Source organism: Nelumbo nucifera, chromosome 4, assembly GCF_055504915.1.
Source record: "Nelumbo nucifera cultivar China Antique chromosome 4, China Antique-T2T, whole genome shotgun sequence".
Lineage (NCBI taxonomy): Eukaryota > Viridiplantae > Streptophyta > Magnoliopsida > Proteales > Nelumbonaceae > Nelumbo > Nelumbo nucifera.
Genome location: NC_142652.1, coordinates 49,410,593 through 49,471,540, shown reverse-complemented (window position 1 = coordinate 49,471,540; position 60,948 = coordinate 49,410,593). Strand labels below are relative to the sequence as shown.

General features: G+C 41.2%; 1 non-coding gene across 1 annotated transcript; it reads left to right on the top strand.

The window, feature by feature from the left end:
• The first annotated feature begins 23,059 nt into the window (after positions 1-23,059).
• On the top strand, positions 23,060-23,166 carry LOC148792270 (small nucleolar RNA R71). Its single transcript, XR_016071079.1, has one exon. It is a non-coding gene; the product is annotated as a small nucleolar RNA R71 (small nucleolar RNA).
• Positions 23,167-60,948: the final 37,782 nt, after the last annotated feature.

Below are 60,948 nucleotides of genomic sequence, written 5' to 3'. Positions count from 1 at the left end.
CGACTTCAACGTTCTCAATGCTGATTCTGTAAGTGGAGCGTATGCCCTGTACGCATTGTTCAACGAAGCTCTTCTCCATTGTGTGTTTGTCGAAGATGAAGTGCATTAGATTTTGGAACCTCATAATGTAGGCCAAGAGGTCCTCTCTCGGTCCTTGCTCCATGTTTCTCAGATCGGCCATCGTCAGTTTTCTCTCCAAGGTGAACCATTTCGGTAGGAACTTTTTGGCTAATTCACCCCATGAATCAATGCTTCCAGGGGGTAAGACTTATGAACCAGGTGTACAATAGGCTGGTCAAAGACTTTGAAAATTCACGTACTTTGAGGTCTCCATCAAGAGCGAAGGAACCGAGGGTGTCTTCAAATTTGTTGATGTGCTACTGCGGGCTACCCCTCTATGCATCGTATTATAGCTATTGTTGGGGAGGAGTATACCCAATAGGATAGATCTTGTACAAGATGTGGTTGGAATATGACTTATGTATGACAGTCGAATCCTGAGCTCAGTTATGGCTCTCAACTACTAGCCCCTAGACATATTCCTTCAGCTCGTCTTGACTGAGGGGGGTCTCTAATATCAGGTCAGTGCAGGGAAAGGCGTGAGACTAGTGGACAGGTTGGTGGCCTGTTTAGGTTAGAGTTGGGTTGGTCGCCCTATTAGGCTGTTATGGGATGGCAATGATTTGGTTGGAGGCATGGCAGCTAGGGTTGGGGACACCGGTAAGAGTGGCGACGGGGGTTTGCTCGGCTTGGGCCGAACGATTGAGTAGGATCTGGAGGGCGCTCCTTGTTTCCTCCTAACTTTGCTTGAACTTTTTGAAATTGCTTTCAAAGAGCACCTCAAATTCGTATACTTAGTTCGAGAGTATCTCATTGTCGACCTAGATAGGCATTTCCATGTCGGGCTGGCTCTCTACTCCCGGATTGGTGTTCTTTGGGACATTGTTTTGCTCCTCAGGGATGGAGGTAAGGCTGATTCTCCGTGAGGCCATTCTTTGGGATTAAAGATGGAACTAGAGATTCTATTGTAGGTAGGGTAAGGCTTGGTGAAAGGTTTCTTTGAAAGACAAAGAGAGGTCGGGAAGTAGGGAGATTGGCTTTCGGGTTACGGGTGCTAGGGTAAGGAGTCAAAGCCAAAGGGTGCTCGAGTGCTAGATGCTGAATGAATTCCACTATGAGGAGGATCTCTATTTATAGAGGAGATCCTAAGATCCTAAAGGGTAGGAGATAAAGGTACTTGTGACCTATCAGGAAAGGGAATATTAGATTTGCTGTCAATCATTAAGTGCACCACTGGGTTTTCACCACGTATCTCGTGGGGATATCCTTGAGGATTGGCTTTCTTTCCCTTCAAGATCCCTCATTACTCACATGTGCTACTACCTTTCGTGTGCTTTATTTAATTGACGTGGCATTTAGTGACGTCACTGCCTAGCAGGCGGTATCTTGTTAACCCCTACCTTTCGTGTGCTTTATTTAATTGACGTGGCATTTAGTGACGTCACTGCCTAGCAGGCGGTATCTTGTTAACCCTACATGGCGTTCCACAACGTCTTTTGATGGGTTGTGGGTTTATCACGGATTTGGGCATGCGCAGGCCTCACCAAGGGCTCAACTTGGGTTTCTCTTGGCTCGAGTTGCGAATGGGCTCGTAGGCGTACGGTGAACCATGGACTTATCACAGTTTTGCGATGCGCTCTATGAGTTCATTGCAGAACCTGTGGTGTGTTGTGGGTTCATCGCAACAGGAAAGTTGATTATAGGCTATTTGCATGCAACCTTTTGGTGTTAATTTAGTGTTTGATGTTCTTTAAGGATCTGAGCAGACAGTATATATGTACACCCCTGTTTTGTGAACTCTAACACTCCCCCTCAAGCTGGAGAGTATATGTCATATAGTCCCAGTTTGTCACAAATATAATCTACTCTGCCCCGAGACATTCCCTTTGTAAAGAGATCTGCCCACTGATTTCCTGAGCTCACATGAGAGGTAGTTATCACTCCATTGATCACTTTCTCTCTTACAATGTGATAATCAACCTCAATATGTTTTGTTCTATCATGAAAGATCGGATTAGAAGAGATGTGTACAACTGCTTGATTATCACAATATAGTCTCATGGGTTTGTCAATTGAGAACCCCATCTCCTGTAGAAAGTTCTTAAACCATACTAGTTCACATGTGGTATGAGCCATAGCCTTATACTTAGCTTCTGCACTGCTCCTTGCCACCATTGTTTGTTTCATACTCTTTCAAGTTACAAGATTGCCAACAAGGAAGGTACAATACCCTGTAGTTGATCTCCTGTCTGATACAGAACTAGCCCAATGAGCATTTGTATACCCTACTATCTTAAGAGTCCCTCCACTTTTGTATAGCTAACCATGACCTGGAGCACCCTTCAAATACCGAACAATCCTTAGAACTGTTTCCCAATGAGGAATTCAAGGGTGTTGCATAAACTGACTCACCATACTCACAACAAATGATATATCTAGCTGGGTAATAGTCAGATAGTTTAACTTTCCCACCAACCACCTGTACCTTCCATGATCATCAAACTCTTCACTTGCATCAACACTCAACTTAACATTTAGTTGCATAGGATTCTTGACTAGTTTAGCACCTAACAGTCCTATTTCTTTAAGTAGGTCAAGAACATATTTTCTTTGACATAAGTTAATTCAATTACTTGACCTTACAACTTCTATTCCCAGGAAGTATTTCAGCTTACCCAAATCTTTCGTATAGAAGTGGTCCTATAGGAATTTCTTCAACCAATCAATCCCGTTACTATCACTCCCAGTTATGACAATATCGTCCACATACACCACTAGCAAGATTTTCCCATCTTTTGAGTCATGGCTGAACACAGAATGATATACCTGACACAGTTTCATCCCACAGTTCTCTACTACACTGAATCTGCCAAACCATGTGCGTGGAGATTGTTTCAGCCCATAAATTGCCATTTTGAGTCTACAAACCTTACCATCCCCCCCCCTGAGCAACAAACCCTGATGGTTGCTCCATATATACCTCCTCAATGAGATCACAATGCAGGAAGGCATTTTTTATGTTAAGCTGCAAGAGTGGCAAATCATACATAGTGGCTAATGAAATCAATACCCGAACTAAACCAATTTTAGCCACCGGAGAAATGGTCTCCATATACTCCACACCATACAATTGAGAATAGCCCTTGGCTACTAACATGGCCTTCAATTGTTCCACACTACCATCTGCAAGATACTTCATTGTGTAGACTCAGTTACACCCAACAACATGCTTACTAGGAGGAAGAGTAGTGAGTTCCCATGTGTGATCGTGTTATAGAGCAGAAAATTCCTCTTCTATTGCTTGCCACCACCTTGGGGAGGAAAGAGCTTCTTGGACAATTTTGGGAAAGGAAGCAAGAGGATAGCAAGGATATAAAGTTGCGATGGGAAGCAGAAAGGTGAGCAACTGAAATAAAATGTGGAATAAGATGAGATGTACAAGTACGTTTACCTTTCTATAGGGCAATAGCAAGATCAAGGTCCGAGGGAGAAGGTGCAACCACTGGATCTGTTGACGAAGACTGAATTGAAGGAGGGGCTGATGCTCTTCTATGAGTATACACTTGTCTGATTGGTGGCCTCTCAGTAGTAACTGGCACGGGAGAGGTATCCACAACTGGAATAGGAACCACGAGAAAGGGATCCTCAACAGGGACACGAAGTGGAACTATGGGGGAAGAAGAAGGAACCTCAGTGTTTGAGAGAAATGGAACCGATTCAAAGAAAGTGACATCGGAACAAACAAATGACTTATGAGAGTTAGGGTTATAATACTTATACCCTTTTTGAGTCCTGGAGTATCCAAGGAAGATGCATTTAGTAGCTCATGCGTCTAACTTTACTAAACCAGGCCCCAAATTTTGAACAAAACAAACACACCCAAAGACTTTCGGGGTGAGAGGAAATGGAGACAGTGGGAAACAAAACTGAGAAGGGGGATTGACTTCAAGGATGGACACAGGCATCTGATTGATGAGAAAACATGATGTGAGGACAGTATCACACCAAAAACACTTTCGGACATTCATATTAAGCATCATAGACCGAGTAGTTTCAAATAGGTTTCAATTTTTCCATTTAGCTACACCGTTCTGTTGTGGGGTGTACGAACAAGAAGTTTGATGAATTATCCCATGGTACTCTAAGTATTGCTGAAATGGTGTTGAGGTGTATTCTTTTGCATTATCAGAGCAAAGAATTTTAATATGAACACCGAATTGGGTACGTATTTCGGCATAAAATTTTTGAAAAATAAAGATCAATTCACTGTGATCTTTCATAAGTTAGAGCCATGTCATCCTTAAAAAATTATCAACAAAAAATACAAAATACTTATAACCATTGTATGACATTACTTTATTTGGACCCCAAACATCAGAATGAACTAAAGAAAAAGGACTCAAGACATGACTATCAACTCTTGGACAAAAAGTGACTCTGATGTTTCCCAATCTGACATGACTCACAATCCAATGATGAAAGATGGCTTAAGGAAGCAACCAACAACTTCAGAGCCTTGAGAGATGGATGACCAAGTCTACAATGCCATTGAAGAGGAGTAAGAAAAGACTGAAATTCTACTAGTGGGCCACCACCATCAAGGTAATACAATCCATCAGTCTCATGCCCTCCACCAATCTTCATCCCTATCTTGAGATCTTGGAACACATAACAAGAGGGATAAAAGGTTATGAAACAATTAAGTGGCTTGGTTAATCTACTAACAAAAATAAGGTTAAAAGGAAACTTGGGAACATATACAACATTGGATAAAGATAAGGAAGGAAGATCAACATCACCAACACCATAAATAGGAGATGTAGAACCATTAGTAATATTAAATATTTGTGATGTGGAGGATGGAGAAAGTGAAGAAAATACATTTGGAGTCCTAGACATATGATCTGAGGCTCCATAGTCAATGATCCAGTGTGAAGGCTTGGAAGCCAAGCAAGCCATACCTAAATGGGCAAGGGTAGTTGTGTTTTGCTGAGAGGATGTCTAAAGGAACTGCTCATTTACCGCACGTGGTACACTCACCATCTCTTTCCTAGAAGCACTAGTAGGTGATGTGTGCATCATGGTGACACTAGCAAGTGCACTAGCCACTCAAGTAATAGAGTAGTGAGTAGAGTATCGTTCCCATGAGGACTTATGTAGCAACTACTAGTAATAAATTAGTCTACTGTTATCTGATCAACCGAAATGTAAAACTAATGAAAAATTGAAATTAAAACTACAAAGTTATTTCTAACACATTGGACCAAACACCTTGTATGCAAGTGAGGAGACAAGCTAAAGATGCATAGAAAAATAAATTCAGCAACTAGTTTTCTAAGCAATTCGAGTAGAATAGGATTCAACCTTGGTTTGGTGAAATCCCAAAGCAATGAACAGCCTCTCTCGAGCACATGTTCAATCTATGCATGAGTAACGGTTCTTCTATCTCTAGCAAGAATCTAATCCCCATGCATGCATTCAGATCTAGCAATTCTTGGGCTTCATTTCAGCTGGATGATCATCAACTCAGCTGAATGAACACCGACCGAATTGTGCAAGTTATCTCTAACCCTGCACTCAATTCGACTCTTGATTGACAGATCTGAATTCCAAGAAAGAGGAACAATTCGGCCAGACTGAATTAAAGCTACCTAAATTCTTTCTCAAGTAATTCGGGTATTACAAGTTCATGATTTGAAATCACAGATCTGATTTTATAGAATAGCAGTTCGGATCTCACTATTTCATGATCTGAATTTACAAATCTGAGATTGGAAAATAGTAATTCAGACCTTGTAAATTCATGATCTGAAATTTCAGATCTGAGATTTCAGATTAGCAGTTCGGCCAACAATCCACAATTAAAATTCCAAACAAGAAACTTCAAGATTGAATATACTTTACTCGAATGAACTTAGAAAACAAATTACAGAATTGAATTTACATAAAACAAGCTTTGATTACAGCAAGAAAGGAAAATTTGATAGAGAAATTACATAAATCTTACCTGAATTCAATTACCAAATTGTGTAGAAATCAAGTGAGGATGAAACCTTGATCTCCAATTGCTTTCTCCCCCTTTGAATTCAGCTTCTTCTTCTCTTGATGTTGCTTGTTCCTCCTCTCTTCTCCTCTCTTGCGCCTATCTCTCTCTCTTCTTCTGTCTTAGAACAAGAGCTCAAGTAGAGTTTGAAATTAGATGTTTGGACCCCTTCTCCCCCTCTAGAGGCCTCCTTATATAGGCTTTCAAGGAAGGTCTTGCCTCTTCTTGAAGTCTCTAGAATTGGGTGTATTACACCCCTCATGAACCTTCTAGAGTGCTCCCTCATTCTCTTCAAGAAACTTCTAGGAGTTGCCGCCCCTAGCTCCCTTTGGGCTGCAACTTAGCTTATTTTTTAGCACATGTAGGCTGCACTCTAGGCTATTCTTTGGGTTGAAACTGGGCTGGGCCGAAATTTCCTTCTTGCTAGGCTTATTCCCTTGAGTTTTCCAAAGAGTTAGCTTGCACTACTTGGGCCGAATGAAAACTCCCTTGCTCTCAAGGTTGGGCTGGGCTGAACTTGATAATTTTTGGGCTTTCTTTTTTTGCTTTTGCCTTCTTTTTCTCGAGTTGGCTGCCCCTAAAATCTTTATTGCAATTAAGCTAGAAATAGGGCAAAAATTAATTAAACCGGCATAAAATTTCATGCAATAACCTCATAAAAATATAGATAAATTGTAGGTTCATCAGTAGGTGTGGAGGGAGTCTGATCAGTCTGCTAATTTTCACTAATGATCAGTTTGCTAATTTTCACTTACTATACCATTACCCCTAGTCACATCATGGTTAGCCCAAGTGTTGGATGGACCATGTAAATCATAGCAGAAATTAACAGTGTGTCTCATTAATCCACAGTATGTACACTTCCTAGGAATATTACTCCTTCCTTTACCAAGACGTCCCCCTGAGTCCAGACCTCCACTCTGGTCACCAGCATGGTTAAACATGGGACCACCTCAATTTCCTAGAAGTCCACGACTACCACCTCCACCACTTCTATTTTCATGACCTCCCCCTCTAGTCACCACCAAACCAGATCTGTCGAGAGATAAGAATACTCTATAGACTCAATAGATGTTCTCCTAAGACGGGTAAACACTTCTTCAAGTGAGGGAAGAGTAGACCCCTACAATATTTATGCTCGAATAGGTTCATATCCAGCATTCAAACCCACCAAAAACCTCATCACATCAAGTTGCTCTCGCTGTTGTTGCTAAACTTGAACATCCAGTTTCCGAAGATGATATACATTAAGCTCATTTCGGATATTTCTCATACTTGCATAGTATTCCTCAAAACTTTGGTTGCCTTTCTTCAGATTAAAGTACTCTTGGTTCAACTAATACACACTAGTTGTATTGTCTTGTCCAGAATGCAATTTCTTAGCATGGTCCCAAATTTCTTTAGTTGTATCTAGGAACATAAAATTCACAATGATTTTAGGTTCCATGCTATTCCAGAACTATGTCATAATTTGAGCATATTCCTGCTCCCGATCACTGAACCCTAGAGAGTTAGAGGAAGGTTTTTCCTCTCTCACATGCTTTACCTTTTTCTTGGCCTTTAAGAATACCTCTACAGACTTGGCCCATGGCACATAGTTCTCACCATTCAACTTAATAGATGTCATTTGAACATTTAAGTAATCTAGAGAGATCATAACACCAGTTTTATTTTCACTCCCATCTCCGGTTGACATCATTTTCAACCATATCTCCACACTTCACAAAGTAATCACTGTTATAGACAAGGTATTTACCTTCAACCGTTCAAAATCAAACCACACATTACTCAACAAAGTATAAACATCACCACAATACTGTTGTCACGAACTTCAACAACCGAAAACCCTACTTTCAACGCACATACCCAGGTATAAACAGAAGAAAAGGGGACTGATATGCATATTAATCACTTCACACCACCACAAAAATATATTCTAGACCAAAACACAGCATCCACAGTCCACTACTTAGGTGAAAAAAAAACTGTTCATACCTGTCCACAAACAACCCTTTTTGTATCACAGAATAAAGGGCATCTAGTACACCACTTCAACGACCACCACCACAGCAACCGGAGGCATACTTATCTCCAAAACCAGAAAATGACCACTCCTTTTTGGCCTCTTGTCGAGCTTCCAATCAAGTTAGGAGAAAAATAATGAAATCTGATATGGATGGCGATGAACCCAGGAAGAAGAAAGGGTGATGAGGAAAGAAAAAAAAAAGGAAAAGAAAACTGGGTTTTATTGTTCTGATACGATGTGAACAACCCTGTCCAGTTCGAGGTTTAAAGTAAAGAAGAAGTAGAGGAAGAAGAAGGAGAAGAAGGGTTTGGCCAGTAGAGGAAAAGTTACCTCACTAGTCGACCCACTTGTATTTATATCAAACAAGCTCAGTTACAAGAAAGACAATATTGTCCCTATATGTGATGGGACACATAACTTAAACTTGAATAAAATAGAACTTTCACTCTCAAATAGATAAACCTAAAAGACTAAAATACCCCTGTTATGTAAACTCTAACACCATTGTTACCAGTAAGGGTAATTTAGCCCTTTCACCCTTTATTTGATTATTAATATAAATTGCAGAGTGGGGTGACAGTCATTGTCAACACTCTCTTTCTGAATTCTTCTCTTTGTGTTCTCCTCTTCTTCTCTTCATTTCCTTCTCTCCTTTTCAATCTTTTTTCTTTTGTTTATTTCACATTGTACCTAGGACTGATTGCAGTCCTATTCAACTACTTGGTATCAGAGCCAACCTAGGAATTCTCATGCTAGTCTAATCAGGCCGACTACATGAGAACTTCCTAGGGTTGGAAGTTTCAATAGAGATATCTTCATTGGCTGGTTCTTGGAGGTTGCTGACAGTGTGCAATTGATGCCGAAGGGTTTGTAGGGCCTTGGAGAGTGTTCAATGATTAGGAAGAATCAGAAGAAGGGAAGAAATCTTAGTTTTATGGTTCAAACCATGGTTTGAAGGTGGCAACTAGACCATTCTGAGTAAGTTGATATTTATTCTTGAGATCAAACCTAAAAAGACATTCTTTTTATTAATCTAGGAGGTGCGACTAAAAGATGTTTAGTTCTCTCTTGAGATTTTAGGGTTTCTTTCTTGACATATGATCAATTCTAGGATTGAAACCCTAAAGTTTATGATTGTTACCAATTCTAGGGCAATAATTAGACTAGTTTCAACATTCAAGAGTGGGTTTTCTGCTTTCTAGAAAACTAACAAACTTGATTCAATATTTCTAGGTGGTGGTCAAACCTTCTTGGTCAACGGTTAAGCAAACTTTGGGTGTAATTTCACCTTTTCAGTTCTAAAAAGGGGTTTTCTGACCTATAGCTTGAGAAGGGTTGACAACAATAGTGTTTAAGAATCAAGGGGAAGATGTTTTGGGGGCTGGTGGTTCTAGTAGCATGGCTGAGAACAATTTTCAGATTACCACTATTAAGTTTGACATATCCAATTACTTGAAGTGGGCTCAATTAACCATGATGGCCATTGGGGTAGAGGGAAACTAAATTATTTATTGGGGGATGTGAAGGGACCAAATAAGGAGGACCCAACCTATGCCAAATGGGTTCAGGAGAATTATTTGGTTATGACATAGCTATGCAACTCCATGCAACCACACATCAGCCGAAACTACTTGTGGGCAAAAACAACTAAGGAAATTTTGGGCACCATGAAAGAAACCTACTCCCAACCCCTTAATGCTGCTAGGGATTATGAGTTGAAATGTGAAGCTAATAATCTTAAGAAAGGAGAAAAGACCAGTCTCGGTTTACTTCTCAACCTTGAAATCCTTATGGCATGAAATTGACCACCTAGAAACAATTGAGTGGGAAAGTCAGAAGGATGCACAGATTTACAAAAAGCAAGTTGAAACTAATAGTGTTTGAATTCCTAGTTGGTCTGAATTTTGAATATGATATTGTGAGACAACAACTTCTTACGAGAGAAAGTGTGACCTTATCACAAGCCTACTCCGTAGTGCATAGTGAAGAGAGTTGGAGAAAGGTTATGTTGCAGCATCAACCATGGCAGCAGTTAAACCAAAGTTTGGGGGTGATAAGGAAAGGGATATGAAAAAAGAAGATAAGAGGGACCTACTATGTGAACATTGCAAGAAACCTAAACATACTAAAGACACCTGTTCGAAGTTACATCCACATGTAGTTCCAAGAAAACTCAAAAACAAAAAGGAAAATTCCAATTTGGTTGTTACTGCTAATTGTGCAACCTCATCAAGCACAAGAGGCACGTCCCTAGACACCTTAGCTATTGTTTGGGCTGCTCTAACTCAGTTGGAGAGTGAGGTTGGTAATTCAGCACCATTATCTCAGCCGCCAATCACAACATTTGCTCCTCCCACTTCACTTTAGCTCATTCAGGTACATGAGCCTTAGCTTATTATGCTTCAGCCCCAAGTAACACTAAACCCTGTTGGGTGATAGATTCAGGTGCATCTGATCATATGACTAGCTTGTCCTTACTGTTTATTACCTATCACTTATCCTGGGGCAGAGACAAAGTGCCTATTGTTAATGGCCCATTTGTTTCCATTTCTGGCAAGGGAGACATCAAATTGTCTAATGCCATTTCTTTGTCGTCAGTTTTACATGTTCCTAAACTTAGTACTAATTTGCTTTTAGTTAGTATCATTACTAAAACCCAAAATTGTTCAGTAACTTTTTTCCCTAATCGATGTGTTTTTCAGGATTTGGAGATAAGGAAGGTGATTGGGATTGGTCGTGAGACGAATGGATTCTACTTGCTTGGAGGGAGCTTACATGGGGAAGATAGCGAAGTTAGGAGGTCTTTTGTTTCTTAGTCTGTTAGTCAGATTATGCTTTGGCATAGTTGGTTGGGTCATTTATCTTTTAGGTCTTTGAAAAATTTGTTTTTTAGTTTGTTTGAGTCTGTCCAGATGTCGAATTTGAAATGTGAAAGTTGTGAGCTTGCAAAACATCATAGAACAACCTATTCTTTGAGGAATAAAAGAAGTAATATTCCTTTTGAAATTATGCATACCGATGTTTGGGGACCTTACATATCACTGCTATGGAGGGTATAGATATTTTTTGTTGTTTGTTGATGACTATACCCATTTTTCTTGGGTTTACCTTATGCATTTTGAAGATGAGGTTCATACCATAACCCGAATCTTCCATCTGATGATTTTAACCTTGTTTGTGGTCAAAATCAAAATTTTTAGATTTGATAATGTGAAAGAGTATTTTGCAAAACCATTAACCTCATCTTTCTTTGACCATGGGGTTATCCATCAGAGTACCTGCCCTCATACACCTCAATAGAATTGGGTTCCTGAGAAGAAGAATTGATACATATTGGAGGTGGCTAGAAGCATTATATTTAACTCCAATGTGCCTATACATTTCTGGGGAGATGCCATTCATACAACTGTATATCTCATCAACTGAATTCCTTTACGAGTTCTTGACATGAATGCTCCATTCACCCTTTTAGATCCTAATAAAGAGTTGTTCACCCCTCCCCTTAAAATCTTTGATTGTACTTGTTTTGTTCTGAACCTTAGTCCTCATTGTTCCAAATTTGATCATAAAGCTTCAAAATGTATTTTCCTTGGTTATGCACAAACTCAAAAGGGATATTGTAGCTATGGACCTACTTCTGGGAGGAGGTTTGTCTCTATTGATGTCATTTTCTTTGAGGATGTACCCTATTATTCTAGGGTTTCTTCTCAGGGTGGAGTAGTGAGGTGGGGGTTCATTCATCAGAAGTTCCATTACCTCTCTCAATCACTGAAGAGGAGTGTAGTGAGGAGGGTTTTCAAAGGTGCTAGGTTTTGAGAGTTTATCATAGACGGTGGAGGTAGGTTCATTTTGGTCATCAGTAGTCCAAGCCAGCCCCAATTCCTTTAACGAATCCAGATCCAAGTACCACAGTCCCTTCATCTTTCCATTGTTGAGCCTTTACCTCCATTAGATGACCTTGACCTTCCCACTACAGTCAGTAAAGGCAAACACCAATGTACCTCATCTACAACTCATTGTATTTCCCAGTTCCTATGTTATGTTCATTTGTCTCCATCTTACAAGTCCTTTTTGGCATTCATTGCTGCTATTCCCATTCCTAGAACAGTGCAGGAAGCCTTGTCAATACTTGAGTGGAAAGATGAAATGAAGGTAGAAATGGATGCACTTCTGAAGAACAATACATGGGAGTTAGTTGATCAACCTAAAGGAAAGAATTTGGTTGGATGTAAATGGGTATTACTATGAAGCATAATGCTAATGGTTCCATTGAAAGGTATAAAGTCAAATTAGTTGCAAAGGGATTTACTCAAACATATGGCATAGACTACTTGGAGACTTTTGTACTAGTAGCAAAGATGAACACTATCAAAGTTTTATTATCTTTTACAGCCATCGTGGCTTTTGTTTCAGATGGATGTTAAAAATGCCTTCCTCAATGGAGACTTGCAAGAAGTTTACATGTAGTTGCCTCCTAGATTTTATAGTGCAGAAACAAGAAAAAAGGTTTATTCACCGAATAAGGCCTTATATGGACTAAAATAGTCCCCTAGAGCTTGGTTTGATATATTTAGACGAGCTCTTGAAAATTTTGGCTATGTGCAGGCCCATCAGATCACACTCTATTTATTAAGAAAGTGGATTCTTCCTTAACACTACTTGCTGTGTAGGTGGATGATATTGTAGTGATAGAGAGTGATACTCATGAGATTGAGTCTCTTTTTAAGCAATTCCTTCATCAAGAGTTTGAGGTAAAAGACCTGGGAGAGCTATGATATTTCTTGGGTATTAAGGTAACTCGGTTTATACATGGGATTTTTGTTTCCCAAAGAAAGTATGTTCTTGATTTGTTGGAAGAAACAGGAAATCTAGATGTTAAACATGTTGACACACCTACTAAACAAAATCACAAGATCAGTGGAGAAGGTGGAGAGTCTCTTGAAGATAAAGCTATGTTCCAACGGTTAGTTGGAAAATTTGTTTATCTTTGTCTCTCACACTTATCAGTTATGTAGTCAGTGTTGTTAGCCAGTATATGCACTCTCCTACAGTTACTCACCTATTTGCAATTGAGAGGATATTGACATATTTGAAGAGGTGTCCAAGCAGAGGTATACTATTCAAGGATAATGGTCACATGAAAATAAAAGTTTAAATAGATGTTGATTGGGCAGGATGTGTTGATGATAGGAGGTCTACCTCTAGATATTGTGCTTTTGTAGGAGGTAATCTTGTTTCTTGGAGAAGTAAGAAACAAAATGTTGTTGCTCGCTCCAGTGCTAAAGCTGAATATAGGTGGTGTGCTTGGGATGCGTCATTAAACACCCATTGTACCAGTTTAGAGATTTGTAAAATTTTTCCAATCCTCACATAACCTTAAACAACATAGTACATGGTGAGGAAGGGGTCGACCCATAGGGAAGAAAGAATAAAAAATATTATTTTCGTTCTGGACAAATAAAAGGAAAATAGATTTGGGATTTGCAGAAAGTAAGAACATAATATTTTTTAATGCTGAAATTAAATGTTTTGGATTGAACAAAGCAATAATTAAAATTCAAAAATTAAAGAACACTGAAATCAACAAAAAAAAAAGATCCAAAATTCGGATCTAGTGGTGGTAGATGTCCGAGAAGACGAAATACATGCTTTCTCCCTCCGTTCAACCCTCGAACCCCTCGAGACACCTTAGCCTTGAACCTGACGAATTCAGATTTGCAAAACACACAAACAAACAGAAATTAAATCTAAAAGATTGCCAAAATAAAAAAATAACATAATTGAAAATAAAGAAAATGAAAGGGATAGCTAATCAAATCCAGTGACAATAGTTGCAGATTGGCTGGACTACTTGCAGGAACCCCTCCTGACAAGATTTGGGCGTCATTCCCTTCTACAACCCTTGAACTCCTGAAGAAACCTTAGCCTTGTGAAATATGTGAATTGACCAACCCCTTCTCCAGGGCCCTTGGGGTCATTTTGATAGAGAAGGGTGGACAAAACTGGGATTAGAGAGAAAGAGAGGGGCAACTTGTGGGTTTATGCAGAAAATGGGCACCCCTAGGGTTTAGGAATGGAGGGTTAGGATTAAACTAGAGGGTTCCTATGGCTAGAGTGAAAAGGAGAGGATGCCTATAAGTATGGAGGGTTGGGATTTAAGCTCTTAGGATTGAATGGTGGAGATTAGGGGTTTGGTGGTGCCCTGGGGTTAGAATGCTAAAGAGATGGCACCCTGGAATGGAGGGTGGTGATTGCAAGGTGAAGATCTAAGGGTATGAGAGGTTGTTAAGGCTTGGATGGTTGAGATTAGATGTTAGGGAGGAGTGAAAGGTGAAGATTTAGCAGTTAGGGGCGGCTAGGGTTCGTTAGAGGTGAAAAGAATGAGTGGGGAGGTGCCCTAGGGTTTGCTAAGGAGAGGGGAGTTTGCTCATACAGTAGGACGGGTGCCTTTCTGGGTTTAGCAGATAGGAGGTGCCCTCCTGTGCTCAATTTTTCACAGAAGCACCCCCTCTCTCCATTGGAATTCTCACCAGCTTCCCAAAATATGCAGAAAACTATGTAAATTTCCTAGTTTTTAACTAGAATTTGCACAGGGACCCTTAGAAGTCACAACATTGAATTTAATTGGAAAAAGGGTACAGATTAGTTAGTTTAAGGTCTAAAATACCCCTAAAATGATGCCTTTAAGGCGTCAAAATATAGAGTTATCAATAGGTCCATGGCAAATGATGTAGCTGAAGTACTATGGTTAAAATCCCTATTTGAGGAGTTGGGTATTACTTATGAGAAACCCCTAATGTTGTACTATGATAATCAGGCTCTTATTAATATAGCCCATAATTTGGTACAACATGATAGAAAATAAGCATATTGAAGTGGATTGACACTTTATTAGAGAAAGAGTTACTTCTCAAGAAATGTGTCTTCCATATATCACCTCTAACATGCAGCTTGCAGATCTTCTCACCAAGGCAGTTTTAAAGACAATGTTAGAAGCAAATCTATGCAAGTTGGGAATGACAAACATCTATTCCAAACTTGAGGGGGAGTGTAGAGAACATTAATGTGGTCCCCGCTATGTTATTTATGTGGGCCCCATTGTGTTCATTAGTTTATAATGGTAGTTAGTTTTAGTTAGCAATTAATTTAGTTGGTAGTTATATTAGTTCCTTTTATTTCTTTTGCCATGTAAGCAATAAGGGTAATTCAGCCCTTTCACCCTTTATTTGGTTATTAGTATAAATTGTAGACTAGGGCGACAATCATTGTCAACACCCTCTTTCTGAATTCTTCATCCTCTTATTCTCTCATTCTCAATCTTTTTTCTTTTGTTTATTTCACATTGTACGTAGGACTAACTGCAGTCTTATTCCACTACTTTAAGGCTTTTAACCATTATGTCATTGACATAGGCTTCAACATTGTGGCCGGTTTGATCCTCGAACACCTTGTTGACAAGTTTCTAATAGGTGGCATGACATTCTTTAGTCCAAATGAAATCACCTCATAATGGAATATGTCATGCACTGTGATGAAGGACGTCTCCTGTTGTGGCTCATTGTGACACTAGCAAGTGCACTAGCCGTTCAAATAGTAAAGTAGTGAATAAAGTATCGTTCCCACAATGATTTAGGAAACAATTACCAATACTAAATTGGGCACTTCTTATCTGATCAACAATAAATCAAAACTTTATTCAAAAACTAAAAATCCTAAACTAAAATCTATCTAAATTATTGGCCCAATTGCCTTCAATTCAGGTTAGAAGAGTAAGCAGTTAATATTAATCTCAGAATTCAGGAATCAATCAAATTGAATCATTCGAATAGATTGTGATTAAGCCTTGGTCTGGTGAAACCCCAAGGTCATGAACAACCTCTTTCGAGTGCATGCTCATCCTATGCATTAGTGATGATCCCCATATCTCTATCAAAGATCTAATCCCATGCATGCATTTCTTCAAACACTTCTAAGGCATCAATTCAAATCTGAATTGCTAACCAACTGAATTGTGCAAGTTATTTCTAACCTTGCATCCAATTCAGTTCTTAAATAGTATATCTAAATTCCTAGAGTCTTTCTCAAGCACTAAGAATTCCAAGCTGAGATCAATTCGGCCAATCTGTAAAATTGCAGATCTGAATTCTCTTTCAAGCAATTCACATCTTACAATCTCAGATCTGAGTTTTGAAAGTTTGATTGGCTGAATTAATCTACAATTAACCCCTATTCAAGAAACTTCAAGAACAATTCACACCCATTTGAATGAATAAAAAAGAAATTGATTGCTGAACTGAAATTTTACAAACTTAATTACATCAAGAAAGAATGGAAAAGGGAGAAAGAAAAGAAAATTACACAAAGGAAGCTGAATTCGAATAAAAGGAAAATGAAACTAGAATGGAATTATTACAATAGATCTCTGAATCAAAAACCCGCAATTTTGAACTCACCTTCTCTTCTTGCTAACTTCACTTGAACTCCTTCAGCCCTTCTTCTCTTTTCTTCTCTTCAAGGTATTCGAACCTCTAGGAGTGGGAGAGCCTTTCTCTCAAGCAATTGAACACCTTCCCCCCTTCTAGAGGCATCCTTATATAGATTTTCAAGGGGGCTCTTGCCCCTTTTTGAAGCCTCTAGAATGGGGTGTATTACACCCCCTTCTTGAACTTTCTAGAGTTCTCTTGAAAGCCTTCTAAGAGTTGCCGCCCCTAGCTATTTGGGCTGCACTTAGGCTCCCTCTTAGCACATGATAGGTACACTCTAGGCTACTCTTTTGGGCTGAGAATGGACTTTCTCTACTGGGCTGAATTTTACTTTTTGCTAGGTTTTCTTTTCTTGGGTTTTTTCAAGGAATCAACTTGTTTTTCTTGGGCCGAAGTGCTCTCTCTTGCTTCCACAACCGGGCTGGGCTGAAATTGGTCTTTTTGATCATTCTTTTCTTGCCTTTTTTATTTTTTTTTCTTGGATTAATTACCCCTGAAATCTTTTCTTATCATTAAACTAAATTAAGGCAAAATTAAATAAAAATGGCATAAAAATCCGTGCAAAGTCCTCATAAATTATAGATAAATTGTATGTTCATCAATTACCCCCACACTTAAGCTTTTGCTTGTCCTCAAGCAAAGACATCAGCCATAAACTGAACATTCCCCCCTTCTATTCTCACCATTCACCAGGTGAATGTTTAAGATAGAAATGCTTTGAGTAGTCGGGGAACTTTTGTAAGTGTTCAATTCTTATTCTTGTAAATTACCATTTAACACATGTATAAGATCTAAGGAAAGGAGAATATGAATTTCTCAAAGTCCAGCCTTCACTCCTAGTCAATATATAAATCAGCTCCTTAATTGTCAAAGTTAATAATCTAGTTGCACTAAGTTTCATATCTGTAAATATATCTTTAATGAGAGTTCAACTTTAGTATGCCCCTTTGAACCTCAACTGTCACCATAATTACTTATTTCAAGGGGTGAGTGCATTTTATGCTCCATCTCACCCTTTTCTTCTTCTTTTAGTGTGAGTGCATTTTATGCTCCATCTCACACTCTTTTTTTTCTCTTTTTTTTTTGGTGTGAGTGCATTTTATGCTCCATCTCACACTGGTCACATGCTTGAAGTAGATAACAAGACTCATGTTCTGAGCTGCTAGTTTTACTATTTAGCTCAAAATAGCGGAGTCAATTTGGGCTTAATTATTGAACCTCATGTATCAACATTTCAGATGTGCACTAGCTTTCTTGACCATTAACAATGAAATCAAGTGCTTTCATACACATGAAGATAGTTAAGGCTAGTTATGCTGAAAGACATATTCAGCTCTTCCTTTTTCTCATGCATATACTAAGTTGGGTCATTAGCAAGAGTAAAAACTTATAATTACATTGGTCTCCCTCAACTCATTGTATTCCTTCTAAAAAAATCACCTAATAAATATCAATGAACTTGAGGGGTTCCAGTCTACTTGGATATGTCATTGCTTGCATATGTGTGTTGGGGTCAATGAGGTGCATGGTTTCAGCTTCCACACCCTAGCCTCAGGCTCACTCCCCCACACTTAAGATGAACATTGTCCACAATGTTCCTAGTGTTAGGGAATAACAATGAAATCAACAAAAGCAATAGAAAGTAAAGAGAAGGGTGAATAGAGGACTCCCAGGATAATAAAATGGGCACTTTGGTGGGAAGCCTCTTCTGCTAAAAATGAATTGGAATTTTGAAAAAGATATCTTTATTTTAGTAACTAATATCCTAAAAAAATGAAGAAAAGATGCCTTAACCTGTTCATGAACAAGAAGATCATTGGTTGTCAAGATAAATAGTGGATGGAGGGAGTACAGTACCACCCACTAAATATGGTTTCAGGCGCTGACCATTTACCTTAAATGTGCCCTGAACCGGGTGGGTGATTTCTATAGCCCCATGGGGAAAAACCTGATTGATGGTGAAGGGTCCAGACCACCTAGATCTCAGCTTGCCTGGGAATAGGCGGAGACAGGAATTATATAACAATACCTGCTGCCCAACATAAAAGTCCCGCCTCAACAAGTTCTTATCATGCCATCTTTTAATTCTTTCTTTATAGACTTTGGCATTTTCATAGGCGGCAAGTCTGAATTCATAAATCTCATTCAATTGCAGCCTCCTTTTAGCCCCTGTGGCCTCAACGTCAAAATTCAAAAATTTAAGAGCCCAATAGTCCTTGTGCTCTAATTCTACTAGTAAATGGCATGCTTTACCAAAGACCAACCTGTAGGGGGACATGCCAATGGGTGTCTTATATGCAGTTTTGTATGCCCACAATGCATCATCTAACTTAATGGACCAATCTTTTCTAGCAGATGCTACAGTCTTTTCCAGAATTCTTTTGAGTTCCTTGTTAGCCAACTCCACTTGGCCACTAGTTTGAGGGTGATAAGGGGTAGCCAATTTATGTTTAATTCCATATTTTTGCATTAACCACTCAAATTGACTATTGCAGAAGTGAGTTCCCCTATCACTAATTATAGCTCGCGGAGTGCCAAATCAGGAGAATAGTTTCTTCAGGAAGTGTACCACCCTCCTTGAGTCATTTGTGGGCAAAGCCATGGCTTCCACCCATTTAGATACGTAATCAACAGCAATGAGGATGTACTTATTCCCAAAAGAATTCGGGAAGGGTCTCATGAAGTCTATACCCCAAACATCAAAGATTTCGCAGATTAAAATATTAGAAATGGGCATTTCATTCTGTCGGGAAATGTTTCCCGACCTTTGACATTTGTCACATGTGGACACATACCTATGGGCATCCTTGAATAATGTAGGCCAATAAAAACTTGATTGCAAAACCTTGGCTGCGGTGCGGCTAGCTCCAAAATGACCTCCTGCTTCTTTATCATGGAAAAATTGGAGTACCGACTCCATCTCCTTCTCAAGGACACATCTCCTTATGATCTGATCTGCACACAATTTATACAAAAAGGGTTCCTCCCACAGATAGTATTTTACATCAGAAAGGAATTTCTTCTTTTGTTGATATGATAGGTTAGGAGGAATGACTTGTGTAGCTAGATAATTTGCAAAATCAGCATACCAAGGAGATGCATATTCTTGAATTGAGTACAACTGTTCATCCGGAAATTCTTCTTGGATGTTGCTGGTTATCTCCTCTTCTGAGCTTACCTTGTCTAACCGGGAGAGATGATCAGCAACCAGGTTTACAGCACCCTTCATGTCTCTAATCTCAATATCAAATTCTTGTAGTAGAAGGGTCCACTTGATCAGTCTTGGTTTTGAATTTTTCTTGGTAATCAAGTGCCGTAATGCCGAGTGATCTATGTATACAAAAACTTTGGACAATATCAGATATGAACAAAATTTGTCAAGTGCAAAGATTACTACTAGCAGCTCCTTTTCGGTGGTGGTGTAATTGAATTGGGGTCCATTCAAGGTTCTGCTAGCAGAGTAAATTGGCTGAAAATGTTTGTTCACTTTTTGTCCCAAAACAACTCTTGCAGCAGAATCACTTGCATCACACATTAATTCAAATGGGAGGGTCCAATCTGGTGCTACCATGATAGGTGCATGGATCAATCTGTCTTTCAAGGTGTTGAAAGCATGAAGGCATTCAATTGAAAATTCAAAAGGCACTTCTTTCTGAAGCAAGGTAGATAGTGGCTTGGCAATTTTTGAGAAATCCTTAATAAACATCCTATAGAAGCCGACATGCCCTAAGAAACTTCTCACAGAGCGGACAGATGATGGGGGTGGCAATTTTTCAATTGCCTCCACCTTGGCCTTGTCGACTTCTATACCTCTGTGAGAAATCTTGTGTCCAAGCACTATGCCTTCTTGCACCATAAAATAACATTTCTCCCAATTCAACACAAGATGTGTTTCTTCGCATCTAGTAAGCACTTGCTCCAAATTATTCAAGCATGCATCAAACGAAGAGCCAAAAACTGAAAAAATCATCCATAAAGATCTCAATAAAATTTTCAACCATATCAGAAAATATGGACATCATGCATCGCTGAAAGGTTGCTGGGGCATTGCATAATCCAAAGGGCATCCTTCGGTATGCAAAGGTACCATATGAGCAAGTAAAAGTGGTATTTTCTTGGTCTTCAAGTGCAATTGGGATCTAGTTATACCCCGAATATCCATCCAAGAAACAATAATACTCATGCCCGGCTAGCCTTTCTAACATTTGGTCCATAAATGGAAGAGGGAAATGGTCCTTCCGGGTGGCTTCATTTAACTTCCGGGTCTAACATTTGGTCCATAGTCGGGATGAGTTCATTTTTCTCATTTGGAACAACGATCATACCCCCTTTCTTGGGCACGACTTGCACGGGGCTTACCCAAGAACTATCAAAAATAGGATAAATGATCCCGACATCTAATAGCTTAATTATTTCAGCCTTTACCACTTCTTTTATGTTGGGGTTCAGGCGTCTTTGGGGCTGAACGGAAGGCTTGCTGTCCTCTTCCATCAAAATTCTGTGAGTGCAGATTGATGGATTAATGCCTTTGATATCCTCTACCTTCCAGGCTATAGCATTTTTGTGTTTCCGCAGCACTCTTAATAATTTTTCTTTTTGTAATGGATTCAGTGATGCAGAAATTATAACGGGGAGAGCTGATGGTTCCTCAAGGAAATCATACTCTAAATGGGAAGGTAATTGCTTCAGTTCAAGGGTGGGGGGTTCTTGGGATGATGGCTTACCTGATGGTCTAGGCAATTTGCCTAAGTTCTCTAATTTGTGAAACCCCTTTCCCTTGAATTGAGGCATATCATTCAGATATGCTATCATGAGGTTTATTTCTTCATTTTCTTCTTTTTCAAGTTCTCCCTGCTAGAGGCAGAGTTCAAGAGGATCAGCCATCCTACTTACCTAGAAGCATTCATCAATTGTCATATCAATAGCACCAATCATATAATAAGAATCATCACTAGAGGGTGCATGTTTCATAGCATCAGACATTTTAAAAATTATCTCCTCATCTTGTATCGTAAGGATGAGTTGTCCTTGTTGGACATCAATCATCGCTTTCCTGGTAACCAGGAAGGGTCTCCCTAGGATAAGTGGGACCTCCACATCTTCTTGCATGTCTAACACAATCAAATCAACTAGAAAAATGAATTTGTCAACTTTAACTAACATATCTTCTATGATCCCCCTAGGATGTCTAATGGATCTATCAACCAATTGTAATGCCACTCTAGTGTGTTGGGGTTCTCCTAATCCCAATTTCTTGAAGATAGAAAATGGCATTAAATTGATGCTAGCTCCCAGGTCACATAAAGCTTTCTCAATTTTTAAACTGCCTATGGTACAAGGAATAGTGAAACTCCTTGGATCTTTGAGTTTCTGAGATAGCTTATTTAGAAGGATAGCAAACATTCCTCATTCAATGCAACTGTAGCCACATCTCCCAGTTTCTTTTTGTTTGCCAATAATTCCTTCAAAAACCTTGCATAGTGTGGCATCTGGGCTAAAGCATCAGCAAAAGGAATATTAATGTGTAAACTTTTAAATATTTCAAGAAACTTACCAAATTCCTTTTCCATTTTCTATTGCTTCAGTCTGTTAGGGAATGGAACTTGTGGCTGTTGGTGCCTCCCTTGTTGTGCTTCAGGTTGTTCCTTCTTCTGCTGTCCGGTCCCAAGGCTTGTTTCTGCCTTGGGTTCAACCCTATTCTTCTTTTCTACCTGGGGCAACTCTTTTCCACTCCTTAAGGTAATAGTTTGTACTTGCTCTCGTGGATTCACTTCAGTGTTGCTTGGAAGAGTTCCCGGTAGTCTGGAAGAGATTAATTGTGCCAATTGCCCCACTTGGTTTTCTAGGTTCTTGATTGAGGCTTCCTGGTTCCGGAACCTGGTTTCCACACTTGCTATAAATTTTGTCATCAGCTCCTCCAAATTGGACTTTGGTTCAGGCTGATGATAAGTCTGGTGGAAAGGCTTGGAAGTATGCTGACTTGGCCAGGACTGGTTTTGATGTCCCCTCCATCCTGGGTGAAAGGTATGGTTACTCTGGTAACCCTGCTGTCTTGACAAATTGCTGACATAGTCGACTTGTTCAGTAGATGGCCTAAACTGATTGCCAACTTGGCAGTCAGTACTGATGTGGCCTCCCCCACACAATTCACAAGTAAGAGGCTACACATGCATGGCAGCTATCTGCATTTCATCAATTTTCTTATTGAGTGCTCCTATTTGTGCAGATAGTGCCGTGTAAGTATCAACATTATGCAGGCCATGCTGCTTCCTAGTTTGGGTTCTTTCAGAGTGCCATTGATAGTTGTTGGCTGCCATTTCTTTAATGAGTGCAAGGGCAACCTCAGGAGTCTTATTGTTTATGGACCCTCCGATTGCAACATCTAGTATGGTCTTATTTGAGTCAGTAAGACCATTATAGAAGGTCTGCACTTGCAGCCATATGGGAAGGCCATGGTGAGGAACTCTTCTCAGTAGCTCCTTGTATCATTCCCATGACTCGTATAAAGATTCCCCCTCTTGTTGGAAAAATGTAGTGATATCATTCCTCATTTTAGAAGTTTTAGAAGGGGGAAAATACTTAGAGAGGAAACGGCTGGCCATTTCATCCCACGTAGTTATTGATCTCGCTGGTAATAAATTCAGCTATGCTTTGGAGTTATCCTTTAAAGAGAATGGGAATAACTCAACCTAATGGCATCATCACTTACCCCATTGTGTTTGAAGGTGTCACATATTTCTAAAAAGTTAGCAATATGTGCGTTGGGATCTTCGTGGGCCATTCCACAGAATTGCACAGTGTTTTGAATCATTTGTATAATGGCAGGTTTAATCTCAAAGTTGTTAGCAGCAATAGTAGGCCTGATAATGCTGGAAGCAACTCCAGTGAGTGAGGGTTTGGCATAATCCATCATGGTTCTATGTTCATCCATTTCTTGAGCTTCTTGAGCTTCTTGTTGGACTTGTGTAGCTGCTCTTAGATGGACACAGAGAGTTCTTTCAATCTCCGAGTCATAGAGGATCTCCTCCAGCTCGACTCTGCTTGTCATAAATTGTGAAAGTCAAGGCAATAAAAGGGCAATACAACAGAATATAACTCTAAGCTTATCATAACTAAGATATGTACAATGATTTACTAATCATAAATAATTTTGATTATTAAGAGGGATCCGAACCAGCAATCTTTTTTACATCCATTAATTGCAGCATCTGCTTTCAGACCTACAATTCTTTGGGATTGTTGGTTCAGAGAAATTCAACAAGCAATAATAATTGAAATCTGAATTGAAATGCATTGTACACTATTGCACACATCCATTCGCATCTGCTAGACTGAGGGCTGCTTATCAAAGCTGAATTCTCAAGGTGCCTTCATGGGACCTAAATTGAGCTATAACCAGACCTAAGCCAAGTTTAGGTTCAGGTTTGTAAGTTATGCAAGTGTATGGTTCATAATCTTTAAAGAACTTCTAAGATCAGAAATCAGGTTTGCAATGCATACCACCTGTATGTGTTGCTGCAATTCGGATTAATGGCAGCAGTTCAGCCCACAGTTGATTCAGTCCATGTTTTGCTTCAAATTTCTTACAAGTCCATACAAGTGTAAATCAACCCATAGCTTACTAGTTTTTGTATATCAAGCTATTCGGTCCACACAACTTTTCCAGAAACCTGAAATCTGGTCTACATTAAATTGCTGCAAATTAATAGGTTGCAGAGCAGATCTGAGTTCAAGTTTTGATCAGACCTCATATCCATTCTCAATAGACATCAAAGCTGGCCATCATAGAAAGAAAAAAAAATTGAAATTAAGGAATATCCAAGAGTGTGTGCGAGTGGTTGAAAGCACAATCCTGACCTGAAATCAGGTTTGCTAACTGTTGTACTGTAGCAGCCCTACTATAGATCTGAATGCTAATAGAATGCACTACTGGTTTTTATTGAATATTTTGAGGCATCACAATTATTCAATCCAAACACACATCCTTAGCTAATTTAGATTGGGTACAAGTGGATAAAGCAAAGAATTCAGTCCACCCAAAATTCAAAATGTGCTCTGTATCAGTTCAGTCCTCAACTGCAGTTCAGATCTTTACCAGTTTAGATATAAATTTCCTCATTCCTTGCTATCCAATCACCCTTGAAGTAGGTTAGATGTGTCATAGGGTGAATTGGGGTAGTGATGTTATCCAATTCACCTCAATCTTGCATAGGTTCACGTCTGAGTTCAGATGAACTCAGATCTGAACTGTTGCAGGTCTGCAATAGCAGAATTCAGATCTGAGTTCTGATCCGAATTCTCAATTGCCCCCCTTGTTGTTCAAAAATCTCCCCTTTTTCTTCTTTTCATTTTCTATATATATTTTTTTCTTTTTTAATGGAAAAAAATAAGAAACAAGCAATTCTTTTCAGTTGAGTGCTGCAGATCTGAGTTCTGCTGATCTGAGTGCCGAATGCAACTCAGATTTGCAACACTCAAGTTTTATAATTTTTTTTCTCCTTTTTTTTTATTTTTGAAGATAAATAAAAATCTTCAATTAAAATATACATTCCCTTAGCTACAATAGCTCAATTACAAGTGAATAGAAAAGAGAAAGAAGAAACATAACTATAGTAGTACAACAGTTGCATTCAAAGTTAAAATGTAAAATTAAGCAAATTAAACCTACTATGAATGCAATGCTGAATGATACCAGATTAAGAATGCTCAATGTTTCCTAATATTGCTTCCCTAAATCCCCGGAAACTACGCCAAAAGCTTGTTGTGGCTCATTGTGACACTAGCAAGTGCACTAGCCGTTCAAGTAATAAAGTAGTGAATAAAGTATCGTTCCCATGAGGATTTAGGAAACAATTACCAATACTAAATTGGACACTTATTATCTAATCAACAATAAATCAAAACTTTATTCAAAAACTAAAAATCCTAAGCTAAAATCTTTCTAAATGATTGGCCCAATTGCCTTCAATTCAGGTTAGAAGAGTAAGCAGTTATTATTAATCTCAAAATTCATCAACCAATCAAATTGAATCATTCAAATAGATTGTGATTAAGCCTTGGTTTAGTGAAACCCCAAGGTCATGAATAGCCTCTTTCGAGTGCATGCTCATCCTATGCATTAGTGATGATCCCCATATCTCTATCAAGGATCTAATCCCATGCATGCATTTCTTCAAACACTTCTAAGGCATCAATTCAAATATAAATTGATCACCAACTGAATTGTGCAAGTTATCTCTAACCTTGCATCCAATTCAGTTCTTGAATAGTATATCTGAATTCCTAGAGTCTTTCTCAAGCACTCTAAGAATTCCAAGCTAAGATCAATTCAACCAATCTGAAAAATTGCAGATTTGAATTCTCTTTCAAGCAATTCAGATCTTGCAATCTCAGATCTGAGAATTCAGATCTGAGTTTTGAAAGTTTAATTGGATGAATTGATCTACAATTAACCCCTTGTTCAAGAAACTTCAAGAACAATTCACACCCATTCGAATGAATCAAAAAGAAATTGATTGCTGAACTGAAATTTTACAAACTTAATTACATTAAGAAAGAAGGGAAGAGGGAGAAAGAAAAGAAAATTACACAAAGGAAGCTGAATTCGAATCAAAGGAAAATGAAACTAGAATGGAATTATTACATTAGATCTCTGAATCAAAAACCCCCAATTTCGAACTCACCTTCTCTTCTTGCTAACTTTACTTGAACTCCTTCAACCCTTCTTATTCTCTTCTCTTCTCTTCAAGGTATTCGAACCTCTAGGAGTGGGAGAGCCTTTCTCTCAAGCAATTGAACACCTTCCCCCCTTCTAGAGGCATCCTTATATAGATTTTTAAGGGGGCTCTTGCCCCTTTTTCAAGCCTCTAGAATGGGGTGTATTACACCCCCTTCTTGAACTTTCTAGAGTTCTCTTGAAAGCCTTCTAAGAGTTGCCGCCCCTAGCTCTTTGGGCTGCTATTTGGGCTGCACTTAGGCTCCCTCTTAGCATATGATAGCTACACTCTAGGCTGCTCTTTTGGGCTGAGAATGGGCCTTCTCTACTGGGCTGAATTTTACTCTTTGCTGGGCTTTCTTTTCTTGGGGTTTTTCAAGGAATCAACTTGTTCTTTTTGGGCCGAAATGCTCTCTCTTGCTTCCACAACCGGGCTGGGCTGAAATTGGTCTTTTTGAACCTTCTTTTCTTGCATTTTTCTTTCTTTTTCTTGGATTAATTACCCCTGAAATCTTTTCTTATCATTAAATTAAATTAGGGCAAAATTAAATAAAAATCCGTGCAAAGTCCTCATAAATTATAGATAAATTGTATGTTCATCATCTTCTCTTCGTCATTGGGGTGCATCTTGATTTAATTGTATTTAGAGAATGCATCTATAAAATTGAGGAGTCCATACCCAAAGGTGGTTTTGATGAGGTATTCTATCATTGGAAAGGGAAAGTTATCCTTGGGGCAGGCCTTATTGAAATTTGTGAAATCAATGCATATAAGCCATTTTCCGTTAGCCTTCCTTGCCATAACCACATTAGCTAGCCATTTAAGGCAATGTACCTCTCTTATGAAGTCAACTTTGAGTAATTTATTCACCTCCCCTCCGATCTCGTTATAGTGCTTTGGTGTAAAGTTCCTCTACTTTTGTTGAACTAGCTTATAGGGTGAGTCCATGCTTAGCCCATGAATAATGACAGCTCAATTTCTAGCATATCAACAAAAAACAAAAAGCTTAGTGTTGACTTTGAGAAATCTTAGCAATTCGAAAAGGGTGTCATGAGGGAAGAGACCCGACTTGTACCATTTTTTTAGACTTGGCCACATCTAGGGATATGGTGATGAGGTCTTCTAGTGGTTGACCTCGACTGGTTAGTTCATCCACAAGGTTAAGCCTTTTATTGACAAAGCTTCTTTTTTCTTTCCTTTCAGTGTTTCTATGTAGCATTACCTGGCTATTTGTTGATCACCTTACACCACTCCAATGTCGTACTCCATGGGGAACTTCAATACTCACTACAAAAAAAAAAATTCATTTTTAGCAATAGTTTTCAAACCAGCTATTTGGCAACTGTCTCTAGAAGTATTGATCCTTAGCGGCTGTCAATTAAAATTGCCGCTAAAAATCAAACGATTACCACAAAAAGTGCGGGCTAGGTATCATCTTCTTCCCGCCCTCTTTCTCTCTCTCGTTCGCTCGTACTCTATCTATATCCCTCTCACACATAGTTGCACATGGCATTTGGTGCGTATATGCTACACTAGCAAGTGCACTAGCCGCACAAGTAATAGAGTGATGAATAGAGTGTCGTTTCCCACAAGGACATGCAACAACTACTAGTAGTATATCAGCCTACTCTTATCTGATTAGCCGAATTGTAAATCTAATGCAAATATGAAATCCTAACTAGCAAACTACCTCTAACATATTGGATCAAACACCTTGCAAGCAAATTAAGAATACAAGCTAACTATGCACAGAATTGATTCAGCAAATAGATCTCTAGGTCATTCGATTAGATTGGGATTCAGCCTTGGTTTGGTGAAACCCCAAGGCAACGAACAACCTCTCTCAAGTGCATATTCACTCTATGCATGAGTGATGATTCTTCTATCTCTAGCAAGAATCTAATCCCCATGCATGCATTAAGATTTAGGCATTCTAGGGCCTCAATTCAGATTGAATGAGCACCAACTTAATTGTGCAAGTTATCTCTAACCTTGCACTCAATTCGGTTCTTGATTAGCAGATCTGAATTTCTAGAGTCTTTCTCAAGCACTCTAGAACTTCCAAGAATCAAGAACAGTTCGGCCAAACAGAATTGAGGTTGCCTAAATTCTTTCTCAAGCAATTTAGACATTACAAAGATCAAGATCAATTTGGCTAGCAGTTCTAACAATTAAATTTCTAATCAAGAAACATCAAGATTGAATCTAATCCATTCGAATAACCCTAAAGAACTAACTACATATATGAAATTACATGAAACATCATTCAATTACAGCAAGAAAGATTGAATTAATGGAGAAAATAAACATGAAAACCCTAGCTGGATTCGATTACTACTTATGCAAAAATCAAGGAAGAAGACAACCTAGATTGCTCTCCTCCAATGGCTTATCCTCCAAATTCGAAATCAGCAACTCTTCTTCTCTTGAATATTCTTGAATCTTCTCCTTCTTTCTCTCTTGCGCCTTTCTTCCCAAATCTCCCAAAAGGAATTCGCCCAAAAGGTTTTTGACCCATTTTCCCCTCTTTCTCTTCTCCTTTTATAGCCTTCTCCTATAGAAAGTTTGGTGCCTTTAGGCTCTCTTGAACCTTCTAGAAAGTGCTGCCCCTAGCTTCTCTTGAACTTTCTAGAAGTTGCCGCCCCTAGCTTCTCTTGAACTTTCTAGAAGTTGTTGGGCCGAATAGGCTCCCTTGGAATATTTGGCTGGGCTCTCTCTTTGGGCTCTCCAAAGAGTGCTGCATGGGTTTTAAGGGCCAAATGGCCCTCCTTTGACCTTTCAGCTGAGCCTTGCTCCCAGCTGGGCTGTATTACCTCCAATTTGGCCTCTTGTAGCATGATTTTATGTTCTTTTTCCCCTAGACTTGTCCCCTTTGATGATTTCCTGAAATCAAGCAAAATTGGGGTAAGAATTCACACAAATCAGCATCAAAACCATGCATAAACACCAGAATTTATACGTAAATTGTGCACACATCAGCATTTGATAGGTAAATCTCTCTCTCTCTTGTGTTCTCTCTCTCTCTCTGTTCTCCATTGGACAACACCAACTGGCGACGCCTAGGTAAATCAAAACCCGAATTGATCAATTCATCACCGGAGAATATCTTGTCCTTTTTCCTTTTAATTTATACCCTGCATATACAATGTACTTGTCCTTCAATAAGAGAACCCCTTCCTTCCATATTCCTATTCTACATTTAATATTTGCAATTCTTAAAGAATGTCCCTAGGTTGTTTTTGCTTTCATGTCTTAAGAATTAACATAGGTTTTATAAACAACTGTTGTGCAATAAACTTGTTTTGATTGCTTGCAAAAGTATCTGTAAAAATTCGAGCTTGAGTCAATTGTATGGTGACGGGTTTGTCGAAGCCCTCAAAATTAGTACTAGTCCCACAATAAGATATTTGCAGTAAAAGTGGTACTAGGTTGAATCCCACAGGGAGCTAACAGTAATTTCTTAGTCGAATGAATATTATAACTGAGTGGGAAAATAAAATAACTAAAATTAAAAGAACAAGAAAGCAATAGCAAACTCAACAATCAAAAAGAAATCAGTCTTACCGAATTCTGGTTCAGGGGTTCGGTTTAGCTGATTGGCCATCGATCATAGGTATCCCTGGAAATCTTGCAATTCAAGCATTTAACCTTAGATTTATTAGGATAGCCATAATAAACCTTGTGTTTTCCTAATTCAGTTGACCAAACCCAACATTCGATCAACACTTATCATCACTCAATTGGGTACAATAGCGTTCCATATTAACCGGTGATAGCATTAAGATTTGTGAAAACAGTTAAACCAAAACAACAATAATTGAGATAGCTGCAATTATTGAATCTTGTTCCATCGATTCCTTTTAGGTTAAACCATGTCAATACATTGGTCAAAGGCTGTCATGAACAATTGACCCAAAAAGATATTAACCTAATTGCTACTTGTACCACTATTCATGACAATTACGGATCACCGAAATCATGGATAGCAGTAGGAAAATCAACATTAATTCAGTTTGTCAAAGTAATTAACATTAACATCCAATAAAAATGTGCACAAGAACCAATGAATACTTGAATTAAAAAGCAAGAAAATAAATTAACTAAAGAACCTCACAATGGCACAGTCGAACTTCCCCCCTTGAACCAGAAAAAGAAGCTTAGCTGTTCATGATCTGCGAAACCTCCATGCTCTGCTTCTCCATGGCCGGACTGCTCTCTTGAGTTTCTTGAGTTGCTTGGTGATCTCTTGGATCTTGGAGTGAGTGATGCTAGAGCTGGTATGCCCCCCTCTTTATATAGTCAAAGGAGAGGGCTGTTTTCCAACTCCTTCTAGGAGATCATCTTATCTTAAGGGAGTCCTGATCTTCTTTGAACTAATCCTATCCTATCTCTTATCTAATCCCCATTCTTCTTATCTTTATAGGATTACATTCAGTATTTAGATCTAATAAGAATCTCTCCCTCCTTGGAGTTTACATTCGAATTAGGACTCTAGGCTCTCGCATTCGAGTTGGGCTTCTCTGATAACTTGGGCTGCTTCCATGTTCTTCTGCGAGTTGGGCTTCAGCTGTGAAATGGGCCCGGCTGCGAACTTGCTCCGACTTCGGGCCCAGTTTTGGACTCGATTAGTACCGAATCTGCAATAACCCAAAATATAAAAGTTGTGGGCCTTCTGTTCATCTTTCTAATGCTTCTTGAATTGTCCAATTCGGAGTTCGGAATTGAGAGTTATGCCCAGATTATTGACTGTCGCCGAAACTGTAAAAAATCACTCGATTTGCCCTATTTTCTTCCAATTTCCTTCTTTATTGTCCTGAATTGAAATACAAGAGTAATGAGTCCATTTAAGTGCTAAATAAATGTAAAAGAGTGAATATTAGGGGATAAAAATAGGGTTCTTTTTGGTCTCATCATATGGAAACATGAAAGAAGCATACAATCAAATGCAGACTCCATTAGTCTATCAAACTCTTCCTGGTCTGGTAAGTTAAGCCAACCTAATGCTAAATAAAACTGATAGTTCAAATAAGATTTGACTTTGTCTTTTACCTCTCCTTCTTGAATGCTGATATTTATTCTCTTAATAGGGGATAAAGGAATTAAAAGAATCCACAACCCAACTAGCTTCAAGTACTGGAAACTTTGATGCACCCATTAATGAATCTATCTTTGACGAAAAAAAAATAGATGATCTTTTACCCATCGTCAAAGAGCAATGGCTTAGCAACTTGCTTTAGGCCATGATGGTTGGTGGCTGTGTTGCTGCTATGCCTCTACTGAAGATGATTCCGACTTCGGTGCTTTGGGGATACTTTGCTTTCATGGCTATAGAAAGCTTGCCAAGGAATCAATTTTGGGAGAGGATATTGTTGCTTTTCATTGCACCAAGTTGAATATATGTGAGTTTTTGCTTATTTTACTTGCTATAGGATGATGTTTGTGGTTTAGTCTTGTTGTCCGTTGTAGTTTCATTTTTACGACATGACTTTGGTCCAACTTTGGTTTTTAGTTTGTGTTGATGCTTGGATTGGTCGAGGACAACAAGGTAATTTTGCTCCCAAGCTTTGGTGGAGATAGCCGAGGGATTTGAAGGTCCATAGGAGGTGAAGCTGAGTCTGAGGACTATGTTCGAGGTGGAAGGTCTTCCTCGGATGCTGTAGGAGCCGAAGGTTGGCACCGAGTATGATGTGCAATGGGTCCGAAGGAGATCCTACAAGGGCAGAGGTGTCAAAGGCCTCGGGTGAGTTCCTAAGGCGAGGACTCCAATGATCAAGTTAGTATGAGCGTAAGGTTAGTCAGAGGTCTGGAGCCGAGGGGTCTAGACAAGGACTAAATAGCACTTAAGTTCTTGAGAGGGAGGTAGTGCTTAGAGATTGCTCAATCTCCAAGTCGAATTCAAAGTGTCTAGTCTCTTACCTTGTCGAGGGTGCTTTGTATTTATAGCCGGAGTCGCTTGGGAGTAGTTGGGCCTGGATGTTCTGGATACAAGCCGTACGAGGGCCTTACGAGATCCTCTACCAGAGCCATGCGACGCTCTTGTATTGGGTTTATCCGGTCTATGCCTAAGCCCTAAGTGTCCCCATAGTACACTCGGGCTGGTGCCCTCTGGTTGGACACGTGTCAGATCCGTACAGGCCAGCCAAATCACCTACATCACTTGCCCCCCACTCCCGAGGCCGAGGTGGGGGTTAGAGAGAGGCCTCAGTTTTAGTTGAAGGGAGTGTCAATGCTAGTAGGTGCCGTTGGGCCTCATTAAGTGGAGTATACCCTGCAGTGGCATTGCCTTCGTCTTGCTTCTGCATCCGCCTGATTTTCAATTCGTGGAGGAGGAGAGAAGTTGTGGATGCCTTGACTTTGGCCTCAGTTGGGTAGCTTGGGGCAAAAGGGGCTCGGTGGAGCTGACTCCATGCTTCCTACTTATGTGGTGATGGTCTAGGGCCGTGTGTGTTATGGTATCATATTTGATACGAGTCTGACGCAGGGAGAGCTTTCTGTGAGGGGGTCGGTCACCTTTGAGTGAATTGGTTCGTGCATTCGCCTAGTCCATTTGCACGGGCCGGTGGGTTGTGACGAGCGGACCTACTGGTTCGCTCGGCATTGTTTCGTCTCCTCGAGGATAGGCATCAATTGTCAAGCGCCATTTTGTCTCCCCGAGACTAAGTGCCAGTTAAGCATCGTTTCATCTCCTCGAGACTAAGCGCCAGTCAAGTGTCGTTTCATCTCCCGAGGTAAAGTGATGGGTGTCACATTTTGAATGGGTAGCAGAGGCGGGAGACTTGCAGCTATTGTGTTGGGCAAGATCTGAGCCATCCATTCTCCTATAAATAGGAGGCATAGTCATAGTTCTCCCATCATTTGTCTCTAGGCACCCTGATTATTGAGTGAACAGCTCCCAGACTTCCCATTCTTCAACAGACTTCATCTTCTCTCCTTTCCTTCTATCTTCTTGGTAATTCCTTAAAAAATGTCTTTCTCAGACTTTGGTCCTGAGTGCTATTAGCTTCCAAATGGTTCAGAGGGGAGCTCTCCTTGGACCCTTTCCCCTCTCTCTTCCTCGGGTCCCCTGGCCGTTGTTCCCTTTTGAGAGGAGGTGATGGTGCTGAGGGAAACAGTAGCCTCCGGGGGTGCCGAGGGCAGCCACCGAGGCGATGACTCTCCCCATGAGAGCGCTACATTAGTATTGCCGAGGGAGCCTGAGGAGTCTCCTCAGGCCAAGGGGAGCTAGTCCCAGAGACTGTTTTGGGGCCCAAGGTTGGGAGCGCTGCCCGAAGGGTGGCTGCCGCTGACCTCCCACGCTCGGAGTTTGACAGCTCCTTAGAGGTGGATCATGTCAAGTCTTTGGCTAGGAGGTTCCACATACCTCGGACATACACACTTAGGGTTCCTAGCATCGGTGAATGGCCGTGGACCCCCGATTAGGGGCAAATCTGCATATACCAACATTTTTTGGAGTTTGGCCTTAGGATCCCCTTCCTGCTTTAATCTTTGAGTTGTAGGAGTGGTATGGCGTCACTATCAGCCAGCTCATCCCTAATGCCCTTAGGACCATTATAGCCATGCTGGTGTGCGTTCGACTTCGGGATGTGGAGTTGACTTCGAAGAACTTTCGTGCCATGTTTGTGCTAAGTAAGCATGCTTCTGAGGCCAACATGTATTACTTCCTTCCTTGGAAGGGAAAACTAGTTCACAACCCTTCATTCATCCACGGATGGAAGGACAAGTTCTTTTATGTCTCTTGCCCCGAAGGTTGGAGGTTCAGGTCGAGGTGGGTAAAGGCCAGCGTGCTAGTCGACAGGTGTCCCCCTCCTCTTCGGGACAAGGAGGCCACTGACATAGCCCACCTACTCGTGATGGGGACAATCAAGGCCAAGCCATTAGTGGAGGAGGAGGCTCTGTTAGTGTTCGTGAGGCTTAGCCCTACCCTCGTCGGTAGGAGAGGTCCTATATTTCCTTAACATGTTGGCCTTCGTCCTTGTTCCGCGATACTTATATGTTTTCCTTTTGCTTGTAGAGGTGCTGATGGATGGTAAGAAGATGTTTATTGAGCATGATCGTGCCAAGCAGAAGGAGTGAGCAAACCAAAAGGCGGGCTCACAGACATCGTAGAGGCCCGCCAAGGGCACGCCCGCAAGGGACGAGCGGACACCTTCCCCCACCAAAGGGGCAGCTTCACAACAGGTCCCCACCAAGGGGGCAGCTCAAAAGGTCCTTACCAAGGGGGCAACTCTACAGGTCCCAGTCAAGGGGAAGGGGCCGACCGAGGTTACGAGGAAGCCGGCCGAGGTTGCAAAGGATCTCGCCAAGGGGGCCGAAGCGGGTTGGAAGAGGCTTGCCGAGGAGGCCTTAAGAGAACAGCCGCCGAAGAAGGTGGCCCACAGCGAGCGTCCTGCCGGGGATGCCACGATGAAGGGTCCTCCTACCAAAGGGCATCACTTGGGGCCCTTATTTGCCCCTGCATCTACATAAGAGCTCACCGAAGGGGCCGAGCACCCTTCCAAGGTCTTCTGCCATTGATAGTCAATCGCGAGGGGGACTCTATCACCGAGGAAGGGGTCAGCCATGCCCTGGTGAGTGGGGTGATTCTCTCAAGATATCGCTTCCGGATGATGCAAAGCTTTCCGCGAGCCGTCTATGACTAGGGGTTGCTCCACTTGGTCGAGGTAATTTTTTTGTATTCGTTGCAACGTTCTTTTGTTCTTTCTCTCTTCTTTTTTTGTAGCTTTTGCTGATGGTTCTCATTGCAGGCTTGTCTCCATTTCGTCGATCTGGGGGACCGGATGAGCCTTAACCTGGCCACCTGGACAGGCTTGAAAAGGAGAAGGAGAAACTCCTGAAGACTGTCACCATTGTTGAGGAGAAGCTCACTAAGTTTAGGGCGGGTCACAAGGATGAGCAGGTGCTTTGGCTAAAAGCTGAGGAGAAGCTGAAGAAGGCACAAAAGGACCTCTCCAAAGAATAAGAGGAGAGGGTTTGCCTTAAGATCGTCATCTTTGAGGCCCAGCGGCGGGTGGCCGAGGTGGAGAGAAAGGTAGTCGAGACGGCAGAGCGGGCCACTAAAGCTGAAGGGAAGACTGTTGAGGCGCTGAAGCGGGCAGCCGAAGCCGAGAAGAAGGTGGCAGAGGCCGAAGGGAAAACTGTTGAGAGGCTAAAGCAGGCTATCGAGGCGGTGGAGAAGCGGGCAGAGGACCTTGTAGATTGCGTGTTGGGGATGTACCTGGACGGGATGGAGGACACCAAGAAAGTCCTCAAGGAGATGTTGTTGGGCTTTGATGTCGAGAGCTTGAAGGTGATTTCGGACTCTCCTGAGGAGGCTGCTAAGGTCGTCAAGGTTGCAAATGGTGGCATGAATTTTGCCCTTCCTCCGACTGGTGGTGAGGCCTAGGGGGGTCTTCTTCATTTTTCTCTTTTTTTTTGTTGGTTGATGTAAATGTGCTCGACCTAAGAGGCCACAAAACTTTTTGTAAAGGCTCAAAATTTGATGAAGTGTAATGATAAAATCAAGCATTATTTTTGTACACTGTGCTTCTTTTGTTCTGTGCATTGTGTTCTCCCTTTCTTTCTTCTTTTTTCTTTTTCTTTTACCGAGGGGTCCCTGCCCCTCCCAACAACGAGACCACAATGCACACATGAAAAGTAGCTCGTATTGGCTCGCTACACGCACACCTTAGGTTGGTAGGAAGGGGAGGCCGAGGAAGAGCTGTGTGACTAAAGTGCAGCTTACCTGGCCTAGTTCCTTCTAAGTGTCCACTTAGGCAAGGCTGAGGTGGCCTACTAAAACGTAGGGAAGAGGCCGATGTAGAGCTGAGGCTCGCCTGACTCTCACCTCTCCAAGTGGTTGCTTCGACGAGGCCAAGGTGACTCTCTGAAGAGGTCTAGGTCTTGGGCCGAGGTGAACCACCAAGTTGGTCGAGGTTGCTGTCTTTAGCTAATGGTGCTAAGTGTAGAAGACCAAGAGGCCAACTGTCGTCGAGGTGGGTGGTGAGGCATGCAAGGCCTCGAATGTTCTGGTATAGTCTGGCGAGGCATTTAGTTAGGGTGTTCGCTATTAGCAGTATGCCCTGGCGACAGCCTGGCAAGAGGGTGCTGCCTCGGGAGAGGCCATGTGCCTCAGCCAGTCGCGAAGCTGAGGGGTCTTTGAGACCTGGTGGGTACACACGCAAAGCATTGAGCCGAATAGGAACTTTGCTTCATTCATTCATTACTTCATCAAAAAATTACATTCATTTGTAGTACATTTGGAGGTTCTCTGTGTTCCACATCCGAGGGATGGGCCTTCCATCTAAATTTTCCAAATGAAAGGTGCTGGGGCCAACGGCTTGCTTGATCCTATAGTGGTTTTCCCAATTGGAGCCCAGCTTTCCTACTCTGGGTTCGGGGACCATGACTTTTCTGAGGACGAGGTCTCCCTCTTGGTAATGCCTTTTTTTCACCCTAGAGTTGTAGTAGTGGGCCACTCGTTGCTAGTAGGCAGTGACGGGTTGTCGAAGCCCTCAAAATTAGTACTAGTCCCACAATAAGATATTTGCAGTAAAAGTGGTACTAGGTCGAATCCCACAGGGAGCTAATAGTAATCTCTTAGCCGAATGGATAATATTACTGAGTGGGAATATGCACTCAGTAATTTGACCCAGAAAGATATTAACCTAATTGCTACTTGTACCACTATTCGTGACAATTACGGATCACCGAACCTTGGATAGCAGTAGGAAAATCAACATTAATTAATTTGTAAGACTAATTAACATTAACATCCAATGAAAATATGCACAAGAACCAATGAATACTTGAATTAAAAAGCAAGATCTTAAATTAAATACAGAACCTCACAATGGCACAATCGAACCTCCCCCCTTGAACCAGAAAAGAAAAGCTTAGCTGCTCATGATCTTCGAACTCTCCATTCTCTGCTTCTCAGTGGCCGAACTGCTCTCTTGGTAGCTTGAGTTGCTTGATGATCTCTTGGATCCTTGGATTTAGTGATGCCTATAGCTGTTCCACCCTCCTCTTTATATAGCCGAGGGAGAGGGCTCTCTCCAACTCCTTCTAGGAGATTAACTTCAAGTCCTGATCTGTTTTGAAGTAATCCTATCCTATCTCTTATCTAGTGATCTAATCCAATCTTCTTATCTTTATAGGATTACATTCAAAGTTTAAATATAGTAAGACTCTCTTTCTGGAGGTTACATTCGAAATTGGGACTCTAGGCTCTTGAATTCGAGTTGGGCTGCCTTAATATCTTGGGCTGCTACAAGGCTCTTCTGCGAATTGGGCTTCAGCTATGAAATGGGCTTTTCTACGAACTTGCTCCGACTTCGGGCCCGGTATTGTCTTCGATTCGGACCGAATCTGTCAAAACCCAAAATATAAAAGTTGTGGGCCTTCCTTTCATCTTTCTTATACCTCTTGAATTGTCCAATTTGGGGTCCGGAATTGAGAGTTATGTCCAGATTACTAACTGTTGCCGAAACTATGCAAAATCACCCGATTTTCCCTGTTTTCTTCCAATTGCCTTTTTGCTTGCCCTGAATCGAAATACAAGAGTAATGAGTCTAATTAAGTGCTAAAGTAATGTAAAAAGATGAATGTTAGGGGATAAAAATAGGGTACTTTTTAGTCTCATCAAATCCCCCCACACTTAAACTTTGCCCGTCCTCGGGCAAGACAAAACTTAAGCAAAAACAAACTAACTACCTACTGATTTTTAAACTCAACTCTCCTTCATCTTTCTCCACAAATATTATAGGTTAACTATTGCAAACCATTAAATCAGCACAAATAAGTGATACACGACTCATCCATTAGTCAATCCAATTTTTGCTACTGCAAACCAGGTAGTAAATCAAGGAAAACCTCTTTCTCTTCTCCCTCTCTTTTTTTTTTATTCTCTGTTTTTTTTTTCTTTTAAAGAAATGAGTGCATTTTATGCTCCATCTCACTTTTGGATTACTTGGTCAGTAGGTGCATTTTATGCTCCATCCTACTATCAGATGACTTGGCTGGAAAATGCATTTTATGCTCCATCCTACCATCAGATTACTTGACTGGTAGGTGCATTTTATGCTCCGTCCTACCAAATGTGGCAATGGTGAAGTATTTACCCTATTTACTTAAACCTGAGTTTTTTACTAGCTTAACTGGAAATGGCTTCAGATAAGTCATGTACTCCTTGATCATATTTCTTTACTAGGTTCACAAGAATTTCCCTAGAACATTGCTTCAATTGATTTCAAAAGAGTTTAGGTTTTTATTTTTTTTTTCTTTCTTTTTTTTTCAATTTTTTCTCTTTTTTTTTTGAAAAGCAAATGCAGAAAAACACAACCTAAATTCTAACTTAAATCTCCTCCCCCACACTTAAAACTTACATTGTCCCCAATGTGAGGTTAAATGCAAAGAAAGGGCAGAAAAACTAAACTAGAAATGTAAAAACAAACAGAAAAAGGAAAAACAAACTTCCCTATTGTTAATAATCATGAACCAAATCCTCTAATTCTCGTGGATGTAGCTTTCGGTGTTCTCCCCTTTCATCCATCATGGGTGGGTTCAAATCTGGAATAGGGGCCTTCGTATCCAATTTTGCGCTCAATCTGAGCTCCTCATTCATATATTCTTCAAATATTTCCTGCACAATTGAATCAATAGTATCAATTGAACAAATTGAATGACATTCATTGGGGTACTTCATTGCTTCAAAAATATTAAATTTAACAATCTCTCCGTCGAACTCGACGGAGAGGGTACCCTCGTCCACATCTATTTTGGTCTTGGCCATTTTCATGAATGGCCTACCTAATAGAAGTGGGGCTAAACTTATGACCATGTCCTCCTCCATCTTCAGGATGTAGAAATCAGCTAAAAAAATTAAATCGTTAACCCGCACCAACACATCCTCAACAATCCCTTCTGGGTAGGCATTAGAACGATCAGCTAATTGAATAACAACTCTAGTTTCTTTTAAAGGACCTAATCTCAAGGCACAGTAAATCGAGTATGGCATGACATTGATAGATGCACCTAAGTCTAGCATGGCACACTCAATTCGTTTATTGCCAATCACACAAGGTAGGGTGAACATACCTGGATTAGCACGTTTTTCTAGTAAGGTCTTCTTGATCACGGCTGAAACGTTCTCTCCAACTCTTACCTTCTCATCGATTCGCAGCCTCCTTTTGTTAGTGCATAAATCTTTCAAAAATTTTGCATATTTTGGGATCTATTTTATAGCATCTAACAAATGGATATTGATCTCCACCTTCCTGAAGGTTTCTAGCACCTCTTGCTCATATTCCTCTTTCTTGGACTTCTCCAACCTACTAGGAAAAGGTGGTAAAGCAGCATTAGTAACCTTAGGGAGAGGGGGGTTGGATATTACCTCAATGGGGTCTTCATTTGACCCGTGTCTCTCCTCTTCCTTGTCTCCCTTAGCTGCCTTCGATGGTGAGCTCAGTTGAGGCTGCAACTCCTTTCCGCTTCTCAACACTACTGCACTTGCATTCTCCTTTGGGTTGACTACCGTTTGTGATGGTAGTTTTCTGGAGTTCTGCGCCTCCAACTTGCTAATGGAAGTGGCAAGTTGGCTGATTTGGTTCCCCAAATTATGAATGCTGGCTCTTGTTTCCTGCTGAAATTGCTGAGTGTTAGTAGCTAGAGCCTTAACTATTTCATCTAATGACATACCTGAATTTGAGGGTTGGCATCGCACTGTGATAAGTGTTGAAAATTGGGGCTGTCGACTAAAAAATTGGGGCTGATATTTCTACTGTCCTCCTTGGTTCCCGTAGCTTAGATTTGGATGATCCCTCCACCCCGGATTGTAGTAATTGGAGTAGGGGTCATATTTGCGTTGAGGCTGACCCGGGAATCCTCCTATGACACTTACTTGCTGCATCGATCCATCCTGTAGTGATGGACACATGTCTGTAGGATGACCAGGGATCAAGCAGATACCACACACCCTGGCTATTTGCAATTGTCCTGCAGCCAGTTGCCTAACCAAAGCAGTTAAATCTGAAATCTGATTTTCTAAATTAGCATGAGTTACCTCATTAACACGTCTAATGGTGTCATTTTTCATTGTGCCAAACTGTTGTGAATTTTTGGCCATGTTGGAAATTAATTCCCTGGCCACTTTGGGTGTTTTGTTCACCAAGGCTCCTCCACTAGCTGAATCTACCATAATTCTATCCATGGGCTGGAGCCCTTCATAGAAGTATTGGATTAAAAGCTGTTCAGGTCTTTGGTGGTGTGGACAGTTAGCAACAAGTTGTTTAAATCTTTCCCAATATTCATATAGCGTCTCACCACCAAATTTCCAAACTCCACAAATTCCTTTCCTAATGTTTGCAGCTCGGGATGCAGGAAAATATTTATCTAAAAATATTTTGTTCATCTCATCCCATGTACATACCGAACCGGGAGGAAGAATATATAACCAATCCTTTGCTTTATCTCGTAAAGTAAATGGAAAAGCTATAAGTTTTACCTGGTCCTCGGTCATACCCTGTGGCTTCATGCTAGAATAGACGACATGGAATTCTTTTAGATGTTTATGAGGGTCCTCACTTGGAAAGCCATGAAAAATAGGCAGTAATTGTATTAAACCAGATTTTAGTTCAAAGGCTATCTCAAGATTGGGATATGTTATGCACAGGGGCTGTTGGTTCATAATCAGTGCAGCCAACTCCCTTAATGTCCCCTCTCTGTCAGCCATTCTTTCTTCTTCTTTGAAGGTGGGTAGATCACAAGCTGGTAAATCGCAATCTGAGTTCACCCTTTTAGGCGAATGATCCTTCCTTTACTTTGCCTCCTTCCTTAAACGACGGGTAGCCCTCTCAATTTATGGGTTGTACTCGAGTTCACCTCATTACGAAGCACGAGTCATAAAACAAGAAGGTTAACAAAAGGAAGGTAATAGCTAAGAAATTAGAGTTGCTCCCCGGCAACGGTGCCAAAATTTTGATGGGTTGTCGAAGCCCTCAAAATTAGTACTAGTCCCACAAAAAGATATTTGCAGTAAAAGTGGTACTAGGTCGAATCCCACATGGAGCTAACAGTAATCTCTTAGCCGAATGGATAATATTACTGAGTGGGAAAATTAAATACTGAAATTAAAAGAAGAAATAGCAAACTTAAACAAACAAGAGAAATCGGTCTTACCGAATTCTGGTTCAGGGGTTCGGTTTAGCCAATTGGCCATCGATCATAGGTATCCCTGGAAATCTTGCAATTCAAGCATTTAACCTTAGATTTATTAGGATAGCCATAATAAACCTTGTGTTTTCCTAATTCAGCTGATCAAACCTAGCATTCGATCAACACTTATCACTACTCAATTGGGTACGATAGCGTTCTATATTAACCAGTGATAGCATTAAGATTTGTGAAAACCAAAACAACAATAATTGAGATAGCTGCAATTATTGAATCTTGTTCCATCGATTCCTTTTAGGTTAAACCATGTTAATACATTGGTCAAAGGCTGTCACGAACAATTGACCCAGAAAGATATTAACCTAATTGCTACTTGTACCACTATTCGTGACAATTACGGATCACCGAACCATGGATACCAGTAGGAAAATCAACATTAAATAATTTGTCAAACTAATTAACATTAACATCCAATGAAAATATGCACAAGAACCAATGAATACTTGAATTAAAAAGCAAGATCTTAAATTAAATACAGAACCTCACAATGGCACAATCGAACCTCCCCCCTTGAGCCAGAAAAGAAAAGCTTAGCTGCTCATGATCTTCGAACTCTCCATGCTCTGCTTCTCAGTGGCCAAACTGCTCTCTTGGTAGCTTGAGTTGCTTGATGATCTCTTGGATCCTTGGATTGAGTGATGCCTAGAGCTGGTCCGCCCTCCTCTTTATATAGCTGAGGGAGAGGGCTCTCTCCAACTCCTTCTAGGAGATTAACTTCAAGTCCTGATTTGTTTTGAAGTAATCCTATCCTATCTCTTATCTAGTGATCTAATCCAATCTTCTTATCTTTATAGGATTACATTCAAAGTTTAAATCTAATAAGACTCTCTTTCTGGAGGTTACATTCGAAATTGGAACTCTAGGCTCTTGAATTCGAGTTGGGTTGCCTTAATATCTTGGGCTGCTACAAGGCTCTTCTGCGAATTGGGCTTCTGCTGTGAAATGGGCTTTTCTACGAACTTGCTACGACTTCGGGCCTGATTTCGTCTTCGATTCGTACCGAATCTATCAAAACCCAAAACATAAAAGTTGTGGGTCTTGCTTTCATCTTTCTAATTCCTCTTGAATTGTCCAATTCGGAGTCCGTAATTGAGAGTTAGTCCCAGATTACTGACTGTTGCCGAAACTATGCAAAATCACCTGATTTGCCCTGTTTTCTTCCAATTGCCTTTTTGCTTGCCCTGAATCGAAATACAAGAGTAATGAGTCCAATTAAGTGCTAAAGTGATGTAAAAAGATGAATATTAGGGGATAAAAATATGGTACTTTTTAGTCTCATCAGGCGGCCACCCTGATTTGCGCTTTCTCTCGAGCTTCTTTCAACAGGTCTAAGTTTGCTTTAAGTGCTTCACCATTCTGGACTAGGCGGTTTGCCTGAGGGTAGCCCACCGAGGTGTACTTTTGCTTGATACCGAGGGAGGCGCACCATTCTTGGAACTTAGCATCATCGAATTGCTTCCCATTGTCGGTGACAAGCATGTGGGGGAGGCCGAAGTGGCAAATGATGTTTTTCCAAAAGAAGCTCTGATTGCTCGAGTTATAATGGTGGGTAATGGCTCGGCCTCTACCCACTTGGTGAAGTAGTCCACAGCAACGATGAGGTATTTCCTGCCCCCTATTGCTTGAGGGAAAGGGCTGAGGAGGTCCATTCTCCATATGGAGAATGACCAGGGTCTACGGAGAGCCGAGAGGGTTGTGGCTGGTTGATGGCAGAGGTTAGCATGTCTCTAACATTGGTCACACCATCGTACTAGCTTGGCTGCATCCTTGTGAAGAGTTGGCCAAAAGTATCCCTACCTTAGTATTTTTTGGGCTAGGGCTCAGCCGCCAAGATGGTTACCGTAGATGCCTTAGTGAATTTCTCGGAGGACGTATTTACCTTCCTCCTGACGGAGGCATCGGAGGTAAGGCAAGGTGAAGGATCTCCTATACAACTTTCTCTCCAGCAAAGTGTAGTGTGCTGCCTAATGTTGGAGTCGTCTAACTTCGTTCTTGTCGTCAGGCAGTCATCCTGTCAATAGGAAGTCGATAATGGGGTCCATCTAAGATGGTTTGACCTCTAGCGGGAGTACTTGGGCTTCTTCCATAGATGGCCAAGGTAGCTTCTCTATGCGGATAGTGCGGCAAAGGGCTGCGTCTGAAGCACTTGCTAGCTTAGAGAGGGCGTTGGCTCTTACGTTCTTGGCTTGTGGTACTTGTTGCAGAAAGAAGTGCTAGAAGTAGTGGCTAGCCCTTGAACTTTGGTGAGGTACTTGGCCATGCTTTGTTCTCTAGCCTCGTACTCACCGTTGATTTGATTCACCAGCAACTACGAATTGCTGAAGACTTCAATATGCTTGGAGCTGAGGTCCTTGGCGAGCTGTAATCCCGCGAGGTGGCCTCGTACTCGGCTTCGTTATTGGATTATGGGATGTCAAATCTCAGCACATATTCTATGACGATGTCATTGCGGGGTGAGGAGGATGAGGCCCATTCCGCTTCCTTTAGCATTGGACGACCCATCAACAAAGAGTCTCCATGCTAGACGGGCTTCCTCGGCCTGGTGCACTTCTTCTGGTTCATCTTTGAGGTGCCGACCGAGGGGTCTACTGAAGGTGCACTCTGTTACAAAATCAGCTAAGGCTTGCGCTTTCATTGCGGGCCTCGACTGGTACTAGATGTTGAACTCAAACAGTTCGACGACGACGACCTTAAGGGGCTTGTTTGTTAGAACCAAAATGGTGTGAGCTTGAAAATTTGGCCTGAGCTTTCTGGCCGAGATAACGAGGGTGAATGCTAACTTCTCCACCTCGGAGTACTTGGTCTTGGCATTGCAGAGGACCTTGCTGACATTGTATATAGGTCTCTGGACTCTGTCATCTTTTACCAGGACTGAGCTGATGGTTTCGTCCCCCGCTGACAAGTATAAGTACAACGTTTCTCCTGATGCCGGCTGAGCGAGAAGGGGAGGTGAGGCGAGGTCTAGCTTTAGCTTGTCGAAGAAATGTTGGCATTCCTCCATCCATTGAAAATCTTTCATCTTCTTGATGGCGCGGAATAAGGGAAGACACTGATCGTCCGACTTCGACATGAAGCGGTTGAGAGTAGCTATTTTTCCAGTGAGCCTTTGAGTCTCCCTCATTGACCGATGGTGTGCCATGTCTAGTATGGCTTGTATCTTGTCTAGGTTGGCTTCAATGCCTCTTTGGGTAACGACGATGCCCAAGAATTTGCTGGAGGTGATGCCGAAGGCACAATTGCTTGGGTTAAGCTTCATGTTGAACCTGCGCAAAGTGTCAAAGGTCTCGGCCAGGTCTGTGGTGTGTGCTTCGGCTTTCAGGCTCTTCACTACTATGTCATCTACATATACTTCAACGTTCCTCCCCATCTGGTTCTTGACCACTTTGTTGACAAGACGTTGGTAGGTGGCCCCTACATTCATGAGTCCGAACGACATCACGTTATAACAATATGTGCCGCTCGATGATCAACGAGGTCTTCTCCTTGTCCTTGGGGTGCATCTTTATTTGGTTGTATCCAGAGAAGGCATCCATGAAGCTAAGTAGCTCGTACCTTGTAGTGGCATCGACGAGGTGGTCTATCCTTAGTAAATGAAAACTATCCTTCGGGCAGGCTCGATTAAGGTCTGTGAAGTTAATACAGATCCATCATTTCCTGTTAGCTTTCTTCACCAAAACCACATTTGACAACTAGTTAGGGTAGTGTGCCTCTCGGATGAAGTCGGCGTCGAGTAGCTTGTCAACTTTCTCTCCTATAGCCTTCCATCGCTCCGGTGCAATGTTCATCTTCTTTTGTCGAACTGGCCAAGAGCTCGGGTCCATGCTCAGCCTATGAATAATGACCGAGGGGTCAATTCTAGGCATATCAATGGCAGACCAAGCAAAAATGTTGGCGTTAGTTTGGAGGAAACTTACCAGTTTTGAGGACCAAGCACATAGCATTGGTGGGTGATCTGTTGGTTCCCACGAACAACTCCGATGCCGTGCTTAGTGGGGAATTTGAGGGCCAGGTGGTAGGAAGACATGGTGATGAACATACAATTTATCTATAATTTATGAGGTCTTTACATGGATTATTATGACGGTTTTATTTAATTTTGCTCTGATTTAGCTTAATGCTAAGAAAATATTTCAGGGGTAATTAATCCAAGAAAAAGAAGGCGAAAGGTAAGAAAAGAAGGTCCAAAAAGACCAAATTCAGCCCAGCCCGATTATGGAAGCAAGAGAGCACACTTCGGCCCAAGAAGAACAAGTTGATTCCTTGAGAAAACCCAAGAAAAGAAAGCCTAGAAAAGAGTAAAATTCGGCCTAGCAGAGAAGGCCCATTCTCAGCCCAAAAGAGCAGCCTAGAGTGTATCTATCATGTGCTAAGAGGGAGCCTAAGTGCAGCCCAAATAGCAGCCCAAAGTGCTAGGGGCGGCAACCCTTAGAAGGCTTTCAAGAGGGAACTCTAGAAAGTTCAAGAAGGGGGTGTAATACACCCCATTCTAGAGGCTTCAAGAAGGGGCAAGAGCCCCCTTGAAAATCTATATAAGGAGGCCTCTAGAGAGGGGAGAGGTGTTCAATTGCTAGAGATCAAGGCTCTCCCATTCTTAGAGGTTCAAACACCTTGAAGAGAAGAAGGGCTAGACGCAAGGAGGAGAAGAAGAAGGACTGAAGGAGTTCAAGCAAGCAAGAAGAGAAGGTGAGTTCAAAATTGAGGGTTTTTTATTCAGAGATCTATTGTAATAATTCCATTCTAGTTTCATTTTCCTTTCATCCGAATTCAGCTTCCTTGTTGTAAATTTTTCTTTCTCCCTCTTCCATTCTTGTTTTATGTAATTAAGTTTGTAAAATTTCATATCAGCAATTAATTTCTTTTTGATTCATTCGAATGGGTGTGAATTGTTCTTGAAGTTTCTTGAATAGGGGTTAATTGTAGAACAATTTAGCCAATTAAACTTTCAAAACTCAGATCTGAATTCTCAAATCGGAGATTGCAAGATCTGAATTGCTTGAAAGGAAAATCAGATCTGCAAATTTTCAGATTGGTCGAATTGATCTAAGCTTGGAATTCTTAGAGTGCTTGAGAAAGACTCTAGGAATTTAGATTTACTATTCAAGAACTGAATTGCATGCAAGGTTAGAGATAACTTGCACAATTCAGTTGGTGATCAATTCAGATTTGAATTGATGCCTTAGAAGTGTTTGAAGAAATGCATGCCTGGGGATTAGATTTTTGCTAGAGATAGAAGAACCGTCACTCATGCATAGTATGAACATGCACTTGAGACAATTCAGTCAATTAAACTTTCAAAACTCAGATCTGAATTCTCAAATCGGAGATTGCAAGATCTGAATTGCTTGAAAGGGAAATCAGATCTGCAAATTTTCAGATTGGTCGAATTGATCTAAGCTTGGAATTCTTAGAGTGCTTGAGAAAGACTCTAGGAATTTAGATTTACTATTCAAGAACTGAATTGGATGCAAGGTTAGAGATAACTTGCACAATTCAGTTGGTGATCAATTCAGATTTGAATTGATGCCTTAGAAGTGTTTGAAGAAATGCATGCCTGGGGATTAGATTTTTGCTAGAGATAGAAGAACCGTCACTCATGCATAGTATGAACATGCACTTGAGACAATTCAGCCAATTAAACTTTCAAAACTCAGATCTGAATTCTCAAATCGGAGATTGCAAGATCTGAATTGCTTGAAAGGGAAATCAGATCTGCAAATTTTCAGATTGGTCGAATTGATCTAAGCTTGGAATTCTTAGAGTGCTTGAGAAAGACTCTAGGAATTTAGATTTACTATTCAAGAACTGAATTGGATGCAAGGTTAGAGATAACTTGCACAATTCAGTTGGTGATCAATTCAGATTTGAATTGATGCCTTAGAAGTGTTTGAAGAAATGCATGCCTGGGGATTAGATTTTTGCTAGAGATAGAAGAACCGTCACTCATGCATAGTATGAACATGCACTTGAGAGAGGCTGTTCATGACCTTGGGGTTTCACCAAACCAAGGCTCAGTCATGATCTATTCGAATGGTTCAATTTGATTGATTGCTGAATTCTGAGATTGACATTTACTGCTTACTCTTCTAACCTGAATTGAAGGCAATTGGGCCAATAATTTAGATAGATTTTAGTTTAGGATTTTTAGCTTTTGAATAAAGTTTAGATTTATTGTTGATTAGATAAGAAGTGCCCAATTTAGTATTGGTAATTGCTTTCTAAATCCTCGTGGGAATGATACTCGATTCACTACTTTACTACTTGAATGGCTAGTGCACTTGCTAGTGTCACAATGAGCCACATCACATGGCAGCGTTCAGCATATGAAGGGTAGGCCCCCCCATTATTGCATTGTAGGGGGAGCCAACTTTCACTATTAGGAATTCATGCTTCCAAGTCACCTAGTCCGGTTCAGTCCCTACCCTGATGGGTAGGGTGATCTTTCCCTCTAGTCTGATGACTTTACCAGAGAAGCCGACGAGGGGAATGTCAGCTGGATGGAGCCACTTGGGCACGAGCTTCATCCTATTGAAGCTGTCATAGAAGAGGATGTCGATCGAGGAGCTGCTATCCACTAGGATCTCCTTCACCATGTAGTTGGCGGTGATTGCTACGACCACGACGGCATCATCGTGGGGAACTATAACCCCCTTCAGGTCCTCGTCCGTGAAGATGAGGGCCTTCGGACAGCTAGGTTCCTTTGGAGCATCTGGGTACTTCTGCCTCTTTGGGGCTGGCCCTTGGATGTTCAACTGTCTAGCATAGGCCTTGTGGGCTAAGGCCGAGGCTCCATCCGAGGCCATGCCCTCGATGATGACGTCAATGATGCCTACACTTGCTGGTGCTGGTGTTGCTGTTGTTACTGGGAGGACGAGGTGCCAGCCTCTCCTCCTACGAACTGCTTATGGTGCCCACACCGGATAAGGGACTCTATCTCATTCTTGAGATCATAGCAGTCCTCCGTATCATGCCCGGTGCAGCGGTGGTACTTGCAGTATTTTTTGGGATTTTCCATCCTAGGGTTCTTTTTCAACTTCTCAGTCTAGTTTATGTACTTCTCCTCCTCAATTTGCATCAGTATCTGGGCACGGTTGGAGTTAAGTGGCGTGTTCTCCTTGTAAGCCAAGGCCGAGGCCGGTCGCTTCTTGTTGTTCTTGTCGTTGTTGTTGTTGTGGTGAGGGTTGTCTCCGCCTTTCGTCTTCTTTTCAAGGGGCCCGTTGTGGCACTCGGCTTCCCTTTCCTGATGTTCCCCTGCTGAAGCCTCTTTGGCCGCAATATACTTCTAGGCCTTCTTGGGGAACTCTGACTTCATCTTCGGTGGGGTCTTGGCAACCGAGCACTTGAGGGTCGAGCCAACGCAGAGCCTATTAATGGCAGCGTGCATAGAGACCATGGGGTCGATGTCACAGACCTCATGTTCTTCCTTTTTGAAGCGGTCGATGTAGGACCACAGACTTTCTCCTTGCTTCTGCTCAATTGACATCAGCGTGACCACACTTTTCTGACATCGTCTATTGTTGATGAAGCGAGCAAGGAACAAATTGGTAAACTACTCCCATGAGCCGATTGATCGAGGTGGGAGGTTGGAGAACCAATGGTGATCTGCCCCCTAAAGGTTACCGAGAAGGTCCGGCACGTGAAGGCGTCGGAATACCCATAGAGTATTATGAGCACTCTGAAATCTTCTGGGTGGTCATCAGGGTCAGAGCTCCCATCGTTTGTCTCCAGTGTGGAAGCCTTGAAGTGCTAGGGGAGAGACTTTGAAATGATGTCAGGGGTGAAGGCATCCATGCTCCCCATTTGATTGCTTTGATCGGATGAGGCGTCAGCTCGGCTTTCACGAACTTGTCGGATCTCATCCCTGACTGCCCGAAGCTCGGATTACAACTCCGCGATACGAAGGTCGGCAGGAGACTGTTCCCTCCCTTTGTCTTCGTGAGCACGATGAGGGTTGGCTTGGACTCCAGAGTGCTCCGAGGTGGGACAACGTGTCTCCTGCCTGGCATGGTGGTCGTTTAGGATGTCGCGGAGGTCATAGACTAGAAAGGGAGATGCGTGGCGTCGGCCCTTGGCCTTGGAATGGGCAATGTGATGGCCGAAGTGCCCTCAATCATCCCAGATGTTATCCCTTCTGCGACGGTGATGTTGCTCGAAGGGCTGGCGGCTATCTTCTGACGTCGCTGGTTCTTCCTCCCTTCGTTCCTCCGAGGTGGGCTGAGGGGTCGGTTGTTGCCCTACTCAGAGGATTCTACTTGTCGAGTATTGGCTCGGCCGAGGGCTGGTAGTTCTGTCTACTCATGCCGACCCTGATGTTTAGACATCCCGGCAGAGTGGTCGCCTTGGGAGGGACCTCTTTCCTAGGGGCATGCTTGCTCTACGCGTTGTGTTAAGTATTCCAGACGATCGAGGACCGCCTAGAACTGCTCATTTGTAACCAGGTTCTAAGTGTTCCTGGCTCTCTGTACCATGGTGTTTGAAGCTGGGGAGGTTTTTAGTTCTTAATGCTTTTTGGGAATCGTCTCAGCAACGTTCCCACAGACGGCGCCAATTGTTGATGCTCGGATTGGCGGAGGACAACAATGTAATTTCACTCCTGAGCTTCGGTGGAGATGGCCGAGGGCTTCGAAGGTGGAAGGTCTTCCTTGGATGCTATAGGAGCTAAAGACTAACACTGAGTACAATGTGCGAGGGGTCCGAAGGAGATCCTACAAGGATAGAGGTGTCAAAGGCCTCGGGTGAGTACCCGAGGCGAGGACTTTGACGACCAAGTTAGTACGAGCATAAAGTGAGTTATAGGTATAGAGCCGAGGGGTCCAGACGAGGACTAAATAACACTTAAGTTCTCAAGAGGGAAGTAGTGCTTAGAGATTTCTCAAGCTCCAAATTGAATTCAAAGTTTCTAGCCCCTTACCTTGTGCAGGGTGCTTTGTATTTATAGCCGGAGTCGCCTAGGAGTAGTTGGGCCTGGATGGTCTGGATACGAGTCGTACGAGGGCTTGACGAGATCCTCTGCCAGAGCCACACCGCTTTTGGATTGGGTCTGTCCGATTTGTGCCTGAGCCCTGAGTGTCCCCATAGTACGCTCAGGCTGGTGCCCTTTGGTTGGACACGTGTCAGCTCCATACAAGCCGGCCAAATGCGCCTACATCAGTTTGAATTATTCCAACTTTCATTTGATTCCGATGATACTAAGTCTTTTGACATACTAGAAACAAATTTTTGTTAGACTCCTTTGAATGAGTTCAGATCTGCGCCCCACAATGTCCCACGGCACATCCCCGCCTTGTATTGGGAACATCTCCCGATGATGACATCATTGAGTCTGGTATATCATCGGGAGATGTTCCCAATACACGGTGGGTATGCACTGTGGGACATTGTGGGGCACCCCCTTGTGAGGCGTATATGTTAACCTTTCCTTTTCCTCTTCAACAATGAAAAGCATCAAAACTTGTAGAAAAAGTAGACATTTTTAAATAGATTGTTTCCAACTCTGGATGGATTAGGGAATGAAACTTAAATTTTTTCCCCTGATTTGTGGATAATGATGATCATAGGCTGTATTTAGTTTGATAGAAACTAAGAGAGAAAGAGAAGATTGAGGAAATTTCCTATGCTTCTAGTCCCTGTGCGTCAGTATGTGCTTCCTAAATTCTTTAAAGTAGCCCATCTTCAAGATGATTATGCAAGAAGTGATCACACAGATGGTGGGGAAATTTTGGATGATATTAGGGGTGCAAATGGTAATTGAAAATCCAATTTTGAATTTGATATTTGATATAATCGAATTCAAATAATTCAAAAATCTAATCGGTTGAATTCGGATATCCTATTCATACCGAATAGTTAATCAGATTCGAATTCGGATATGACCTGATTCGATTTGATAAATATCCGAATTCGGCTAATTATTTAATTCTTATATAATATATAAAATATTTTATATAATTTATATGTAATAATTAAGTTATATAAATAATTTATATATTTATATACTTTATATCAATAAAGTATTTATTTTATATATTTATTAATTATCTAAAACAATAAATTAATCGAATGCAAACTGAATCGAATATTCAAATATTTAACCGGATTCGAATTTGGATATTAATTTTCAATATCCAACGGATATTGAATCGAATTCGGATATCGGATTTGAATTCAGATATTGCCTGATCCGATTCGAATTCAATCTATTTACACCCCTAGATAATATGATCACACAAAGTCATGGTGAGATCTGCCATATCTATAGTCCAAAGGTAACAAGTCAATCCCATCTTCACAAGATGGCATAAAGACTATACACAGCCCACGGGTGCCACAAAAGACACATAACCCACGTGAAAGTGAGCTAAGGGTGGAGAGAAGTCCACGATTTTTTGAGACTGGGCCAGAAGCAAAATACACTCCTAGTCCAGGGCCATCAATGCTTGGCCAATATTATCATTGTTCAACATCGAGTTAAAACGTAAACACTTGGTCCAGGTAAGTTGTTAGTTGTGCTCGAGAGGTCTTACTTTTAGCTTACGCAACTAAGGTTTATCTTGGAAGTGTGGTATGATTTTGTGTCTATTTCTAACCTGTAACAAGTGAAGAGATGGGAGATTCATCATATGGATGGCCAAACCCTGTAGGAAGGTTGGGTGAAATTTCAAAAATTTCTTAACTCCCATCCGGGAATCCTATTCCCAATTTAGAAAACTGCATTTTCAATGTACATTCTTGTAACCAAACTAGACCAAATCTGAAACCAAAATAAGGGAGGGGATGTACCTGATATGGAATCCATGCAAGAATGCCCCTTCCAACGTAGGTGTTCACGCCCAAAGACAGTACCAAATCCTCCCTCCATAAAGATGACACAATTTAGGGTAGGGCAAGATCAGCAGGTAGTTCTTCACCAAGAACTAGTGATTCTTCAGCAAGAATTGAATAGGACAGTGAGCACAACTTCTGGATTGTTTCTTCTGGCAAAAAACAATATCAAGATCCAATCTTGATCCAATCCAAGAACTGGAGATCGAACAGGGTGGGGTGGCAAGAGCAGGAAGAAAAAAGAGAAGGAAAGAGCAGTCTAACTGTGTTGTCTTCTCTCTGTATTCAAAGAATGTGTCTTTGGAGGTTCACCTTGCTCTCTTATTTATAGCCTTAAAGAAAATTTCCTAATCCCATTAGGAGTTTCCTAATCCAAATCTTTTATTTGGATCTGGACTCTTTAAGTGATAAGGATAATCCCTTATCTTATCTGCAAATAAAGATCAGCCTTCCTAATCAAGTTAAGAGTTCCTTTGATCCAAATCTTTATTTGGATCTGGACTCTTTAAGTGGATAATGATAACCCATTATCTTATCTGCTGATCCGAATCCCAGATCCGCCCCTATTTAATTGATCTAATTAACCCAGTTTGAAATGGGCTTTTAGGCCCATTAAGCTTTCAGGCTCACTTCCACTTTAATGCTGGCTAGCTTGGCTCTCTTTGTATGGTGTGGGACCCTATCTTTGATCTACACATTAGCCACATGGGTTCAGCCTAGCCTCTGTTACAAGGCCTGGCTGAATTCACTGCTGAATACAGTGAACCCCTGAGTCCATCACTATGGGCTCTTAATGGGCCCAACATTTACACTAAATGGTCCATGGGTCCAACCATGTTATGAAGGCTCAAGGACTGTGGGCAGATGCTAGATTAGTCCATCATGTATAATCCTCAATGCTCTTACACTTAACCTCTCAGCCCATAATGATCAAACACTGCTTGACAAGAGAGGACCTCTGCCTTGGCTGCAAGGTACAGTGTTGCACTCTCTACTCACATGGATCCCGGAAATCAAAACGTTTTGCAAACATTTTGAAACCATAATATATATATATATATATATATATATATATATATATATATATATATGTATATCTCTATATAAATATATTTTGCAAAAACAAATTTCAACGGTAGAAATCAACTGCCGGCAGTTTAGATTTCCACCAGAGAGAGTGCATCCCCGATCATTCACTTTGTCCAACAAAGGGGTTGATCCTATTACTATAATCACCCACTCAGATGAATTCTCAGACTGTTCCAACATGCTCAAGTTTTGACCCCCTCTAAGGATCTCACTAATTGGCATATCAAAGATAGCCCAATCTGACACCTAGTGCAGTATCATAATCGAGTCTAGAGGTTAGGTGTAACATTCAAGTTTTGCCCATCTATCTCCAAGGTCCAGGGCAATACTGGAATTTTGGTCCGGTTCAGGGTTTCAAGAAAAACCAACACTGCATGTACCTCAGGTCTCACCCTGGCAGCTGAGACAAGCCACCCCAACCAACTTGGCAATACATTAGTGTCAGCCTTAGTAGAATAAATCTCCCCAGATCTATCCAATGACTGTGAAGATTCTAAATTAACACGAGTCTCATATGTGTCTAGTTTAAGGGTATTGCACAGAAACACACCATAATAACATGAATCAAATATGTACTTTATTCATTTACAATAAATGTCATAATGTACATCATGCTGATTGGAGCTAAGGGCATACACTGTCTAATAGCTCCCACTTGCACTTAGGTCCAATCGGGCATAAGTCGGAGTCCCATACTTTCCACGTGTTTCTCAAACTTTTTCTGTGTCAGTGGCTTAGTCAATGGATTTGCTACATTTTCATCTGATGCTACCTTCTAAATCAGGACGTCCCATCTTCCAATTATCTCCCGTAGTACATGGTACTTCCTCTCATTGTGCTTTGACTTCGAGTGGGCTCGTGGCTCCTTAGCCTAAGCAATGGATCCAGTGTTGTCACACAACAATGGAATGGTTGATGTGCTGGATGGAACTACTCCTAATTCTTGAATGAACTTCGTCATCCATAAGGCTTCTTTGGCAGCTTCACTTGCGGTAATGTACTCGGCCTTAGTTATGGAATCTGCAGTGGACCCTTGTTTGTTGTTTTCCAGTTAACTGCACAAGACCCCACCATAAAGATGTATCTAGATGTAGACTTTCTATCATCTGGATCTGACTGGAAATCAGCATCGGTAGACCCAAGGATCTGTAGTGAACTACCATTGAATACCAGACAAACTCTTTTGTCCTTCGAAGGTATTTTGTATGTTTTTCATAGTGGTCCAATGCTCTTGTCCTGGGTTAGACTGGTATCTACTTACCACACTCACGGCATGAGCAATGTCTGACCGAGTGCACAACATGGCATACATGATGCTCCCTACCGCAGAGGCATAGAGAAGTTTCCTTCATGCCCTCAATATCCTCAAGTGTCTTGGGAGACATACCCTTGGAGAGAGTGACTCCATGCCTGAAAGGAGCATTTCCTTTCTTGGAGTTCTCTATACTGTATCTTTTGGCTATTTTGTCAATATAAGTAGACTGGGATAATCCTATTATCCTCTTCGATCTATCTCTATAGAATCAAAGTCCCTAGATATAAGAGGCTTCTCCAAGATCTTTCATGGAGAATTGCTGCGAAAGCGATACTTTCATCGTAGTCAACATTCCTACATCATTCCCAATGAGTAGAATGTTGTCTACATACAGAACCAAGAATGTAACCTTATCCCCACTAGTCTTCCTATAAACACAAGATTCATTTGGATTCTGCTCAAAGTCAAAATGTTTGATAATGGAGTCAAACCGGATGTTCTAGCTCCTAGAAGCTTGCTTAAGTTCATATATGGATTGATTAGGTTTACATACCATGTGTTCCTGACCTGCAGATATAAAACTTTGTGGTTGCTGCATATACATATCTTCAGTAAAATCTCCATTCAGGAACGCAGTTCTGACATCCATTTGCCAAATCTTGTAGTCATGGTATGCTGCTACAGCTAGCAGGATCCTAATGGATTTAAGCATGGCCACGGGTGAAAAGGTTTCCACATAATCGATTTCTTATTTCTGAGTGTACCCTTTCGCCACAAGACGAGTCTTATAGGTCTCAACCTTACCATCGGGGCCCTTTTCATCTTATAGATCCATTTGCAACCAATTGCTTTTACCCCAGGGGGTGGATCTACCAGAGTCCAAACTCCATTGGTCTCCATTGAGTCCATCTCAACTCTCATGGCATCTACCCAATTCCAGGAATCTATGTCCAACATAGCTTCCATATAAGTTACGGGATCCTTCTCACTGGTTGTGGCTTCCACCAAGTAACTTTCTTGGTCATAGCCATAATGAACTGAAGGCCTAGATTCCCGGATAGATCTCCTAGGTTGGTTATTAATTGGAGCTTATGGGACATCTCCCACTACTCCTGAGCTCTCCTCATCAAGAACAACTTCCTAACGATGATTGTTCAGGATGTAATCTTCCTCCAAGAAATGGGCATTTCGACTATAGAACACCTTCTGTTCTATTGGGTTATAGAATAAATACCCTATAGAGCCTTTTGGGTAACCTACAAATAAGCAACGACTAGTCTTAGATTCCAATTTGTCAGCACTTATTCTTTTAACATGTGTCAGACAACCCCAAATCTTCAAGCGTCTTACACTTGGTTTCTTACTGGTCCAAAGCTCATAGGGAGTCTTCGGAACAGATTTGGTTGGAACCCGGTTCAGCATGTATATCGCAGTTTCTAATGCGTAACCCCAAAAGGATGTGGGTAATTTCAAGTGTACGAGAAGTGATCAGACCATATCCAATAAAATTTGGTTCTTCCTTTCTAAGACACTGTTTAATTGTGGTATAGCAAGTGGAGCTAGTTGTGATATTATCCCATTTTCCTTTAAGTAGACCCTAAATTCGTCAGAGATATTCGCCTCCTTGATCTGATTAAAGGGCCTTAATGTGTCTCCCTAGCTGTTTCTCGACCTCTTCCGTGAACTCTTTAAACTTTTTAAAGGATTCAGACTTGTGTCTCATTAGGTACACGTAACCATACCGAGAGTGATCATTGGTGAATGTTATAAAATAAACATGCTGGTTACGTATCCTAACATTCAGGGGACCACATACATCAATATGTATAAGGTCAAGGGTGCCTGTTGATCTTTCAAGCTTACCGCTAAATGGTTGTTTTATCATCTTACCCTGAAGGCAAGGTTCACAGGTTGGAACCTTGTGATACGATCTATGTTAATGTGGCCAAGTCGGTAATGCCACAGGCACGTGGCATTAACTGTATCATGAGTTCTTTTCTTGGGGTTATTGTCCGATGTAGTTTTGGTTATATTTGTTTCCAGAGAAGGATGGAGAACATAGAGACCATTCTCTAGTTCTCCATATGCGAGGGATTTGTTATTCCTTTTGATAGTAATCATGTTACTAAAGAGAACAGAATAACCATCCGCACACAGTTTTGAAACAGAAATCAAATTTCTTCTCAAATTTGGTACATAAAGACAATCTTTTAATGTAATTATTCCTTCTCTGAAATACAATTCTACAGTTCCTATGGTTGTAGCTACAACTCTTGCAAAAGTCCCCAAGTAAAGAATCACTTCACCGTCACTCAGTCTTCTGCTTGTCCTGAACCCCTGCAATGTGTTACATGCATGAGTTGAAGCCCCAGAGTCAATACACTAGGACGCAGAAGTCACAAACATATTGGTTTCTATGACAAAGGATTCGACATTACCTTGTTTCTTGGTCTCCAGGTACTGAGGACAGTTCCTCTTCCAGTGGTTGACCTGTTTGCAAAAGTCACAAGCATCTGATGCCTTGTCCTTCCTCTACTTTTTGGGCTTGCTAGTTTTCTTCTGAGGCTTCTTCTTTGCCTTCCTCTTCTTCTTGCCTGATTTGCCTCTTTCGACAAGCATGGCAATGGGCTCATCCTTCTTTATTAGTTCCTCGGCCCTCTACAACATATTGCTGAGTTCCTAGAGGATAACATTTAGCTTGTTCATATTGTAATTCATGATGAATTGATTGAAGGAAGGAGGCAAAGAGATCAGGATGTCATCAACTTTGGTGACATGATCTAGTCCTGATCCAAGAGCCTCGAGTTCATTGATGTACCCCATCATCTTAAGACAATGGTTATGAACTAGTTGGTTCTTGGAAATTTGTGTAGTCAAAAACTGTTTTACGACCTTCTAACAAGTAGAACGATTCTACTCCTTATACATTGTCCTTAGACTATCCAAGATATCTTTGGACACTTCGATTTGATCGAATTGTTGCTGTATCTGATTGTCTACGGAGGCTATGATATAGCACCGGGCAAGAGAGTTTTTCTCCTCCCATTCTTGATATTCCCTCCTGCGGGCCTCAGAAGCCCCATCACTCGGATGATCCGGAGCAAGGTTATTAGCAACCTTGTCCAATTTCTCGGACGTTAGAACCAATATAAGGTTACGATACCAGTTAGCATAATTTGGGCCCTTAAGCTTATTGTCATCCAACAGTTTGGCGAATTGTCTGTTTGCCATTTCTGATAAAAGGCAAAGCAAACATTAGTTGATAACCTAATTTGATTCATGTTATCTACATAGATATGTATTTTAATCTATGTTCCATTTCCATTTATTCATCTCTAAGATTTCTCTCCCATCTCAGTGATGGAGACTGCGAACTATGTCTCTGAAAATGTCGACAACCACATAGGTTCATTGCCAACTGTTTCAGCTGCATAACCCCACCACCTTCTGTGAAGGATCACATCCACTCATCTCATGAGATTTCCCTTTGGCCTCTGTTAGACAAGGTTCATTGTCATTTTAGTTTAAACCTTTCTGTCTAGTCAGTGCTTACCCATCATATTCGTAAATGCCAAGGTACTGTGAGAGAAACTTCCATTTTAGGATAGGCTCCTCCCACATCGGTCTATGACACCCTTATCATCTTATGAAACAATCCAATAGATCCAGCAGCAAATGGATAGCCCAATTTTATGGTGCATTTCCTCATTACTGAATGACCCATCTTCATGTTAATGATGGAAGGCATTTAGAGAGTTCATCATATGAATCTCCCTAGTTTATTTAGGTCAAACCAAAGTGGCTCCCACAGACATTCTCAAAGCCAAATTTAAATGGGCCCTTAACGGCTAGGGTTTTGCACGGTTTCTCTTGAGGAGGAAGCTGATGTGGGGCCCACCAAACAGGAGATCATCCAATGATCTTATAGACACCATGGCAATGATGTGCATTCAGCCATGGTGTGCGAAAGAGTCACTCTCGAAATAATCATGGGCCAAGTACTTATGGTCCATGTACGTAGCACATCACACATCCATACATCACATGCATGAAATAAATTGATCCAATCAATTTAGGTACATGAAATAAATTGATCCAAGGTTCATTGCCATTTAATTAATTAGATTAAATCAGTATCAGCCCAACAAATCCCATATTGTTATCATATAACATTATCTAGGTACATGGGTTGTACTTCAAAAAGTAGTTTGGCCCATGTAGCTAATTTAGGGCTGATTCAGTCATTATCATATTAAAATTAAGTTTTTACAGAGGTGGACCGAATTAAAGATTGAAGTGAGCCATCAACTCTTTGGCCTGAATCAAGTTAGGGTTAGAAAAACCAACCCCATCGAACCAACAATCCGGTCCAACCAGTTTAGACCAAATCTGGTGTAAATTGGCCCAAGTTTTGGTGTCCAATTCAAGATTTAATTCAAGAATAATGATATGAAAATTAATTAATTCAAGATAATCAAATTATCAAGAAACTAAAATCAGAGGGCTACACTGTGATTTTCTTGGATATCCTGCAAACCTGTAAAGAACAGTTAATCGCAGATTGCAGAATCGATATATGCAAAATCGCAAATCGTAGAACTTGTTTCTGCGAAAATTTCTTCTTCTTTGTTGCGTGCTCCAGCGATCTCCATATGGAATTAAAATAGAAAAACCTAATTCTTTCTATTATTATATCACATCAAAATCCTATACAATTTGTCTAAAAATAAAAAAAAAAATATTTAAAACCAGAATTGAAAAGAATAGAAATCGTAGGGTGTGCCAACCTTGGCACCATAAAGATTTGATCTCCATCACATGTGCAGACCAAAAATTCAAGAAAAATTCAAAGAACAATTCTATAAATTTCAAAGAATAATAAAGATTAATTTTCCAAGTCATCTGCCCATAATCTAGAAATCAATTCCCAGAAAAAGCGCTAACTGCGCAAATCGGGTAAAATGCCTTCTGCCCATTTGCGTTGGTTCAGATCTGCTCTATTTTGGTTCAAGACTTGAACCTGGCTCTGATACCACCAAAGGGATGGGAGATCCATCATATGCATGGCCGAACCCTACAGGAAGGTGAAGGGATGAGAGATCCATCCCATGGACGCCCAAAGATTGCGGAATAAGGGGGCGAATTTCAAAAATTTTTCTCTCCCTTCAACTGGGAATCGCATTCCCTATTTAGAAAATCATATTTTCAAGGATCATTCTTGAACCTTAAACTGAATCAGATTTGAACCAAAAGGAGTAGGAGAGAATTATACTTGATACGGAGAAGTAGTATCTCCCAATGGAGATGTTCACGCCCAAAGAAGGATAAAAAAACTACTCCCACTGAAGATGATGCAGTGCAGGATGGAGCAGAATCAGCAGTGTTCTTCTCCAAGAACTCTGTCCTTCGCAAGAATCAGCAAGATGGTACGTGAGCACAGCTTCCTTTCAATCCTTTCTCAAAGAACTGATGTCAAGATCCAATCTTGACTACTCCCACAACTGGAGATCGAACTGGCAAACAGGGCGGCAAGAGCAGGGAGGCGGGAAGAGAGTATTCGCTGGGTGCAGAATTCTCTCTTCTTGATTTCAGCACTAAAGAAAATCTGATGATCTGTGTGTTTAAGGCTGCCGCCCCCTGCTTCTTTTGTTAACCTAAAAGATCAGCTCCTAATCCAATTAGGAGCAGCTTATCCAAATCATATTTTGATAAGACTTATCTTTAGGTGATAGGGATAAACCCTTATCTTATCTGCAGATTAGATTAGCTTTCTCCTAATCTCATTAGGAGGTTTCTAGATCTGAATCATATTCAGATCTGAATCTCTGAGTGGATAGGATTAAGACCCTATCCTATCTGCTACTCCATCTCAGAATTCGTCCCTTTAATTAACTAAATAAATAGCCTAGTTCGAAATGGGCTTTAGGCCCATTAAGCTTATGTGCTCACTTAACCTTCCTAACTGCTGCCTAGTTGGGCTTCCTTGTATGGCGTGGGACCCAAGCATTGATCTACACATCAGCCACATGGGTTCGGCCCAGCCTTTGTTACAAGGCCTGGCCGAATACACTGTTAAAGACGGTGCACCCCCTAAAACCCATCGAATGGGCTCTATGGGCCCAACACTTACCCTAAGTGGTCCCTGGGCCAAGCCACCTTGTAACACCCAGGGACTGTGGGCAGATGCAAGATTAGCCCATCAGGTATTATCCTCAATGGTCTTACACTTAACCTCTCAACCCATAATGATCA